General features: G+C 37.7%; 5 protein-coding genes across 5 annotated transcripts in view; 2 read left to right on the top strand and 3 right to left on the bottom strand.

Moving 5' to 3' along the window:
• LOC113312540 overlaps positions 1–572 on the bottom strand; it is a 1977-nt gene extending 1405 nt beyond the window's left edge. Inside the window, exon 1 of the mRNA XM_026561288.1 lies at positions 1–572. This exon is cut by the window's left edge and continues 1405 nt beyond it. Coding sequence (XP_026417073.1) covers positions 1–572 — 572 coding nt within the window.
• A 17375-nt stretch (positions 573–17947) lies between these two features.
• LOC113314153 (probable F-box protein At2g36090) lies at positions 17948–19232 on the top strand. The gene has a single exon (XM_026562919.1). It carries the CDS (start codon positions 18034–18036, stop codon positions 19090–19092), a length of 1059 nt encoding a protein of 352 aa, XP_026418704.1. The 5' UTR covers positions 17948–18033; the 3' UTR covers positions 19093–19232.
• Positions 19233–21290: 2058 nt separating this feature from the next.
• Positions 21291–27155, bottom strand: LOC113310747 (nicalin-1-like). Its single transcript, XM_026559515.1, has 14 exons — positions 26804–27155; positions 25884–26053; positions 25063–25166; positions 24194–24260; positions 23825–23917; positions 23577–23741; positions 23340–23480; positions 23167–23244; positions 22774–22886; positions 22632–22692; positions 22382–22549; positions 22150–22251; positions 21879–21968; positions 21291–21787 (listed from the first exon to the last, which is right to left on the bottom strand). Exons 1-14 carry the CDS (start codon positions 27078–27080, stop codon positions 21725–21727), a joined length of 1692 nt encoding a protein of 563 aa, XP_026415300.1. The 5' UTR covers positions 27081–27155; the 3' UTR covers positions 21291–21724.
• A 342-nt stretch (positions 27156–27497) lies between these two features.
• LOC113313993 (mRNA-decapping enzyme-like protein) lies at positions 27498–30445 on the bottom strand. The gene is made up of 8 exons (XM_026562763.1): positions 30183–30445; positions 30064–30104; positions 29935–29984; positions 29675–29819; positions 29494–29550; positions 28550–28676; positions 27969–28448; positions 27498–27780 (listed from the first exon to the last, which is right to left on the bottom strand). The coding sequence occupies exons 1-8, from the start codon at positions 30342–30344 to the stop codon at positions 27721–27723; spliced, it is 1122 nt and encodes a 373-aa protein (XP_026418548.1). The 5' UTR covers positions 30345–30445; the 3' UTR covers positions 27498–27720.
• Positions 30446–32556: 2111 nt separating this feature from the next.
• On the top strand, positions 32557–33805 carry LOC113312539. Its single transcript, XM_026561287.1, has 3 exons — positions 32557–33015; positions 33147–33305; positions 33599–33805. The coding sequence occupies exons 1-3, from the start codon at positions 32557–32559 to the stop codon at positions 33803–33805; spliced, it is 825 nt and encodes a 274-aa protein (XP_026417072.1).
• Positions 33806–72089: the final 38284 nt, after the last annotated feature.

Here is a 72089-nt window from a genome sequence, read left to right as displayed (position 1 = left end):
GGTAATCGACTGATACCTATCTTGACCAACTCCCTCTCGGGGATCTTCACACTACTGCGTAAGCACTCTCCTCGGAAGCTTTTGGCGAAATCTAGATACTTTCCTCCGGGCTTGAACTCGTGATTGCAAATATCTGAGATGGTAAGCTGCTTCTGTCGGTAATAGAACTTTTTCATAAATTGATTTCGCATCTCATTCCAAGATGAAATGTTGTTTTCTTCTAATCCTACAAACAATGTGAAAGCCGCTCCAGTGAGTGACTTTCCGAATTCCTTTAGACAAATAGAGTCATTTGTGGCGTGTTCATTCAAACTCATGAGAAAGCGAAAGACATGCTCTGTCGCATTCCCAGACTGGTCAAACAGCTGAAACTTAGGTTGCTTATAGTTTATCGACATTGACTTGTGTAGGAGACCTTGGGTGAAGGGAGATTGCATAGTAAAATTAGCAGTGGGTGGGGTTAGACCATAGTGCTCTTCTAAGTATTTGGAAATATGCGCTTCCGTTATAGAGGCGTTATCTGTGTCTTTGCTAGGTTTCCCTTCTGAGTTTCGATACCCTTCTTTCGGCATTTGGTTGGACCCTGGGGTCTCGCTCCGCTGGGGGTTTTGTCTGATAGATGAGAGTCGCCTCCCAAACGATTGTTTCTGGGCTCAGCTTTACAACAGGAGAGGGTGTTGAGGGGCACCAAAGGGGTATATCTCTTCTTCTCCGTTTTCAGGTTGTAGCTCAGACAATCTCTCCGTAAGGACCAACCTTCTTTTATCCGAGTTAGCTAGCTCTTGACGCATTTGTTGTATTTCAAGCTGGTGTGAGTCAGGAGGAAGTTATTCACGTGCCGGCTGATAAGCACGAAAGTGCTACATTTTATACCCATATTTATATTAGCTAGGACTCAATATTTTGACTAATGACACTATTTTAGTGCTTTTGCAGAAAGTACAAGTGAATTCGATCATCCAGCGAATAAACATCAAAATGTGAGACTTATGGTGAAGCGAGTCGATGTCAGCACACTAATGCCACCTAAGATTGGTCAAGAGTGGCTTTATTATTGTTAGCATAAGAATGGAAGAATATCACCTCCATGACCACGTGCAAATGAAGAAAAAGGAAAGATTAATATATCTTGTCCTTACATAAGTTCTCTTGCTATATTTATATAAAGAATCTGAAGGAATATTTGAAGCCAACTGACGTCATTTTGCAAATACAATTAAGGTGGGACCCATCACATGCAAGAAAATATCATGCTTTCTAAATGAAATTCATATACTATGGAAAGTGCAGATTCGGTGATACTTTACAATGTCTCGTCATATTATGACACGCGGCACAACATCATTGGGTGAATTTATATTTTCATGACATGTGGCAGATTTCTATTGGGAGGTGATGTGATAGATGCATTTATGTGTCTAATTTGTCCTTAATGTTTCGTATTGTTAGTGCTCGTTTTTGTCCTTATTATGGTCTTTTGTGTGTTTGTAGGTTTTTTTTTTGGAAATAAATATTGTTGGAAAATTTGGCTCGAAAAGTTGCTCGGTGCACCCCCGGAGGACATTTGCTATACAGACCCTCACTTTGGATAAGGGGTAACCTAATTACTAAGGGGCACCGCATTTCTAGGCAGCTGCTAATCGTACCCCCGGACTGGATAAGGGGCACTCATCTTCTACAATTTGAATTTTTGTTTTGGCGGGAAACTGATTTCTCACCTGCAACATATTCTGCTTCGGATTTGGAGGAGCTGCAGTGAGACTCAATGGCTGAATTTGCACGGGAAGAGTTGATTGAGCTTAACAGGCCTGGTAACGAGTTTGGAATCGATTAAAATTGGTTGTAACGTCCTTTGGAAGGAAACAGAGGTTCACGGGAAAAGTATTACACGGGATTTTCTGGATTTCGTTTGGAGAGCTTCTGGTGAGATTTAATCGTTGGATTTAGTTGGATTGGGCTTTATGGAGTTAAAAAGGACTGGTAAGGTCCTTAGAATCGACCAGATATGGCTAGATGATTGGAGTTTAATCCAAAACAGGGAGAGTATTCACGGATAAAAATACTCGAGAGTTAACTCTATCTGGCGTGTTTACAGCGTGTCCCACCTCTTCTGAGACATTTTTTCAATAACATGGAGTGTGCGAGCTGCAAAAGATGCGTGAGAATCAAAAACAGAGAAGAAAAAGGGAAGTTTTCTTCGTGTGATGACAGTGGAGAATAACGAATTACAGAGAGAATATTCTGCATTAAACAAGGAGATTTGGAGGCTGTCGAGTATAAATAAGATGATGGGATGTCATAGAGAAGAGGATGGAGAGTTAGGGGAAGAAAATAGAGGAGTTTGATCGAAGTGCAGAGTTGTTTCTGTTGCTGCAGAAACCCTGAAAGATGAAGAACATAAGACCCACGGAGAGCAGTCGTTTATGTCACAGTGAACGCGACACCAGAAAGGCAGACTTATTTGCTACAGAGTTTTGCGACACAGAAACGAGGGTCTTAGAACAACAGTATCAGAGACACATACTATGGGTCGTTCTGGTTTGTAACAAATATAATTGTTACAAACCCGGTTTTAATTGTTGTTCCTCCCTTTTCATCCTTGTAAGCACCTTTTTGAGCAATGAAAAATTCCTTTGAGTGTGTTTTCACCACGAGAAGCTAAACCCCACCACCGGGACAACGGAGGAAGCAACTTTTCATGATTGTGGTAAATGAATTAATTCTTTTATTGACTTTTTGCATAGATTTAATTGCTTTATTATTTCTATTAATTACTTGTTATTTTGTTAGATGTCGCATGCTTAGTTTTAATTACTTCAGATGCGTCATGCTTTTAACTTACAAATAATATTTTACGAAATCTATTTTTGGCAAAGAACTAGAGTCACAACTTCTTTTGTTTGAGCTATATTGTCTAGAAGTAATGACTGAACCACAACAATATGAAAAGTAGTGGAATCCCGAGTCCCGGTCTCTCTTCATCCTGTGACAAATTTTGTATATATATTTTTCCTTATTTTCTTTATTAAGTCTTAAAACAAATTTTCAACAAATCTGAGTGAACGAATCATCCTACTACAGCTCAATTGAAAAATAACACCAATTTTTGGCGCCGCCAACGCGGATTTGTTTATAGATTTGTTTTTAGGTTTTATTTTATTTGTTCTTTTTTACGCGTTTTGGTACTTTTGTTTGCTTTCAGATTTGGTGCTAAGCTAAAGAAAAAGAGAAGTGCTGAAAAGAAAGGCGAAGCCCAAAAAGGAAAGAAAAGAGAAATCCAAAAGGAATGAAGAAGAAGATTTTGTAAATAATTTTTTTTTTTTTAGAAACTGTAATTAAGTTTTTTTTTTGGACATTTTTTTTTTGGACATTGGACTTTTTTTTTTAAAAAAAAAAAACCCTACGGAAGGGTACTTTTAAATAAACTGTTTGCAGAGAAGGACGACGATTACGATATCGCCTCGGCCCCTCGGGTTCGTACACGACATTGGAGTCATGGCCCGAGTCGACTTCAACGGTTCATCCCACGTCTGGAATGGGAGGTAAGAATTCTAAACACCCTCGAATCCCCTGTCAGCGGGTTTACTGGATGATTTTGTATGCATATATGTTGAGGACCTGAAATCGGATTTAATTTTCTAGTAAAGGGAAAGGCCTGGCCAAATCAAGATAAGGACTCGGATTTCATCACCGTTTCCTTCTTGCTCGTCTTAGGAACACGTAACCTACGCGAACCTAAGATTAAAATACTGACTAGAACGAGACCGATAGAGTAACGAGCTTAATAGGAAAGTCATTCGAAAAATATTGGTTACTCTTTTAAGCATACTTCAAAGTTCATGATGGTTTCTGTGAGTTGAATGCGTGACTGCGCCTCCTTGTAATGCGGTGAGGCCTTGGGTATCAAAGCTCCACGCAGCTTCCCTCTCCTCTATTCAACTTACTTTGACTCAGATTGATTCCAAAGGGGTTTGCTTAAATTGTAACGAATTCCCTTTCGAAGGATTAGAAGCTGGTCTAGAAACAATCTAAGTGGAGCCATCATGCTTTTTGTTTGCTAGATAAATTAGGCTTGTTGTGGTCGAGTCAGCCTTCTTTGTGTTTCTTTAGAATTCCCTTGCAGTTAGGATGTCGAACTGGTATTATAATAGCCAATACAATGAGTATCCGACTGAGCAGTATGAACATTATTCCTATTATGACCAGAGTGTGAATAGTGGTTGGGAACGCCATCCTTTTGAAGGATATGGGTCATACCATGGTGAGCCAAATTACTATCCACATGCATACCAGTCATGCGAGCAAGATTCTTATAATTCCTCTCCTCTAGATGAAGCACGTAAGATACTTGAGTCAACGCGTAAGTTACTTGAGTCGACACATAAGTTAGCGGACACAGATGACTTAGTTATGGACGAAAGAACTTTAACGGTGAGTGAAATTTCTTTATAAGATAACCTCAGGAAGTTAGCTGAGTCAACATGTAAGTTAACTGAGTAAACACGTGAGTTTGCTGAGTTAACACGTATGCATAAATTAGAGACGGAAGAAAGAAATGCTCGAATTACTCGTGATTGCCAATATATTCTTTCCTATAAATGAGGATAATTTTTATAATAATGAAGATGAAGAGGTTAGAATTGGTGACACAACTTGTTTAGATGAGGTTCGATCATTTTCATGTTATAATAATGATGACTATGATGAGGATAATATTGATGAAGAACATGAAATATGTAGGCATAGTGGTCAGGAATTTGTTACTCCAATTGAGATTTATAATGATAGTGTTATTTCTAGTTCAAATACAAATAATTTTAATAATTATTCACCTATTCAAAAGGATGAGGATTTGACTAGAGATACCACCGTTTTAGATGATGCAGTTCATGATCCTTTAGCCTGTTGTGTGTTGGATAATCCATTATTTGATGTGCCTATCAGTGAATCAGAGGAAGTTATTATGATTAACACCTTAGTTAATGAGCCTTACTAGAAAATTCCGCTGATAATCCTTTATATGATTGTGATGATGGTTTAGAGGAAAGAGTTTACCCTGAGAATACTGTTTTAGAATCTAGCGATTTAGAAACACTAGTCTTAGAAGATGATAAACTCGTAGAAATGAGTGAGGATGAACCCAACTTAGAAGAATCTATTGACCATTTACAGGAATCTGATGACCTAGAAATTAGGGAAGTTGTGACTAGTCTTTCTAGATATACAGAAAACTCTAAGTTTGGGGGTGATTATCATTCTCCGTGTACTTTGACTCTAAGAAAGTACCCTCCTGTAGGACTTGACATTTGTGCCTCAACCATCTTACAAGATTATCTTCATACACGTTTTCCCGAACCTAATGATGTCCAGAAAGAAGCTCAGTTGTTAGAAACCCATCCTCTGGTTGATGTGGTTAACCCAGGCTATGATACCAAGATTGACTTTGTTTTCCCACCAAAAACTTTTCAACCAATTGTGGGAACATATGATTTTCAGATGTGTCGGTTATTAATTTTTGAGACTAAACCTAATTACTTTAGGATATTAGGTTCGACACATTTTCTTAAGGAAGACCACCTCTTTCATTGTGGTCAGCTGTGTGGGTCAAATATGATTGACTTAGAGGATCCCCAGTTATTCAGGATTTTGTTATGCGCTTCTAAGTTCTTACTTGAGTACTTCCAGACTCTTCAGCCTGATCTTCAGAATGCCTTTGAGGAAATCCATTCCAGGAAAACTTCTTATTTAGACCCTTTTATAGAGCCTGAACCTGAACCACAACTAGATGTAGTTGTCTTAAGCAAGGGTATGTTCGGTATTTTCTTGGTCTGTTGCACTTTCCTCTTCTTGTGGGTAACACTTTTTGATCCAGATGACCTACAGTTATTCCGGCTACTTCTATATGATTCTATGAGGTGACTAATTCTTCCAATGTCTGGCTGAAGACTTTAAACTTAGCACTTCTTGGGAGGTAACCCAATATTCTTGCGACACGGTAATATGTTTCCTTATCTCTTTTGGTTCAAGTGGTAACAGTTTCTCCTTGTTCATGCTTTTAATTTTATCTTTAGAACATTGAGGACAATGTTAGATTTAAGTTTGGGGGTATTTTAGTCGCATTTTTGAAACTTCTAGCATCACATGGTATCCGGTTAGCTAAGTTTACATATTGTTTCTCACAGAAAAGATAGAAATTGGAATGCTAGAGATAACAATATATTGAGACATTAGAGAAAAAGACATTGAGATCATTGAAATTCAGGAGAGAACTTGTTCTTTTTAGAGGGTAACCGTGATGGACCTAACCATCCATGATGGAAAGGCAAGTAGGTCAGGAAATGCCAGAAAGACAAAGCAACCTCACAATGTAATCTTAGTTACTGGATTACGACTCTCTCTCAGTAGAAACTTATCATCATAAACAAGCAGAGCGACATCAAAATTTATGAAGAAAGTTGAAGACGTTTAAGGTTTAGAAGCAACAATAAAAAAGAATAATTCAAAAAAAAAAATCAAAATTGAAGACTTAGTTACAAAAAGTTATAAGAGCAAATGATATAAGTTGTTGAAGTTCATGATACCAAGACATTACAAGTTGCGAAGATCCAAGTTCTAAAGTCCTTCTATCATGGCCATTTAAATTTTTGTCTTGTTATTTTTGTGTTGAAAAAAAAATGAAAAATGAAAAAAATGAAAAATGAAAAAAAATCATCGTTACGTTTTGTTCAATAAGGCCAAAGGGAAGTAGAAATTTATAAGTCAAGCAAGAAATCGAAGAGAAGAGTAAATTGTCAAGGTTCTATGAGGTTCGATAGTTTATCATCAATAGTTGAAGACCAAAGAAGACGTTGTTTCTACTGAGCACTATGAGAGAGTCGAAGAAAGATACATTTGGTTGCTTTGTTAGTTCGCTTTCAATCTGGCACAAGATATTTCTAGCACTGGTTTAAATCATCACACGTAATTAGTCCAGCTGTGTAGCAGATGTCCCTCTCATCTTTATCTCTCTCCTAATCTTATCCAGCTGTAAAGCAGCGGACGCATCTTACAATGTTTATCTAGATGTGTAGCGGATATCTCTTTATCTAGCAGTGTTGTGGATGTGTCTCCCCTTTTCTTCAGTCATCTTTAAAGCTGACACCTTTAATTTCTCTGGCATTCTAGTTACTTGGAGATAGGTTGAGAATATGTATGTCCCCATAGCTCTTTGGATACTTGTGACCAAGTAGAAGTCATGGTTTTGTGGGTACACCTCTGGTAAACCCTCCCGAGAGTAACTCGGTTTTATTTTTTTTATTAGTTTTGCTCGAGGACTAGCAAATAATAAGTTTGGGGGTATTTGATAGACGCATTTATGTGTCTAATTTGTCCTTAATGTTTCGTATTGTTAGTGCTCGTTTTTGTGCTTATTATGGTCTTTTGTGTGTTTGTAGGTATTTTTTTCGAAATAAATATTGTTGGAAAATTCGGCTCGAAAAGTTGCTCGGTGCACCCCCGGAGGACATTTGTTATACAGACCCTCATTTTGGATAAGGGGTAACCTAATTACTAAGGGGCACCCCATTTCTAGGCAGCTGCTAATCGCACTCCCGGACTGGATAAGGGGAACTCATCTTCTACAATTTGAATTTTTGTTTTGGCGGGAAACTGATTTCTCACCTGCAACATATTCTGCTTCGGATTTGGAGGAGCTGCAGTGAGACTCAATGGCTGAATTTGCACGGGAAAAGTTGATTGAGCTTAACGGGCCTGGTAACGAGTTTGGAATCGATTAAAATTGGTTGTAACGTCCGTTGGAAGGAAACAGAGGTTCACGGGAAAAATATTGCACGGGATTTTCTGGATTTCATTTGGAGAGATTCTTGTGAGATTTAATCGTTGGATTTAGTTGGATTGGGCTTTATGGAGTTAAACAGGACTAGTAAGGTCCTTAGAATCGACCATACATGGCTAGATGATTGGAGTTTAATCCAAAACAGGGAGAGAGTATTCACGGATAAAAATACTCGAGAGTTAACTCTATCTGGCGTGTTTACAACGTGTCCCACCTCTTCTGAGACATGTTTTCAATAACATGGAGTGTGCTGAGCTGCAAAAGATGCGTGATAATCAAAAACAAAGAATAAAAAGGGAAGTTTTCTTCGTGTGATGACAGTGGAGAATAACGAATTAGAGAGAGAATATTCTGCATTAAACAAGGAGATTTGGAGGCTGTCGAGTATAAATAAGATGATGGGATGTCAGAGAGAAGAGGATGGAGAGTTAGGGGAAGAAAATAGAGGAGTTTGATCGAGTTGCAGATTTGTTTCTGTTGCTGCAGAAACCCTAGAAGACGAAGAACATAAGACCCACGGAGAGCAGTCGTTTATGTTACAGTGAATGCGACACCAGAAAGGCAGATTTATTTGCTACAGAGTTTTGCGACACAGAAACGAGGGTCTTAGAGCAACAGTATCAGAGACACATATTGTGGGTCGTTCTGGTTTGTAACAAATATAATTGTTACAAACTCGGTTTTAATTGTTGTTCCTCCCTTTTCATACTTGTAAGCACCTTTTTGAGCAATGAAAAGTTCCTTTGAGTGTGTTTTCACCATGAGAAGCTAAACCCTACCACCGGGACAACGGAGGAAGCAAATTTTCATGATTGTGGTAAATGAATTAATTCTTTTATTGACATTTTGCATAGATTTAATTGCTTTATGATTTCTATTAATTACTTGTTATTTTGTTAGATGCCGCATGCTTAGTTTTAATTTCTTCAGATGTGTCATGCTTTTAACTTACAAATAATATTTTACGAAATTTATTTTTGGCAAAGAATTAGAGTCACAACTTCTTTTGTTTGAGCTATATTGTCTAGAAGTAATGACTGAACCACAACAATATGAAAAGTAGTGGAATCCCGAGTCCCGGTCTCTCTTCATCCTGTGACAAATTTTGTATATATATTTTTCCTTATTTTCTTTATTAAGTCTTAAAACAAATTCTCAACAAATCTGAGTGAACGAATCATCCTACTACAACTCAATTGAAAAATAACACCATGATGTGGCGACGAAGAAGAAAAACGTGAATTCATTTGTGAGCTATATTTATGTGTTGTTTCAAAATATACTGGGGGGGCGCCCGGCCACAGAGATGGAAGAGAAACAGGAGAGGGATTTTGGAGTTTTGTTTTCGATTCTTCGTTTATCTTTAGCTAAAGTTTGATTTTAATATGTTTATGGTTTTTGAGAAAGCCATGGCTAGCTAGAGTTATGTTAGGGTTTCGGTGGAAACCAATTTAATTGTGTAAACTCTACATTTATATGCTCAATAATGATTTAAATGACTAGTAGTTTTTCTTCATATAGCTTGGTATTTTATTGTTCATGTGATTTTCTTGATTATTTATGCTTTTGAATTGATATTTCGTGTTTCGGTTAAATCCCTAGACGTGGTATGCAAGGATAGATAGGTAATGCTTTAGAATCACTACTCATGAAGCGAAGAAAACTAGAGCGGAGAAATAATATTTGAAAATGCATGGAATAGATTTTTAAAGATTAGTATAGTTTGCATAATTAATTGGTGGAAACCAAAAATCCTAACAACCTTCTATCATTCTGTTTTTTCGTTAAAATTATTTATTGTTTCATTTTGTTTCAAATTTCTGAAAACTCATTAAATATTATCTATTTGATTATTTGGTCTTGGTATTAGTTAGAAGTAGTATTTTCACACTCCTCGTGGGAACGACCTGTACTTGCCATTGTTCTACTAGTGAGACACTGTGCACTTGCAGTATTTTATTGTAGGTTTCCGAAACCTACCAAATTTTTGGCACCGCTGCCGAGGAGTGGTAGAAAAATACTCGCTAGTTGATATCATTGTATATAGCTTATTTTTAATTTTTGTAAATAATTTATTTTTATTGTTCTTTTAGTTCTTTTTACGCAGTTTGTTAGATTTTTTTAGGTACTTTAGTCTGAAGTGCGGACGAAAAGAAAGTATGCACTCGCAAGATATTTGCAAAAGCCGCTTGGGAGATCCATTAGAGGTTTGCTTAGCTCATTTTGGGTATGATTTTGATGACGATAGTGTTATTTGTGAAGTCAATGCCTTGTTAGACTCCACACCGCTGTTAGACACTAATAAATGGAAATCCAAACTAGAACCTCTAGTTTTGTTCGAGTCTCGACTAGTTCCGTCAGTCGAGAAAGTTTCGACCGTGACCTTTAAGCCATTAAGTTCAGAATTTTTTTGTCTTGATGATATTGATAATGAAACAGTTTTAGATGATAACGGGTCTATGAGTCATGATATTATTGCTCCATTTGAGCCAACATATGTTCGTGTGCCCTATTTTGCTCAACTGGAACCAATATCAGCCATAAAAGTTATTTCTGCTGATTTAGAACCTGATTTAGGGCGTGCACCTCAACTAGAAGCTATTGAAAAATTTATACCTCTTTGTGTGAATGATTTACATATCCTGACAATGCATGGATTGATTACTAAGGATTGTTATTTATGGGGAATGAATTCACATATATATTTGGATGATTATAGTTTTTGCAGGTGCATATTTTCAGCTGACCGGATTGGTTGGGTTGATCCCCAACTTTTCAGACTCTATATATATGATTGGCAGCTTACTTTGGGGTATCAACCTCATTTTGTTTGAGATTATGTGCTATTGAAAGCAGGGAAACAATACATTTCGCTTCGTGGGAGTCAACCCATCAAATTTGTTCCCTTTTCTCTATCTTTTATTTTTATTTGTTTATTTTTTTTTGCAATTTATATTTTCCCACCTTGATTTCTACGTTGGATGACTCAATTACATTGAGGACAATGTAATATTTAAGTGTGGGGGAGTGGCACTTTGGTTAGCATTTAAAAAAAAATTATGACCAGCTGTGTAGCGGGTCTAAAAAAATGATCAGCTGTGTAGCGGGTCTTAAAAAAATATTATTATCGTTATGGTTTTTAGGGTGATGACCAACTGTGTAGCGGGTCTTTTGTATGGTATTTTCTATGACTAGCTGTGTAGCGGGTCTCTCTCTCTTTATCTTATTATTTGACCAGATGTGTAGCGGGTCTAAAAAACAAGAAAAAAATATGATATGACCAGCTGTGTAGCGGGACTCTATATTCATATGACCAGCTGTGTAGCGGGTCAATTCTTTGTTTTGCTCGAGGACTAGCAAAATATAAGTGTGGGGGTGTTGATAAGCACGAAAGTGCTACATTTTATACCCATATTTATATTAGTTAAGACTCAATATTTTGACTAATGACACTATTTTAGTGCTTTTGCAGAAAGTACAAATGAATTCGATCATCCAGCGAATAAACATCAAAATGTGAGACTTAATGGTGAAGCGAGTCGATGTCAGCACACTAATGCCACCTAAGATTGGTAAAGAGTGACTTTATTATTGTTAGCATAAGAATGGAAGAATATCACCTCCATGACCACGTGCAAATGAAGAAAAAGGAAAGATTAATATATCTTGTCCTTACATAAGTTCTCTTGCTATATTTATATAAAGAATCTGAAGGAATATTTGAAGCCAACTGACGTCATTTTGCAAATACAGTTAAGGTGGGACCCAACACATGCAAGAAAATATCATGTTTTCTGAATGAAATTCATACACTATGGAAAGTAGAGATTCGGTGATACTTTACAATGTCTCGTCATATTATGACACGCGACACAACACCATTGGGTGAATTTATATTTTCATGACATGTGATAGACTTCTATTGGGAGGTGATGTGGCGACGAAGAAGAAAAAAGTGAATTCATTTGTGAGCTATATTTATGTGTTGTTTCAAAATATACTGGGGGGGGCGCCCGGCCACAGAGCTGGAAGAGAAACATGAGAGGGATTTTGGAGTTTTGTTTTCGATTCTTCGTTTATCTTTAGCCAAAGTTTTATTTTAATATGTTTATGGTTTTTGAGAAAGCGGCTAGCTGGAGTTATGTTAGGGTTTGGGTAGAAATCAATTTAATTGTGTAAACTCTACATTTATATGCTCAATAATGATTTAAATGACTAGTAGTTTTTCTTCATATAGCTTGGTATATTATTGTTCATGTGATTTTCTTGATTATTTATGCTTTTGAATTGATATTTCGTGCTTCGGTTAAATCCCTAGACGTGGTATGCAAGGATAGATAGGTAATGCTTTAGAATCACTACTCATGAAGCGAAGAAAACTAGAGAGGAGAAACAATATTTGAAAATGCATCAAATAGATTTTTAAAGATTAGTATAGTTTGCACAATTAATTGGTGGAAACCGAAAATCCTAACAACCTTCTATCATTCTGTTTTTTCGTTAAAATTATTTATTGTTTCATTTTGTTTCAAATTTCTGAAAACTCATTAACATTATCTATTTGATTATTTGGTCTTGGTATTAGTTAGAAATAGTATTTTCACACTCCTCGCGGGAACGACCTGTACTTGCCATTGTTCTACTAGTGAGACACTGTGCACTTGCAGTATTTTATTGTAGGTTTCCGAACCTACCACCGACGCATCAGTTCTATCTACCTCGGTCTGTACCTGTTGAATTTATTCGACATGTCTTGGCGTGGCCCCGGGTGCACTCGATGGATTCACCCTTATCAGAAGGCTCGGATTTTGTCCCCTTGATTCTTCCATCAGCGACATTCCGAATTCGGGATTCATTGGTTGATTTGATCTCTCGTTAGTTGTCACTGACGGTCCCTCACCTCTTTGGCAGAGGTCTCCGCCCTTAGGTTATCCTGACTGTCTGTAGTCGCGGACTCCATGAAAAATTGTATTGGTTCCGAGGACTAGTCCCCAATGAAGTCGCCAAATGTAAACACCCAAATATTATAATAGGACAATGTGGAGACTAATCCCAATACGCATATCTGGAGAACCCTATCTCTTTTGGGAGGAATTCCTCCTTTTATAGACAAACCCCGACATGTAAATACCATACACGTGTACTTTAGTACCTTTCTTGGTAAGTCTTCCATTATTAGCCGTACACATGTACTATCACACTTGGGGGTACTTAGACACTCACTAATTATCTTTTTTGGGCTTCCCATCATTGGGCACCCCATCCACGTAGCACCGTTGCTCATAGCTGCCCTGATCCTTCTGATGATGATCCCGACTCTGTTGATGGTGACCCCGATTCCACTGATGGTGACCTCGGTTATGGCCCGAAGCCCCCATTCTCGTCCTTAGCTTATGATTAGATTTCCCCTGTTCACACGTACAATTGCTGAAAACTTATGTTCAAAAATAGATTTAAACTTTAGAAGCATTGAGCACCTCGCTGCTCTTCATAATCTTCATTTATATCTCAAATGGTGCTTTGGTTATCCCAGACGAGTACGATTGCTAGATTGCTGAAACTTAACGTTCGAAAACAGATTTAAACTTTAGAAGCATTGAGCACCTCACAGCTCTTCATAATCTTCATTTATATCTTAAATCCCGCTTTGGTTAAATCCCAAACGAGTAAGGTTGCATTAATATCAAAGGAGTAATCGGTAATACCGTTAACCCTTTGGCTCGCCATAGGGTCACAAAGATCTTTAGAGTCGTTGGAATTATACAGTACTTAACAAAGATAGAATGAGATCATGAACGTGACTCTAATCAAGTAGATTCAATTATTGTAGTTACCAAACGGGAGGCCTACAAAAGTAGGTCAACAATATGTGATCCGAGTGATGGGTACATAGGATCGTTCGTGCACTTGCTGAATAATAATTCATGAACTGGGTCCTGTAATTAGTGATTCTTGCATTATTATAATCAAAGGCTGCTTAGTTTCATTTCACGTTTTGAAGATAATGCAAAAGGTGTAACAAAGAAGAGTTCAACAAAATTATGTTGAAAATCCAAGTCTTTTAGAGCTATTAATGCCTTTGAGCCCAATCAATGCCTCTGTGAGACCATTTCATGATAGTTGCTTGCTTTGGCTTCGAAAATATCCATAAGTTTTTCATTTTAGTCGTTCGCATTCATACTCTACTTGCATCAAATAAATGTGGAAAAAAACTGTCCATATAGATTTCTTTTGGAAGATCAAATGATTAGAATGGTCCATAATAAATGACAAAAGTCTAGGTTACTTTTTCCAACCGGTGCCGATAGTTCATTACTTTACAAAGAACTTTTCTTTCAAGGTCTTGCAAATAATATCCACATACGACTTTATGAGTGTATTCAAATTCCCACTAGATTATTTTGATTAACCCGCTAATTTCTTGCCCATAGTTTCCATTTGCCTGTTGAAAACCAGGTTGATGCAGGCTAGCTAGTGTCAAGTTACCCAACCCTACGTTGGTATCTATATGCAATTGGCCAATCACCCTTTTGTCAATGATGTTGAATAAAGACCCTAAGAAAATCTTAAGACATTTTGGGATTAAGACGTAAGATTGTGGGCTGGATCATCACAATACATACACAGATTGGTATTATACCAGTTTTTCAAAGAGTTTGAATAATATAGTATAAAAGAAACGTCAGTATCTTAAGTATGAAATCATTCACGGGGTGGTGCTTATACCAATTGTTATCATTTGTCAAGCTCTACTTGCTGCATGGAATATTAAGAACTAACCACGTGCAGACGTACTTATAAATATGTTGGCTGTCCAAATCCAAGCAACCGTTTCCGGCTTAGCTCCCTAAAGCTCAAGCTATCTAGCTAGTCAATTAAGTCAAATATGTCAATCTAATTAACACCTTCATGACAAAAATACGAATAAGTATTTCCAAAGACTTCTAACTGGGGCTCCCTCTGTATCATGAATCCGTTACCTGCCAATTTGGAGCGGATTGGTCCTTCAGCTACTAACCTTGACCAGCACCTTTTCAGAAAAGAGCAATAAGCTTGACCATATCAACAAAAAAATCAAGGAATTCGTGTTCAAATTGAAGAAGATGGTGATGTTATTACTCATTAGCTTAATTGCCAGCGAAACGAGTTCAAAACTTCAAGAAACGTGTGAAAAGAGTGTCCATGAGAAAAAAAAAGACCCCGAGGTATTAAAGATCATCCAAAGTGTTATTAACAACAGAAGCTAGCTGCTAGCCTAAGTTGGCACTTGGCACAGACACTAGAGGACGATTATGATCTCATTAGAGCAACTGCAGTGGTACGAGTATAACCAAAGACCAAAGACTAAAAAAAAAATCAAATTTGGGTTTAGTCCGTCGTGTGGCGTAACGGGGGAGAGTAAATTTGGTCGCGCGTTGATATAAAGTTCGTTTGATCGTCAAGCGTTGATAAAGATTACGCCTGGAATCAGGCGTTGATAAAGATAACGCCTGAAATGGGGCGTTTATAAAGATTACGCCCGAATATTGGGCGTTTATATAGTTAATTAGGGAGGTGTCATGTTTTAGTGGGTTAATAACAACATATGTTAAAAGGGTAAGTTAGCTGGGTTGAATGATAAAGCATTAGCAAGTTGTTAACTTTACCAACGCCTGGAATTTGAGCGCACACTATATCAACGTCCGATTCAGGTGTTAATTTTATCCCCGCCTGGAAGTCAGGCGTTAACTATACGAACGCGCGATGAATGACAAAGATTATATCAACGCCCGTTGTGTAGGCGGAGATTATATCAACGCCCGATTATATTTGGGTTTGGTCTTGATCGGCGACCAAATTTAGTATGGGTTTTAGTCTTTGACCAAAATTTGGTCAATAGTCCATCCCACTACGCCTGTCCATTGAATCAAATATTTGGGTTTAGTCGTCCACTGTGGACGCTCTTAGGACCATAGGTCAGTTAAGTGTATGGATGTCGATTCGTTCCGATAGTATTTAGTTTGCTCTTTAGTTTAGGTTTTATTTTCAACCTACCACGACTAAACATTTTTTTCTTGATCAATTTCTTTTTTTTTAGTACCGACAAATTTTGAACTCACATCATTTGTAAATCAACCAATGACTTACCACTATCTCGTAGGAGGGATATATATCCTCGAACCCAAACATTTTTGATTATCAGTGTTCTTACTTCATCAAATAGAACGAACGAACAAACCTAAAGATAAAAATCAGGGACCGAAATAATGACAGTATATTTAGCTTATAGTATGAGCAGCTTTACTGTTCGTATCTGGTCGGTTGCCTATTATGTCATGATGATGCAGACTATTGTTAATCGCATATCCTTCTCCAAGTTGTGCCGCTATCCAAATCCAATTACGTACAGGGACCAGCAAATACCTAGCTCGATACAGCCTAACTCATCACATACCATCAACTAGGATTTGAATGATGGTACTATACTAGCAGAACAGGGAAACGTAGCATTAGACTTTTCTGGTTAAATTCAATGCATTAGGTATCATTTTAGGGATATCATATAATTTGAGCGACTTGTATATATAACTAGTAACCAAATGATGTTGTGTACATGCTCTGCAATCTGATCAAATTAATATTTAATTATGCAGTTTTTGTGATAACATTTTATTAGAAAAAGACAATCACATATTTCCAATTTTTAGCTTACATTATAAGAAAATCAATTCATGCACATACACTTATGTTAGACTAGTTTCTTCTGTGTTCACAGAGTTCCACATTATTATATTACTATAAGTTTAATCTTGACACCGGCCGCAACAATATGTTGGTGGCTACCGAGGAGCTGCACGAAGATGCCGGCAAATGGGACATCTTAATTTATTAGCGTGGCTGTTTTGATTTTCAAGAAAACTTTCTTTAACATGCCTAACATAATCTTGATATATTCTTGATTCTGTGTATAAACGAGACTTTACAAACTATTCCGATAACTTTTGGTTAGTGACTAGATGGGAGCCTTTCACCTTAAAGTTCACTGTAGTTGACTGTAAAATCTGATTACGCTAAATCCAAACCAACGAGTTTAGCTGTTTAGGTGTAACTCTAGGAAAATAAATAAAAAACTACTGCTATGTTTACGGAAATTTTTTCTGAAATTTGTCTAGGTGTATTGATCTTTTTTTGTAGCGACAACAATCCATAAAATTACGTAGAAATTTTCTGACTGTTCGTCCTTCAATACTGTTATATATACACATTGCCACCGAGACATTCATTTAACATAACAAAGAAAGAGCACAATCAAACACAGTATGGAAACTTAGATTCTCCCTGGATCCGACAAACTACCGACTTATTAATCAGGTACTCATATGCTATATGTTACAAACCAGATCCAGGTTTTAAGTAGCCTCTGACAAGCCCCACAAGGGGGGAACTGTATCAACAATAGCGCACTCGTGTCACCACCAAAAGGGTATAACTGATGACTCAGTGCCACATGGTTCACAAATAAATGGCAATTGAATGAGTCAATAAAAATGCCAATAATAGTGAGACGAGAAGAAAGTGGGCTTCCGTAAGAGTCCATTTCAGTACAAACCAAATCTTTCCGGCACGGAGTCTCTTAACTAATCTACTTCAAATATTCTAATCTCTTTGATTACGAAAGTAACGAAACTACTTGTACTACAATCACTAAACCGCGTTTCCAGATTAACATAATCGAACCACTATAATAATCTCTGTAAATTGTTTATAATCTCCACAGATGACGTGACCGTAAGCTGGATTAATAAACAACTGTTATCTTTCTACATTTTTAACCACTAGTACAATATTGTAGTGCCGACTTTACACCTTAAATCTCTTGGAATAATGAAGAGATCATTTTTGAATAAATAAGGAATAAGATAACCATGAAATATAAATATCCAACATATCCAAATCAGAAGGCGTAATGAGTCTGAATTTTCAACATTTTTTTTATTATAAAGTGCATCCATAATCTATTATTGCCCTTTTTAATGTTAATTTACATAAATACCCCTGTTTGAGGGAGTGGTGAGATCATTTTTTAGCAGGAGTCCCGAATTCCCACCCTATATAAACTATCTCCTCTTCTCAGTCCAAATAACACCAAACATCCTATTTTTAGTGAGAAAACCAGTTGAAAAAGAGAAAAATATTCAATCAGAAAAAAAAGATAGTACATGTTCACTTCAGAACCACCACCACCACTATCAACGACGGCAATTATACAAAGTGAGTCCACCAACAACAACAACAACATGGGGGAGGCTACTGCAACAATTTCAACCGTTCATCCTGATATACTTCTAACACATATCTTCTCACGACTAGATGGTTCATCGTTGGCTTCAGCTAGTTGCACAACTACACAACTTCATTCTCTGTCTACTCAAGAACATCTCTGGTCTAACATCTGCAAATCCACATGGCAATCTACAAATGACCCACGTATTAGCCACCTCATCTCTACCTTCCAAAATGGTCCTCGTTCTTTTTTCTCTGATTCCTTTCCACTCCTCTCTTCAAACAATCTTCAATCGTCACCACCACCACCGCCACCAGCTTCAGAATTAATCTCAGCCATTGATATTCAGTACAAAAACAATGTTATCTACTCAAAAATAGAAGAAACCCAAACAACAACAAACTGGTTCCGGTGTTCACCATTTAGAATAGATTTATTAGAACCGAAAGATATTATCCCAACAACAATACAAAACGGCAAAGACATATGCCAAGACTTAAATGAGAACCTAACTTTGAGTTGGATAATTATTGATCCAATCCAACGGAGGTCAGCTAATCTATCAAGTTGGAAACCTGTTTCGGTTCATCGTCATTGGTTAACCGGAGAAATTCAGGTGAGATTTGCTACAATCTTGAAGGGCAGTGGAAACAGCCATGGAGATGAAGAAGTGCTGTGTGGGATTATTGTTGGATTCGGTGGCTGTGAAAATGGAGATGTTCAGGTGAAAGAAGTGAGTTTACAAATTGAGGATATGGATGGGATTAGTCTAAATGGAAGGGATAGTTTGGAGATCTTACAAGCTGGGATTGGAAGTGGAGAGAGAAAGAATATAGTGAGAGAAGAAAGGAAGGAGAAGTATGAAGAGTATTTGAGAATGAAGAGAGAAAAAGAAATCATGAAATTGAGAAGAGAAAAAAGATTAGATTCACTGTGTGGTGTCTTGGGTACACTGGTTTTTACTGTCATCTGTATGATGGTTTATTACCATTAATCATCTTTTTTTTACTGTATAACTAAGCTATATAGTTATAAATACGTATATACAGATACGAAATAGAAATGTGATTATGAAATAATCAGATTGGCCTTTTTTAATAAACTTTCAAAAATAATGGTGAACTTATGTTGTTATCATAAACTATACTACTTTCAAAAATAATGGTGAACTTATGTTGTTATCATAAACTTATGTTGTTACCATAAACTATATTACCTCCGTTTCTGGAAAAAAGATACGTTTTATAAGATTTTTTCTAAAGTGCCACTAAGATACGTTTTATAAGATTTTTTCTTAAAGTATCACTATCTCGGTTTCTGGAAGAAAGATACGTTTTATAAGATTTTTTCTAAAGTGTCATTTTAATACTGCAATAAGTAGCCAAGTCATTAGGTGATACTTGTAATGCTTAGGGGTGAGGTACATATATATCATAAGATTCATAGCCCCATGCTCCAGTTTGATCTTCCAACGTGGTGCGAACATGCAATCATTTCCGTGTGCAGAGACGCCCAATGAATCTGGATGGGGTACTAGTCCCGTACAAGGGATAAGTACAATCCCTCCAGCCTACTAGACTAATCCTCTGCTTACGCAGAAAAGATAAGGTCAAGAAAGTCGAACAATAAGTGCTGCTGCCCCAATCCTTCCGGCCACTTGCTGCTCATTAACACTAGTCTAAATCCAATTAATTAGTTAAAAGATGAATTTTGACATATTCAGTCTAAATCCAATTATTTTCCTGGCGCAAATTGTACGGACAAAGAAAAAGGATAGTTTAACTTGATTTTCGTTCATAGTCAAACGAAAAAGATACGTTCCTTCCTGTAGACGATGTTGCATATCTTCTCAAAATTGAAACAGTGGTTGCCCTCATGCAAAGCAGTTTTCATGTTTCAATTAATAGTCATCACTACTTATAACCGACCAGCGAATCTTGGTAAATAGCTCCCGTATCTCATCCGAGCGCCGAGGTGTACTGAACTAAGGGATGTTATGTTAAACATGAGAAAATGAAAGTTGATTTTGCATGTCCCGAGCCGTCACTCTTCTTTGCAAAATTTAGAAGAAAAGACACAAAACAGACACTGGGATTGGTTAATATGAGTGAAATAATTGATTCACTATTATAGATTTTGGCGTTCGTTTTTATTTTGGGGAATCGGCATACATGTGAACAAATTTTAGTAAGGAACGGTTGATTATAAAGACTAAGAGTGGTGTGGTGAACAGTATTAGAGCTACTTGTGTGGTGAACAGTATTAGAGCTATCTTAATCCTTGTTAGGGGAAAATCACATCTCAGGAAAGACATTACACAAGATGCACCTGATCAAGGACAACAACATCCCATCACATTGAATGCCTTGAACACCAAGTTTGTGGGGAGAATTACTACACGTTCTAATCACATTATTGAAGTATGTTCAGATGTAATAATCAAGGGTTTGCTTAAAAATTCATATATTTTTATTTAAGATTGGAAAGCTACATTCAAGGTTAGTTGGTTTGTCATTTCATACTTGTTAGTTAAGAGCCAGAAAAAATGGAGATGTTAAACGTGACAATTACAATTGTAGTAGTTCTGCACAGCCTGGAAAACATCAAAGCCGAAATCTGATTAATCTTGAAGGGATGCGCCAGTGAGGTGGATTTCAGCAGTTTCTGGTTCCCAGTCCTGTAACTACCAGAACAAGTCAAGTCAGGGTTTTGGTGGGGTTTTTCACGTCTGCCGGTACTCATCTGTAGTTGCAGTCAACGAAAGAGATACAAACTGAGTCGACCTACTTTTCACTTGAACTACAACTTTGAGGAACTTTTTAAACTTGTACGTCCTGAACGTACCTCAGGTGTTCATATGGTTCCTGGATGTTCACATAAAGATGGTTTTTGAAATGGTAAGAAGGTGAACATAGTACTCGTTTAAAATTAGTAACAAAGATGGTTACTGGATATTCACATAAAGTAGGATTCAATTTGTATCTTTTTGCAACTGGTTGAGCATTTAAGAACCCTCAGGAAAATCACAAGCATATCAGCGAACAAGTTTTGAGTTTCATTGACCTAGACGACTGCCGTTTTGGAAGGACCATTTCCAAGTCTTCCAAAGTTGTTGATGTTGTTGACAACAGTAACTCAGAACTCGTACAATTTCAACCAATCCAACTTGTTTCTACTTTCTAAACATTAATATTGAAAATGACATCACAATTTCTACTTGCTTTAGGTAGGGATCAAAAAATTGAGCATAGTACCTTTGCTTTGCATATAAGAAAAGAATTCATTTCTCTGCCCAGGTAAAAAGAATCCCACGAACTAGAATTTTTGCCTTGTAAAATTAATCTACAGATGGTAGCAACCTAACCTAATACTGCAAGAGGAATATTTGCACCACCAAAAATCGGATCCCTAGCGAGTCGGAATAAACCTAGCTACCAATGTGAGCTTTATGACATAAATAACTCACGATAGAGGCGTGTGACCACCTAATTTACAGCAGGATTGAGTACATCAAAGGAAAAAAAAAATCTAATCTGCTGTGATTATCATTAACCGATGCCGGTCTTTAGCACCACAAATGGAAGAGCATTAGGTCATTACATCTACTCCTGTTGTTATAACTTCAATCAACCTGATTTCATCTTACGTGAGGGAGGTCTTCTGAATAACCCAATGAGATCATCAAGACCCTGTAGATCAACAAGCAGTGTATCTATCAGATTCTAATATTTGCACAGAAAAAGGATATTTTGCTTTATACTGGAAATTGTGAAAGCATACCCTGGTTGTGATGACAAGAAAGCAGAACAGTAGAATCAAATAAGATCCCAAAACCAATGACAAGAGTAAGTCGAAGGTCACACTTGCAACCTGCAACACAAACCAAAATTAGATTGTAAAATAACCACTATTTTCCCTATATTTTTATTAGGAATGGTATCTGCAAATTTCTATTGCGCTAATATTAGAGGTACTAGTTCTCTTACTAAATAAATTGAACAAGGCAAAAGGAGAGCAAAGACCAAAAGAAAGAAATACAAAAAAGTTAGACCTGGTATATGTTAAGTTGGGATTTCGTTGAATCATAGAAAGTGAACATCCCATCAAGCAACTCATGCTGTACATTCACCTCAGCAGTATGTTCCTCTAATTCCTGCCAGCAGGAAAGCAAATAAAGCTAACATCAGAAGCTATACTCACTTGAATATCCAAGCTCCATCTGTCAGTGATTTGAAGTAAAATTACTAATTAGGAAACTGGAAATGATATAATTTGGCGGTAACCTTTTTCAATGCCAGGATAAATGGATCATTCTTCGGGAGGAAAGGTGCTACTCTAGGGGTCCGTGAGAGAAGATCTAGCCACGAGGTCACGTAAGATGGATTGACAGCCAAGCTACTGCCATCCTCGAAAATCTGGATGTTTTTTCCTTGATAGCCATAAATATGTCTCTGCATGAATCAAATGAGAAGCCATAATGTTTTTAATCATTTCTTTCTAATTATAAATTGCAGTAAATGGGTGAATGTTTACCGCAAGACTCTCTGCGACTAACTTTATACTTCTGACAACTGCAGCAGGATTTACAAGAGGCCTGCACAAAACCTAATCTGTAAATGCACGGCAATATAAAGGTCTAAAAATGAGTTTGTTTAAACTTTTTTGAGAATATTACCTTTGATCGTGCAGACCTCCAAAGCTTTTTAATAACCCTGGGGCAACTGATAGCTCTGAAAGGGTGGCAGCTGTAATTCTTGCCCTTGAAAATTGCTCATGCTCCCATGCTACCTGCCAGGTAGAAAATTGATTTATATTGACTATGCATATACTAGTATTGTTGCACAAAAATGCAAGTCTCAATTGATTCCAAGCAAAGCATAGTCACATCATCACATGTTTAGCACCAAATAGACAACTTAAAACATTGCAAGGACCTTGAAATAAATGGAACGATAAAAATCTCTCAACAACCCGCAGGTCATATAATATATGGATTAGTGTGCAACATGGGTCCATTCACAGTTATTTGTGGTGCAAGCTGTAGACACAGTTATAGAGAATATCTTACTCGTGAATTTGAAATGTTTATCTTCTTGTGTTTTACGCCAACTTTAACACCTAAATCTGCAGCTACATCTGAAAAGCCCTGCCAAAGTAAAAAGCAAATCACACCATCAAAAGGTTATCAAAGACTACCTTAATTTTCTTCCTAATAGAGAAACAAACAGTATGCGAACTTACTTCATACAATTGCTTAATGAAGGCATTTTCTGGAGGCTTAGAGACATGCATCCATAGTTCACTATCTAAAGAACCAATACTGTTCAAGCAAATAGCGTAATCAATGCTCTCACGTAAACGTTGATCAAGACTCCGGAGCCACTAAGAATGATGAAGTAAACTATGTCAGACAAACTAGCAAGAGGATAATCAGAAACAACAACTGAAATAGAGGCGATACAAAAAAAAAACAAGCACCTTTTGAGTTCCATTGTAGTTGTAAGGTCCACCAGAGGTTAGCCCAAACAGTAAATTATACTTTCCTCTGGTCTTTGGGTTTGAGTAAAGACGAGAAAATAACCTAGCTATCTCAAGAAGTGCTACAGCTCCACTACCATTACTATCACTTCCAACAGACAGTGCCTACAAAATTTTTAGAAGCTTCATAATTCAGATACTTATACAATGGAAAGGTATATTAGCTGGAAATATGATTGCCTCCATACCGGTGCAGCGCCAAAGGTGTCGTAAGATGCAACTATAGCAATTGTTGGAAGCTGATTAGTATCCCCAGCTGCTTTTAATCCTGGTAACCAACCCTGCCACAAAGAAACAAACCTTTATGATTTACTGAATAAGTTCTGGCAGCGCAAAGTAAGATAGGTGCCGAGGCTACCACAGTATTTGCAGGAAAAACAAAACAAAGGCAAGGGTCAATTTTTTTTTAGCATTGATGACAAAATCTGATGACCCCAGGATGATGCAGGATATGTAAACATTATTCTTAACATAATCAACCTCTTGTACCAGCTCTGCTATTATTTAAACAGTTAAACCAAATAAAAACTAAAAGAAAACAGAAGAAGAAATTGGACCTGAATGTTTGTGAGGGTGGAAGATGCAAGCTTCTTGGGTTCAGGAGTAGAGACAACAAATTTGTATCTGTATGTTGCATACACAAATTGCGATTAGACAAAAAGAGCATTCGGAAATCTACTTCCCTGGAACTCTTTCGAAAAAAAAAAATGGTGATGGAAACAATATTTTTGATTATCTAACACTTAAAACTGATAAGTGCCATAACAGAATGACATATTCCACAATTGATAAACAATGCTAAATTTGTATAATCCAACTAATAATTGCCACAAAACGGACATATTCCATTATGAAAATAGCATATTTGCAACGAAAGTGGCCAAGCTTAGGAATACAAAGAGAATCAAAAATATGATTTGATACTCAGTCCCAGGGAAAACAGGATTTACCGGGAAACCAGGGCACAATATGCAATCCGTGTCATATGATCCGTAAGTTCCCATGGACGACTTATGTCCTTACATACATTAAAGCTGACTGGTTCATACAAGGATTAAGCGTAAAACTTGATGGTACTAGACAAATCAACCTTGTACCTCTAATAGCTCATTAGGCTTCTTAGAAAGAACTAAAGACTCATTTCAAAAGTTTCAAAATCACTAAATCCCAACTTATTCAATGGAAGGTGCGCTACTGAGCTACACGCAAAAGATAACTATCTTTAGGAGTTCATATGAGCAATTATACTAATGAGATAGCCTAAGGACTAAATAAGACATCCAAAAAGATAAGGTTCCTTATCCCGACTTATTCAATGCAAGGTGCGCTACTGAGCTACACGCAAAAGATAACTAATAAGATAGCCTAAGGACTAAATAAGACATCCAAAAAGATAAAGTTCCTTAGAATGGTTATGTTAACTAACCCCCCAGTAGTTGCTGTAGCAGGCTGCCCTAGAGCATCATTTCTCTTGATATCATCCAACACAGCATCAATTTTGTCATCCTCAAAAGCAAAGTATACGGGATACTGAAAAAGAATAAAGAGGGTGCACAATCACCAAGTGAACGGTAAATGAATTCAAATACAACAATAGGAGTGTGAGAAATCTGACTTCAATCCCTTAAAAGCACGAGTAGCTATTAGACTTACTTACATCCATGACAAGATACTAAAACAACACAGACACTGTTCATGCAACAGCAACAACAACAACAACAACCAAGCCTTTAGTCCCAAACAAATTGGGGTAGGCTAGAAATGAAACCAACACTGTTCATGCAACATTTTATAAAATTTTAGGGTATACTCTGATTGTGTGCACGTTCGCGTATAGCCTTCACTCGCTCGTTTAGTGAATTGCATAATTTATGTCAACAAATATGAATCTTACGATAACCATCAATTCATAATGAACCCCGTACCATATATAAAAAGGAAGTTAGGGTAAGTATCATAGATGATTGAAATGATAGATTGATGGCCGGCTAAAGAGTAATTTGTAATTATAAAAAGGAAGTTATGGTAAGTATCATAGATGATTGAAATGATAGATTGATGGCCGGCTAAAGAGTAATTTGTAATGCTATTCAAGAAAACAATCAAACTGAAGTATGACTAGTAATAAATATTAATCTCATATTTACCATATCCAATACTTACCTGCCATTATAAATATTAATCTCATATGAGACTAGATGATAACACTTCGATGTATACTAAAACAAAGATGATACAAGCACTCACGGGAATGTTTGCGCCTATCAGTAATTGTTCCAATTCAATCAAAAGGCCTCTTGTCTGTTCTTGTTCATGAGTTTGACCACCTTCCTCGGCAACTTCTTTGTTAGAAGGACTAAACTTCTGAGGGAGTAGAAGTAGCAAACCCCCCAATTGCCGCTTTTCAGTGATATATTCTACATTATCATTACCAAGAGTTTAAAAGCAATGCCATAAAATACAAAATCGAAGAACTACCAACACAATGTGGATCTCGTAAACAAAACAAATTATATGGCAAATACACAGAATAACAATATAGCATAGCCTTGATCGCGCAATGATTATTTGCTAACTTGTCAGTAAATCATAAGTCAGGTGGATTGACGTCTGCTACAATAAGTTTTAGTACGGAAAGAACATCAAACATTTAATTTATATAAAAGTTTGATTGGTAAGGAAAGAGAGAAAGAAAGTGTATCCTAAAAAAACAAGTCATTCACACAAATTCAACAAGGCACTAGTTTTTCCGAAAGGATTATAGATTTATACTGAATATCGCTTCTTATACTACAAACTGTTATATCATACCTAAAACTACAAATTCCTTTCAAATGTTTAACCTAAATCACCACAACAAGAAATCTCATCCTCCTATTTCTTTCCCTATATCACCTAATTCTAGTCAACTAACAATCACCCATTTACCAATGCCAAAACATATAGCATAATTCTCGAAAATTCACTAGACTTACTCCCAGATTAACAAAGATCTAACAGATCTAAAACTTCAACGATACTCCATCACAAATTCAAATGTATAATAATACAAACAAAACCATAAAGTTTCTCATCGCCAGCATTTTAAGTTATCTAATCATCACTTACTCCAATTATAAAACTAGATTCAACGAAAAATGAAATTTGAATAATAAAAAGAGTAATACCTTGAATAGAAGTGAGATTCAAATCACGAAAATTGATGACAAAAACAGTACGAGAAAGATCAGTTCCAGGAGAGAACGGAAAAGATGAAGCGTGATGATTTAGATTAGATAAACGAGATCCATATGGAACACCACTAATATCATACTGAATAAGTCTGTATACATCAACAACTGTTGCTGCATCACATAGTTCAACACAAGCTACTAGTATAAATACTAGTGCTATTACTGAGTATACTGATTCAAGCACTTCTTGTCTTCCTTTTCTCCCCGCCATTAGAGAGAATTTCCACTGATTTTCTTCCAAGTTATGGTTTCAGTGTTTTGGCGATGGCTTTTAAGATGGATTTACCAGAGCCGGGGGGAGTTGAATAGTGGGTCTTTTTGGTTTCGATGAGATTTAATCTCACCCGTCTATCTGTCTACCTCTTCATTTCATGCTGCCGTTTGCTGTTTAATGAAGTTACGACAGTCTGATGCATCGTTTGATACATTGACCGAATGAGATATTTGTTTAATCTGACGGTTATGATATGTATATTTTTATAAATGGTCGTGCTAATCATGATTATTAATGCAAGTAACTACTTTAATCTCGGTTGCAGGAAGAAAATCTAAATCAATCCGCGAGTTAACACAGAATAGAATTGACACGAGTTACTTGAAAGAATGTTTTTTTTTTATTAGCAAAAAATTAAGAGTAAGTGACAAATTTTTTTTTGAATTGAACTAGGAAATTGAAATCAATATATTTCAGTAACCAAAGATTGTGTATAAAACCAACAACAACGACATAGAGCAAAAAGCTATACAAAACACGGTCTCAGACTTGAGAGATGAGTGCTTCAGATGGATTTCAAAACTACATTAATATATAAGAGAAATGGGAACTGCTGCTGCTGCATCTTTTAGTTCAGTCACGAGTAGTTTTGGGTGTTCAGCAACTCTTGGTAGAACATGTCGATAAACTCGTCTTTCTGCAAATCACACAAAAGAAATAGGAAATGTTAGCAGCAGAACGATGAGCGCAGCCAATTTGTATTCTAATTACAAGAAACGAGACACTACGATCATACTTGAGCATTTTCTAATACTCCAAAGAAGTATTCTGATATCATAGTTATAAAGACTAACCATTTTACAAAGTAAGTGGATAACAACAAACCTGAAATATCCTCAGAAGTGCATCTCGAACTTTTTCTCTGGTAAGGAATGGTCCAAAGTTTGGAATAGGAGTTGCAGAAGGAGCAGGTGTAAGAGACAGAGATGGAGTAGGGGGTGGAAAGGGTTGGAGTAGCGGAGTTCCATAAGGACGTTGCAGATTCACGGGAGGATGAAGAGGAGGAGCATTGGGTACAGTAGATGAGATTTGTGGAGCCATCAATGTGGATGGGGAAGGAGAGGGTACAAAAAACAAAGGCGTCAGAAGATTGGCAGCAGGGTTGTTGCTGTTACTAGACTCAAGGGAATCATATGAAGGCAGTGGGGGAGAGGGTGAATGTGGGATATAAGATGGTATTTGCTGGGTTGGAACTGATGAAGGTACAACACTGGGAGCATGAGAAGACAAAGGAATCCTTGCAGTAGGAGGCTGAGGTTGCCCTGCGTTTGCTGCATTCGAAGGATTCCCGAGGTTCATAGCAGCCTGTCACAAATAACATGTCTTAGTTGGAGAAGATTCTGATGGGAAAAAATGATCACCAATGAAGAAAAGACAAAATATGCGCTGTACATAAAAATACGTACACTGAAAAAGTTCACAAACGAAGAAGTATCAGGAACTTCATTCATGACAGAAGCATTTGATGATGATGGCTCAAGTGGACCCTCCATCACCGCCATAGAAGGGACTGCTTCCAATTCCTCAAACTCACTGGTAAGAAATGAAGTTCAGAAAAAATAAGATTAGATTTGCTCAATAAAGTTGATAATGCTACAATTACGACATCATCAATTGTAACCTGAACCAATTATAAAAGCATGATTATGGTAAAATACAGATTAGGCTAATGAAGTTAAAAGAAACTTACTCCTACGAGTTTAAGATGTTGAATTTCTACTATTGATAACCAAGAGAGGGCATGCGCATGTTCACAATTTCAAAATAAGTTGGCTTCATCAACACAAATAAGGTTGCTGATCTAATGCAGATATTAGAGTTACTCCTCATATTTGCTCTCATCAATCCTTAAGAAGTTGAGCACAACTAAATCACTGGTCCTTGGTGTTCGGATGGCACGCCCACCAAATTTATGTTCCTAAGAAGAACAACAGAGTTTATTTTATTTTCACCGTTGAAAATTCTAAAGCCAACCCCCACTTGTTCGGGACTAAAGGCTTGGTTGTTGTTGCTGTTGTTGAAAATTTTAACCTGAACTACTGAAGCACATTTATTTGAAAAGTTGTGATCAAACTGAACTAACTGATAAGCATTCAAGTACTCGCAGTGGGAGAATGTGATGTAGAACTATGCAACTAGTCATGCCCAAAACATTGTTTACAGCAGAAAGGTGGTAGAGAATACAGCATGCATTAACAAATTAAAATTCTTAGGCATAGTAATAAATTTTCAGAAAATATTAGAATAGCAAGATAAGGTTTCAGTAGCAAGACAATGCCCACATAAGTGAATCAATATTGGTTGTGTAACCGCTAAGATTATTTGATTTGACAGGAAAATTAAATATTACCTTTTAATTAAAGGTGCTTGTGGCTTTGAAGGAACTCTAGAGTATGCACTTAGTATCCTGAACGATCAAAACAACCAAAAATAAATAAATGAGTGAAACCAAAGCAATACTAAAAACTTCTTCGTAGTAAATATTCAGTATTTTCCAATTAGGTAATACCATATAACTTGCAACACTTTACCTACTAAAGAGATTTGCAACATCTTCACATTCACGGGCATTGTAAAACCAGATACCATTCACTTCTTGAGACGGATTTCGATATAACAAATATGGAACCTGAATTTCATACTCAAAATCTCCTAATAGATCCTCTACCAGATTATCTGTTTTCATAAACAATAATCTAAACCTTTATACAGACATAGTTACTTAACCCTAAAAACTCGTACAGAATTCAAAATAAATGAAAGTAACATAAACTGAGGTACAAATTTGAACCTGTATTGCGTCGATTCATTACGATGAACTGGAAACGAGGTTGTGCGTTCCTGAAAAACAACAGTAAACCGTTTTTCACACAATTCAACAATTATCAAATGTTGATTCAAAATGAAAAAAAAAACTCACCTTTTGACAACAAATAGAGATCCTTCCACATCCTTTCGACTCTGCAGTCAATCAGGATAAATCTAATCAGAAACAAACCGATATAAAGGGATAGGAGGAGGAGGGAGGGAGATACGAACCCATTGATTGAGGTCTATATTGAACTCGTAAAAGGTAACGTGTGCAGCTGTGATTAAAATTTCTTCGACGAAAGGATCAATTCTTTGAAGTACAGTGAGATTAAGGACTTTAGTACTCTGCTGATCCAGATTTGGCATCAATTTCCCATTCTGCTGTGACATTTTTACTCACGAAATCCAAACCCTAATTTCCAGACGAAAATTGGGGTTCTATTTCTTCTCTTTTCTTTCTTCTAACAAACAAGTTTGGTTTAGGAAATTCGACAACTCAGGAAAGAGAAAAATAGTGGCTATGGACGCGCTTAGCCCAGCCCGGCCTAGCCTTGCCTAAACTCTAAAGAGGCTAAGCGCTACACTGAAGTCCTGGCAGGCCAGGCTGGCTGGGCCGTCTTTTTTTGAGAACTCTATAAAGAAAGAAGAATTGGGAAAATTAGGCGCAGTCTGAAAAAAAAAATAATATTCTTATTGTCAGGCCCATAATTAATTTTAGATATTGTGACATCCAAAATTATCCGAAATTATTAAGAATCAATACATAAATCGTTATGCATACTATTTTTCAGATATAACTCGTTATACAGCCTAATTTTCAGGGATATAATTGGTAACACAACTTGGATATAACATATCTAAAAATTCGTGCCTTGGAATTTTAACAATACTAAATATCTCAACTTCCTTTCTTATCATCCTAAAAATACTCCGCAATTACTTAACAATACTGAACATATCCAATTGTGCACCAATAGCAGCAGTATTGAATATTTTCACAATCCTGAACTTCACACCCAAACTTTCTAGAAAGTTCGTTTCTGGGAGAGTTATTTTTCCTGTGGTGTAAACTATTCTCTCCAATTACATTACCTTATGGAGGAGTCTCAATCTAGTCAAGTTATGGATTTGGTTAACAAGTTCAAGAAAGCAACTCTAGACTTGGGAGATGTTAATGAACTGGAGATTATCAGCAACAATAACAAAGAAGAAGAAGATAAAGATGAATGGGAAGCAAGTGCGATTGGCAAGGTTATTATTGAAGGACGAATGAATTATGATATGGTAGAAAAAGGCATCACCTTTACTTGGCCTTTTCTCACTCTGGAAAACCTAAGAATCATAGAGGTGGAGCCAAATGTTTTCATATTCAAGTTCAATCAATGAGAGCTGCTCAAAAAAGTTATTGATGAACGTCCGTGGAACATTAACAGGCACCTGTTAGTTATACATGATTATATTCCGGGAACGGTTTACACAGAAAAACATTGGGGTTTTCAATTATTTTGGATCCAGCTCAAATACATATTGCCAGAGCACATGAATGTCACTTCTGATACTAAAATATGACAAGTTATGGGTGAAGTTGTGGCTATAGAACCAACATATGCAATCCCTATAGGTGGGATCCCTGTGAAAGTTTGCGTTAATGTGGATCTTTCTATGCCTATGAGAAGAGGGGTGAAATTCTCAACCAATGCAGGGGTTACTAAGTGGCAACAATACTTATTCGAGCGACAACCTAAAAGCATATGCACTGAATGTTAGATTGTGAACCATTCAAATGATGTCTGTAAGGATGCTGCGATCTTTTTGAAGAAGGCTCATGAGAAACCTTATTTTGTTGGGAAAATTAGCAACATTCGTAAAAACATATCAATTGTAGCTACAACTAAGGAATCTGCCTCTATCAAAACTCCTGCAGCGAAAAAGAACCATAAAAAGTTTGTCAAATCTAATGTTTCCATTCCTCCAAAAGATGGTGACATTATTAATTTAGATTCTTTACTCAAAGGTGAAGAGACTTTATCTGAAGAAGACAGTTGACTAGGCAAGCGTCAAAGAGCTGGTGAAGCTGATTCTCTTATTCCTCCTGCTACTGAGATTTCATCACACAACAACATTATGATTCCAATCACTGGCCCTACAGATACTCAAGTGATCACCACTGAAAAGAATCAGAAAACACAACCACCCAAGGGGGATCAGGTTTCACTCATTACTTTCACCTTTAATTATCCTTCTTATTCTTAATTTGCAACTTCGTTTTATTTGTTTACATAAATTACTCATTATACCTGAATTTAATTACTTATCTCAGTCTGCATTTAATAACCCTAAGTACATTAAATTTTCCCATGCAAAACCCACGGTAGTAAATAAGTTTTCCTGCATATCTTGTTTTAGGTTTTTTAAGCACTTTTTTACTTTGCTTTGCATAATTCAGCTGATAGTATCCTTTTTCAACATGAAAGTAGTTTCATGGAATGTTCAAGACCTCAACACCCCTACCACCAGAGATCATCTTAAGGGCTTAATTAGATACCAAGACCATGATATTATATTTTTATGTGAAACTAAAACCCATGAAGATAAGATGAAAATGTTGTTAGCTCCATTTAAATTTCCTAATATGAGATTTCTCCAACCCATTGGTTTGTCTGGAGGTCTAGCCCTTTTATGGAAGAATGGTTTCATTTGTGATGTACTTAGTTGTGAAGATAATATGATTCATGTTGCAGTTCAATGTGATCCTAGTCAACCTGAATTATTATTATCCTGTATGTATGGATATTGTGATTATTCTAAGAAGAAAGTTCAATGGGAATTTATCAAAGACATTGGACTCAACATTGCTCAGCCATGGGTTTTTCTTGGTGATCTTAATTTTCATATTCTAGATTCTTATTCATCAGCTTCTTCTTCAGGTGATGGCTTTGTTAATTCTATCATTCAGGAAGTAGGTTTGCAAGGTTTGGGTTTTATAGGCAGAGAACACACTTGGTCAAATAATAACTTGGAAACGGGGAAAAAGAGATCAAGACTAGATATGGCACCAATGGTTCTTGGAGTCTACACTTTCAAGACTCTAAACTTCTTCATTTAACTCAAAATGGAAGTGATCATTGCCCTGTGATGTTAGTGACAGATCACTCTCAGCCAAAACTTTGGAAGTCGTTTAAATTCTTTCAGACTTGGCTTCAAGATAGAACTTGTGCAGCTGAAATTGCTAAGGCTTGGGAGAAATCAGTTCAAGGCTCTCCAGGTTTCAAGCTCATTAAAAGGCTTCAGTTCACCAAGATTACTCTATCTAAATGGAACAAAACTCATTTTGGAAACATTGATCAGAATGTGGATAATCTCCAAAAAAAAGCTATCTGCAATACAAGCTCTGCCTTTTTCTCCTGAAAATACTTCAAATGCGTTAGAAGTTAGTCAAGAGTTGGATAAGTGGCACAAGATACATCATGAGTTATATAGACAAAAGTCTAGAGACAACTTTGTAAAAGATATGGATTACAATACTAAGTATTTACATACTTTAACAAAGAAGAAGAGATCTAGAAATAACATTGATTCTTTAAAAAACAGATGATGAAACTTGGTTACAATCTAGGGATGATATTTCTAATTTGCTTACTCAGCATTTTAAGAATATAAGTACTTCTCAAACTACTATAATTGAAGAACAATATTATTCTCATATCCCTACTCTAATTACAGAGGAAGATAACAATTTACTTCTTTTGCCTCCAACAGATGAAGAGATTCTTAAAGTTCTCAAAAGCATGGAGAGTTGGTCTGCACCAGGACCTGAAGGCTTTCAATCTGGCTTCTACAAGTCACAATAGAATATAGTTGGTAATTGGCAGGGAATTAATCTACATCAAGCTGGAAGAACCACAATGGTTAAGGCAGTGCTTAATGTTGTTCCCATGTATCAGATGAGTACCTTCAAGATTCCTAAGTCTATTCTCAAGAAACTTGATACAATACAAAGGAAATTTTGGTGGGGTTACAAGTCTAATAGAGGGTTACATTTAATTGGATGGCACAACTTGAGTATATCCAAGTATTTAGGAGGTTTGGCATTTAGGGATTTGGAGATGTTAAATCATGCATTCATCACTAAAATTGCATGGAGAATTTGCCAAAACTCTGATCACATATTAACCAAAATTCTCAAAGCTAAGTACTTCAAGAAAGATGAGTTTTTACACATTGAAAAGGAAAGGAGTAATTCTTCATGGACATGTAAAGGGATTGAACTTGGTATTTCTATTCTTCAACAACATTACACTATGGAAATCAACAATGGTAAGGGTACCAAAATATGGATTGATAGATGGATTATAGGACTGGATATCAAAGTAGAGCCATTACACCCTTCACATCTGCAATATGTTTTTGTCAGTGAGCTGATTTTACTAGATTCAAACACTTGGAGTGTGCCTCTTCTCAATATGTTGTTTACTCCAGTTATTGTTGACAAGATCAAACAGATGCAGCTTTCCCTTGATGAGCAGGATATTGTAAGACGGAACCCTTCAAAGGATGGAGTTTTCTCAGTCAAGTCTGCATACAAAAAACTCACTGAAACTAGAGTACAAAATCAAGTTGCTCTTAATGATGTTCCTACAACTGTATGGAAAGCACTATGGAAGATGAAACTGCCACATCGGGTTAAACACTTCACTATGGAAGATGAAACTGCCACATCGGGTTAAACTCTTCACTTGGAAGTGTTTGAAAAACATAGTCCCTACAAGGTGAGACTTTCTCAGGCAATGCAAGATATTGAAACTCATTGTGAAGTTTGTAAACAAGAACATGAAGACTTATTTCATATCCTCATCAGTTGTTCTCATGCTCAGGCTGTATGGCGCTCACTTAATATCAACATTGCTCAGATAATTAATCAGTGTCAGATGGTTAAAGAGTGGATTATTTCTTGGTTTAAAGATATTCATAATGCAGGAAGTGAAGCAATTGATAACTGGAGAAAGTTGTTGATGGTAGGGAGTTGGATAAAATGGAAGGAAAGGTGTGACTGTGTTTTTCAAGATAAAAAACTCAGCCCAAGTCGTACTGTCGAAAGGATTCAGAATTAGTTGATTAGTTACAACTCTCCTACTAAGGAAACTTCACCTGTAGTTTCAGCTGATATATCAACTCCCACCTCTGCATCACCTGAGCATATTACTAACACTTTCACTTGCCTGCATGATATTTTGAATGAAGTTACCACCTTTAAATTCTTTGTTGACACTTCATATGATAAATACACTACTGACTGTGGGTCTGGAATTGTCTGTTATGATACTGCAGGTACACTCGTTGGATTCAAGGGATCATATGCAGCTGGAATAATTGATTCAGAAGCAGGAGAGTGTAAAGTTGTTCTTGAAGGACTGAGATGGGCAAAGGCAATGGATTTAGACAGCATACACATCATATCAGATGTTGAGGCTGTAATTAACTCCATCAACAATATTTCTTTTTCAATAAGATGGGAGAATAGAAAGATTATGCAAGAGATCAAACAATTGTTTTCCTCTTTCAACTTTACCAAAGTCTCCTATGTTAGTAGGAATTTTAATTCTTCAGCAGATTCTATTTCTAAAGTAGTTAGGAGAGAAAAACTTCAAGTAGAAGAATCAGTCATGATGTTACAAATTTGCAAACAGTTCTATCCAGGCTTTTAGATCCTAGTATTGATTAATAAAATTTTCATTTTATCTAAAAGAAATTTGATAATTAACATAATCAATCACATGTTCATTTTTAAATTATATATATATATTAGTAGGATGTTCAATAATATAAGTATTATTGTGATTTTTATTAACTCAATTAACAAAACGTATCTCATGTGTTCAATACCCAACAAATGCATAAATAAGAAGTGATTCACCTCTTAGGTGTAAAATTTAAGGACGATATAACATAACATAATCGTCCTCAATAAGGCGTCAGAGCAGTGCTCAGTTGAACCATTGGATGTTGGTATTTCAAGTCTGTTATCATATTTTAGATGCCAAAACTATTTCTTGATTTGTATTCTTTTAAGTCAGCTTGGACCACATTAGATATAGGTAATAGAGTTGTAAGATTTCCTCAAACTTTTCCTTAAAGACTGAAAATCAAAGAACATACGAATATATCACTGAATAACTTCATCAAAGGATAGTTACGAAGTTTGATTTTTCCTTTTGGACTATTTTCCATTTAATCTATTTATCTATGGTAGTAAGTCAAAAAATTTAGAATTAAATAACACACAAATAAGGTTGTCGTCACGGACTATCGAATAACTAAGTCTAGTGAGATTTCAAAGTTCAAGCTCATACTTGTCAAGATTCGAACAAAATCAAGAGAGAAAATCTAGTGAGTTATGAAATTCTGGATTCACAAAACTACTTTTTGAGTTCGCGAACTTAGTCAAGTAGAGTTTCTACTGATAACTTTCTTCACACTAGTTTCGCGAAGGTAAAAGTCTAGTAGTTTCACTGTAGACTTTTTTCATCTTGAGTTTGCGAACCTGAGTTTTAGCCTTGATGAGTTGAGCATGATTGACGAATGCACTATGATTCATGGATTGAGCATGTCTGCTGGGACATATGCATAAACGTTGAGTCTAATAAATTTATGAAATATATGCGTCAGCTGAGACATTGATACTCTGATGATATGGATGAACGAAGGACTAATAAGATTCCTCGATCATGAACCTATTGGTAGAAAATGTTGTTGAGAAATCGTCTGTGTCATGAGTTGTCGAATGACGAAGAGAGATTATAATGGTCAACTGATACATCAAATTTTTTGGTTGATAAACCAATGAAATATGATAGCTGGATCGGTGTGGAATTCTCGAATGTTGAATGTTGATAAATGAATCAATATGAGGAATATTGCTACTCGAATATCGATAGCTGAATCAACATGAGAAACATTGCTCAGTCGAGCAATTAAATATTGATAGTTAAATCAATATTGCTAGTCTGAGCAAGTATTGTTAGTCTAAGCAAATATTGCTCGCTTGATCAAATATTGCTCGATTAATGAATTCTTGGTAACGAGACCAAATAAAATATTAATTAAAAATATTAGTAGCTGGACCGAATATTGTGTAATTAATTAAAATGTTGATTGCTGGATCAACATAAAATTAATTGGTGTTTGAACCTGCTCAGAATTATGTTTTGCAGAGCATTTGGTTCGAAGCCCTAATTTTTCGATTGATTGTCGGTCGATGGGTGATTTACTAAAAATCAACCAATGAATGAAAGAGGGGCCCAGCCACATGAGATGATGAGACGACCATGTAGCACCCAGGTGCTCGAATGAGCATGCAACCAAAGTCCTTTGTAGACCAGTTGGTAAAATGATGATTAAATGCGCGTTTAATCATTATTAAAATAGTGCTCGTCTAAGCATTAGGTGGTAAAACCTAATTATGGAGAGAAGAGGGACCGACCAAGGGGTATGGAGCAGGCCCTTGGTGGTCGTGGGACCAGCTGATGGTCGATGGATCAAATTCCAAGTTGTTTGGAAAGAGTTTGAACTCAATACGAACTGTAGAAAATTAATTAGGTCACCTAATTATCAAAATGGGTGAAACCGGCTTTTGCAAGATAAAGGGACGACCTTGGACGACCAAGGGGGATTGCCCGTGTCACCATGTTGCTCGTGACTCAAATCTGAGAATTTTGATATTTTTTGATGTGTGTTAGAGCAATATTTTGGATTTTCAGAAGAGTTTGATCTTGACTGAAATTCTCAATTTCGCTTGAATGAGCAAGTAGGACTTTGCTCGTGCGTCCAATATTTTAAGAATATTAAAATAATGATATTTTAATGTTTGTCGTGAGAAGCCCGGACGGTCTTGGGACCATTTGGATTTTTAGAGATTTGAGCAATATTGGAGAAATTTGCTCAAACGTGGGAGTTTCATGAGATGAGAGAAGAAATAATAATAAAATAAGTAATTGGAGAGACGTGGGACCGGCCGTGGCATAGACTACTGGCCGGTGGCCCCGGTCCCGAGACGCCTTTCCCTATTTTTATTTATTATTTGTCTAGCATGTGTGAAGGAATATGGAAAACTAGGAGTTTTGTTCAAATGAGGAAGTTTGCTCAAACGAGGGAATTTCATGAGATAAGGGAAATAATAAAAATAAAATAAAAAAGATGGGGAGGCGTGGGACTGGCCACGACCATGGCATGGCGGGCCGGCCAGTGGGCCTAGGTCCCATTGCCTCTTTATTATTTTTTTTTATTTTTATTTTGCTTCATTTTCCTATTGTGCATAGGTTTCCATACTTCCTCGTTCGTCCATATTTTGAATGCTCGTTTATGCATTTGGGTGCTCGTTTGTGCTTTATTATTAAGTATACCCGCACCATTTTCTCAGGGCTTACTCGGTGGTGGCCCAAATGCCCAAACGTTGAATATATATTACTAACCCATGGAATTCTGCTGGGAAAAGCCATAAATTGAAGTAATGAAATATTATGATGAAAATAGAATATTTTCTAGGAATTCAGTTGATGAATTTTGCGACTAGAATTAATTAATTGATGGCTCTATACTAGCGGGAAATTTGTCTAGGAGCATTATATTTATTCGAGAGTTGAGCTAGTGTATGTATTATACTCATTCTGAATGTTTATTCAGTATAGTCAGGGAATATTGCGACATCCTGAAGACGTTATTGCTCTATACTAGTGGTTAATCCATCTAGGAGTCGTCCAATCATTCTCGATTCTATACAGGAATGAATACTGAAATTTCTCAGTATTGATGAAATATATGAGAGGCTTTAATGATTGTATATTTATGTGTGCTCTGAGAGGCGGTACTCTCGGTCAGAGATTATCGTGGCATGAGCTTTTATGCTTAAATTCTGAAATATAAACTTCGCATACTCGTCTGATAGCTGGATTAGAAATATGCGAAATTATTTTGATTTTACGATTTTATCCTTCGTCAAAAATCCATCATCAACACCTTTAAACATTATGTAAGATTCTTAAGATAATAGATATACATCCAAATGACTATTCTTGTTGTGTAATGATCTTTGTATTTTGTTTCACAGTTCAATTGAATATGAAGGTTATTAGGTTGAATCATAAGAAATGAATGAATCGGGATAATTGCTGGGAGATATATGGGGGGAAATGGATTTTGACTTGGTCAATGAAGACTTGACCTTTTTTTTTCTGTTGCAATAAAATTAGCAATGGCTTAAGTGTGTTGCTAAATTTTGGTCAAAATCAAGTCAACGTAGACTTGACCTGAAATTAGCAACAAAATAAAAAATTCGCAACAACTGGATTCTGTTGCTAAAATTCTAGCATTTGCGAAAAATCATTGTTGACTGGATTTCGCAACAGGTCTACAGTTGTTGCAAAAAGCTGCAACAGGGTGTTGCAACGGCGGGCTGATGTTGCAACCTCGTTCAGCAACAGGAATACTCTGTTGCTAATCCCTTAATTTGGTGTAGTGTTTGGATGATTCACCTAAAAAAACATAAATAAGAGAAAAAAAGAGTAGTATACAATAATTTGCAAGAAAATCAACAAATAGTAGCATGGAATTGACACCAAATATACGTGAAATATGCACTTATCAATTGTCTCTCATACTCTCTCAAATACATCATCTATGGTTGATTAAATAGGTTGGGTCAATCTTCACGTACCTCTTTGTTGATGAAATTATCGCAAATATATTCGTTTGTTCTTCAATCTTTGAGGGTTATTCAAGGATATCTGATACTCAAGTGTCATGCTTTAATCCTAGTCCAAGACTTGACTTTAGTAGACTAGAAATCAAGATATAATTGTGTACATATAGCATTGACAAAAATCTTGAGCTCGCAAAACTTGTGAGTTCGACCAAGCGATGTTCCAACAAATCAATATTTATGTCTTTCCATTATCGTATGTAAAATAAAATCTATTTTTGTATGTATCAATAAAACTATTAATCATGTATATTTATCTTGATAAATCCTTGGTTTTGTAAATATTATTAGATAGTGTGATTGCAATATGCGATTCTTTGTTGGATATCTCTTTGTGTATTGATTTGGGATTACGTGAGATATAATTTTGATATATCATTAAGTTGATTTTCTATAAAATGATGATCTCATTGATTGGATTACTTACTAAAACGCGAGGGTACCAAAATACGCCACCAACTTTTCATTAGGCAACACGACACCAAATATGGGGTTTAGCAACTCAGATTAGCAACAAATTAGCAGTTGTTGCGAATTTTCAATTGCTAATTTTTGTTTCAAAAAATTCGCAACTGTTTGATTCAGTTGCGATTCGCAACTAAAGCCAGTTGTATGCGTGCGATAAACTTGTGTGGCTGCCTACACTTTAAAACTGACTCACTATTCAGCTCATTCAGATATCGGGAGTCTGACTCGTTGCTCTTATCTCTATTGCTATCAATCATTCATTCATTATCTACTTCATTTCTCCTCTCTCTGGTTCCCCCTGTGAAACCCTAACATTGAAATTCATTCTTCCCCTTTCTGTTACCACCACCATCATTATCATCAACATCATAAACCACCAAATTCTTTTCCCTATTTTCTTCTGAAGCCCTAGAAATCTCATTCTGTTTGCAGAATCCCCAAACCCAAAACCTAATTGTCATCTCCGGAAAGATTGGGTTTGATTCGAGTTTGAGATCGGCAGCAAGGCAGATAAATCAGATGGGGTTTTGGATTTGAGTAAGAGATAAATGAGAAGGAGATGGGTGATGGAATCGTAGATGGAGGAGAAGAAATTGAAGATAGGGTTTGAGTTGAATCAACAGGTAATTGAGGAATTGTGTTGATGATTTATGAATTTGGTAGGAGGAAGATGGTACGAGTTATGTGGCAAAGTTCCGAGGAAAACAGAGAAGAATACAGCCTTGCTGGTGTTGAATATGTAAATCGCTGAAGGTGATTGAAGCATGAAAGGTAGTTCTAATGGGTTTTACCCAATTTCGAGTCCACAGTTAGGGTTACAGGGCTGTGAAGATGATGGAGTTTATCTTGATTTATATGTACAGGAATTGGTGGTATCTGATGATGATGATTGTTAGAATACGGGCATCCAACTCAAATCCAATTGGCAATGAGTGGAGAGGCCCTAAGAGATTATAAACCACAGGATCTTAATTGCCCATACAATATGGGACTAATAATCTCAACACGCCCCCTCACGTGTAGCCTCGTTGGGTCTAACACGTGGACAATAAATCGGGTGACGCGAAGTAAAGGTGCGGTCAACTGACTCGACACAAATAGCCTGCTCTGATACCATGTTAGAATACGGGCATCCAACTCAAATCCAATTAGAAATGAGTGGAGAGTCCCTAAGAGATTATAAACCACAGGATCTTAATTGCCCATACAATATGGGACTAATAATCTCAACAATGATGGTGATATATGAAGCTGTTTATAGTGTTGCTTGATGCTGATGGAAGAAAATGGGGTTGATGTTGTTGGTCTTGGTGGTGCAGGTTGAGCAGCAATGTGAAATGGGTAGTTGTTGTATGATGGCTGAAAAGATGCAGGTTATGGTATGAACTGGTGTTGTTGGTATGCCAGTGAGGGAGAGAAAGAAGCTTATGTTAGAGAGTTGCTGGTGGTGGCTTGAGCTGAGACAGATGTGATATTTGACTATGGCTAACCTTTTTACTCAGCTATGTTTTCTTTTTCTTTTTCTGTGTATCTATGTTTTTGAATTGGCATTAACAATTGTAAGCAGATTTGTTGGCAGGGACTGAAGTGGAGTTTAATGGAATAAATCATCTTATATTGAAGGAGATTGAGGGCGTCAAAGATCTTTATCCCTTGAGCGATCGTGTGTTAATTAAGGTTTGTTCCCACTTTACTTGTTAGATTTTTCATAAATCTAGAGATTTTAAGGTGTTGATAGGAATAAAAAAGTGGCTTGGGAGAATTAGTAAATTGCATGAAGAACTGTATGGTCATTTTACAAGGATCGGTTGGTCCTTATACTATGAGACACATGGTAGTATGCATCCGTTTGAGTGACTAATTCTGTACAGATTCCGTTCATGTGAAGTTTGTATCTTTTGCGAAGCAGGCAATATTTTAGAGTGGAAAGTTGCTCCTTGACTTGTTCTGCACTAATTAGTAATTCCTTATTAAAAGTTGCTTTAACAATGCTCGTGATTCCAGGTTGAGGAGGCCGAGAAGGAACTACTGGTGGATTAATTCTAACAGAGGCTAGCTTGGAGAAGCCCTTCATTTTTTTTTTGGAATTCACAGTGAGAAGGTACTTGAAACATACTGCTTTGGGAGAGGTGCGGATGAGGGTGTGGAGTCCTAACAAGGGTTGTATCACAGGGAGGTGTATGCTGTGATCTATAGAGGTGGTGTCATTGTACGCTTGCCAATGCGACTTGTACGGGTGTTTATAGATTTTGTAATATGAACTGAGAATTGTGATGGAGCTGTAAGACATTCAGTTTCTAGAGCTGGATCATTGGATACATGACACTAGATATATGATATTGGGTAGTTTGGTGAATGGTTCTAATTTTTAGGTTGACACGTATCTGGTTTTCTATCTTGTTACCTTTTAACAAACAGTTGGCTCAGCCATAGTGTCATGTGAGATCACCACGCTGGCTTAGATGGGTGATGGTCATCGCATTATCTTAAGACTTCAGAGTTTAGATGCGTAAAAGCTTGTGAAAGCTATAAGAATGTTGCTAGTCATATGGAATTGCAACATATTTATCTGGATTTTCTGTTTCAGGAGCCAAGAGCCAAGTAGTGCGGAGAAACTTGTGACTACTCGTTTTCCCGTAGTCTACGTAATGTGTACAGCTCAGAGAATCAGATACTAAGTAGTATTGATGTCTCTGTTGAACTGATAATGCTAAGTAGTAAAGGGTACTCAAGATCACAATAACAACTAAGAATACGAAGATAATATAAAAACTGCTAAGTTATCATGAGACACAAGAGATTACGTGGTTCGACTTTCGTCTACGTCCACGGGGTAATGAGTGATTGTTTTGTATTAAGTTATGGTGGTTACAAAGATCTTAAATGCTTCCCAAAGTAATAGAGAGAACCCAAGTTGAAGTAAATACTTAAGTTCTAAACATTAAAGAGGTATAAGCTTAAGACTAGATCTTCTCTCCTAGATATTGAATGCCCTTAGTTTGTTGGTGAAGCTTGGTATTTATTGCCCCATCTGCTCCAAGTATATCTTTGCTGCCTCTGGGTCAATCGTTTCCTGATATACCTTTAGTACAGATGGTACCTTCGTTCGCCGCGTGCTCTCTCCAGTCGAACTCTGCCACCTCAGCTGACCCACGCTCCTTCGGGAACTCCCCAGCCTCAGTACAGATTGTACCTTCGTTCACCGCCAGCCTCTGCCAATCTGGTTCTGCCACATAATCTCTCTTCACGTGCCTTGATTATGCGTGTAGATAAGAGATTTGTGCATTTAATGCTGATTAGATATGTCATCTACCTTTGTCCCTTCGCCAGCTGCTCTTCCATAGACTAGGCTTTTAATTCTTTTATCTTAGCCGTCGAGACATCCTTTCTTGGGGAGAGATAAAATAGATCTACGAAGGTATCCTATGTCACTTGGATTCCTATGTATAGCGAGGCTACACACTTATCTTATATGCGACCACTGAAATCGTGACACGTGCTCCATGGAATATTGGTATTCACAGTTTGCCCATTTTCTTTCATATTCTACCGTTTGGAAGGATTGGAAGAAAACTCCCGTAACGCCGCCATTTTTACACGTATCGATTGGGTGGTCCCCGCACGTCCTTTCATGCAATAACTTCCTCTTGAATTTCGGGACATCCAAATTTTTGGATACTCCAGCCGCCTATAAGAAGAGAATAAAGAGGAGGAATTTTCATTAACTCCTTTTCTCCCTCTCGAACTGTCGCTCTCTGTCTCTTTCACGGAGATTTTATTCCATCGTCGGTTGTTGATCTTTCCTTCGATAACTCGATCATCATATAAACGTAAGTGATACTTTTGCTCTTTTGTTGTTTCTTTTCACATTTCTCCATGCTTGGTTCTGTCTTCTCTTCTTTGATTTGTTGGAAGTTGTTGTTGTACTTGCATGTGAGAATTTCAATTCTCTTTTACTTGTTCGTGTTGTATGAGAACTTGGGTTTGTTCCTATTTCGTATTTTGATGATGATTCTGCCATGGTTGTTCCTCTCCTGCAATCTTACTCATGGCGATGAAAATCCTTTGATTTCGTCTTATGATGAGTTTAAACCGCTTCCTCTGGTTGGTTTAGTAAAACCCATGCCCTAAGTATGCTTGTTTTCCCCCCAAATTTGCTTTTGAGTCGACTGTGATTTTCAGTCCGCCATTGTTGATGAGCCATTCTTCCTGCTGGTGTTAGGAATTATGAGATTATCGAAGAAGCCTACGCGTAAGGGGAAAAGAACCTCTTCGTCTACTGACCCACCTCCCAGGATGGACCATCCTGATGCTACGCCGTCTCCACCCCCTGAGGATACTGATGTACCTGCTGGCACTGAGGTACCTGCTAGTACTGAGATGGCTGTTGTCCCTGAGGCTGATGCGGATCCAGAGGTAGAAGAAGTTGATATTGAGGATCTTCCACCTCCTCCTCCTCATTATGAACTTCAAAGGATGACACTTCGTGATAAAGATAACTATGCCCAACTGTCCTTGGCTGAGATCACCAAGTCTTTCCGCCTCCACAAGTTCGAGATCTCCTTTGTCAATGGCCCCGATGTGCTCACCGAATCCCTGATCCGGATTTTTCCTTATGATGAGAATAACCTCCTGATTAGTGTTGGCCAGTTGGCCGCAGGAATGCTCCTCCCTTTGTTCAGTAGAAAGGATCCCTTCTACTATGACATTTTGTCTACCAGGGATGACCGGGTGAACAAAACTCGGGTCCGAGGAGTTATGAAATATACTGGTAACTACTGGCGTGGCCCTTCGTGAGAGTTGGTACCGTAGTAAGGGAAAGACCACTTTGAAGTCTTATGACCCCTTTGCTGATGGAAGGTCTAAGCAGGAGGATTATACGTTGATGTTATTCAGAAGAGCAATCTTCTTCCTTAGAGTGTAGGCCCTCGTCGTATCCATGTTACTGCTAAGCAAATCAGGGAAGGTAACAGCCTTCGTCTGCTGGAGGAGATCGATAAGACTGGTTTGAATGTTATCCCTTATTCTGCTAGGCTACCTTTGCCAAAGTCTGACCATATCCATCTTGATCATGATGATTGTTGGGATCGTACTCCTCTTCGTGTGGTGGGGCCTTGGGCCTACGGTTTTACTTCCGCAGATCCCCACGTCCCCCGTACAGCTCTTTCCTTTCTTGAGAAGTATGATGGATATCATCCTTGGGTTTTCAACCCTGCTGCTTCTCATGAGGTAACCTTCGTTTCTGTTTGAAGGCATTTGCTTTGACATATTTGTTTGATATTCTGATGACTTTCTTTTGTAGTCTGCCCCTGCTTCTTCTGCTGGAACTGCTCCAGGTTCTGCTGCTAGGACTGTTCCGGGCTCTGCTGGTAATTCCGTAGCCACCAGGACTAGGAAGATAAAGGCTTGGGATGAAGCATCTACTCCAACACCTGCGGAGGTAAGTATTATTTCCATACCTTTGTGTTTGTAGGTCCCTTAGTATCTTGCCCCTGATCCTTAGCTGGCGCATGTGTTTTTCCACAGTCCTCTAAGAGAAAGGGCAAGCTGAAGGCTGTTATTGACCTTGAGGCATCGGATGAAGATCCAAAGGATGGTGAGGAGGTGCCGGATGATGAAGATATGGAGGATATTGAGGATACTGGCCTCAGCCCTCATTTGGATGATATTGAGGAAGATTTTTCCAAGGGTAACCCCAGTCCCATCCGTGCTGGCTCAGTGGAGGGTGAGAACCTCGTGGCTGGTGGTGATGCTCAATTTGTTAACCCTGTTAGTTTTCAAGCTCCAGCTCCTACTTTGTCTCCAAAGGTACCTTCATTTTCTTCCCCAGGCGGAGCATTGCTTGTTGTCTCGGCTGCTACTGAGGATGCTGTTGTAGTTTCCAAGAGTCTTCCTTCGTCTCCTGCTACTTCGCTTCAATCAAGTGGTTCGTTTGCTAAGGTTGTTACCCCGGTGGTGAGGGTTAGCAGTTCAGACTCTCAGTCGAAGAAGAAGATTGTGATTTCACTGGGCAGCTTCTCCTTCAATGCTATGCCAACCCCGTTAGGGAGCGCTCACTCTGTTTCTACTGCCCCTGTCAACAAAGCTGTTGGACCTCCGCCTTTGTCACCAGACTGAACTGTACTGGGAAATCTTCCTTCTGCTGGTTATATGGATTTAGGTGGTGCTCAAGCTTTTTCTTCGGTTCCCAGCTCATCTACCATGCCGTCTCTTCGTCGTGGTGAGGGCTCAATAATCGTGCCCCATGTTCGCTCTCAAGCGATTGATGGAGTTGTTGTTGAGTCTAGCAAGGGTAACCTTCCTGAGAGCTTGAGCCTTGGTAGTTCTGATGATGTCATTCTTGAAGCTATTCTGCGGGACGCGAAGGGTCCTTTTTATGTTGAGGTTGATCGTCATCATCTGGATAGATCCTTTGAAGTAGCTTCGCAGTTGGATGTGTTGTCTGCTCAATATTGTGCGGCTAAGGATCTATTCTTTGACCCGGATTGCCTTCGCTCCTGCCATAGATTTGGTGAAATTCGCAGGGGTAGCATCCAAGAGATGGAGGCTTTTATTGACACCAATGCTGATTTCCTTCCCCCCCTCTCAGCGTTCTCAGTAAGTGATTCCCTCCTTACCGCTTATCAATTTGTTCTGATTCTTCGTTTATTCTTACACTCATTTGTTTGCAGCTTTGCAAACAGATAGATATTGGTTGCACCATGTTCAAGTTCTATAAGGCTAAGTGTACTCACTTGAGTACTCTGTTGGAGTGCGCTCATCAAGTATATGCCCTTGTTGGCACACATCAACCTTCGTCCAGTGATGCTGCTTCTCTTGCTAGGGTATCTTCATTGGAGGATGATCTGAGGAAGACTCATAGATCCTTGGAGGCTTGTTTGATGGCACTCGAGAGAGCTAATAATGTTGCTAAGGTTACTGAGGACGGGCGTAAAGCTGCTGACTCTGCTCTGTCTTCTGAGTCCTCCAAAGCCATAGGTTCGTTCATTCTTTCCCTTAACTTTGTTGTTGTTCTTGTTTGGTTGCATAGTCCTGAGACAACCTCCGCCTGCCAGCTGGTATCTCTAGTGAGCTCAGATATCTTCAGGATCAAGTAGCCAAGTTAACTTCCGATGTTTGGTATTATCAGAAGAAGTCTGATAGATTGATGAATGTAACCGTCCATAATGAAGCCCAACTTTCCCTTGAATCTGCTCATAACTCGGATTTAGTGAAGCAGTTGGCTTTGCTTCGTAGAGAATGTGACGAAACCCTTAATTGGAAGGAGAGTCTCATGTTAAAGCAAAAGGAGGATATTTCCCTAGTTGAGAGACGCCTCTCAGCCCAAGAAATTATCCGCAAAAAGTTCTATGCGGATTTCGAAAATGCATGTGCCTCTTTAGCTAAGGTTACTGCCGAGCGTAACGTCTTGTATTCTGAGGTATGTTCTCTTAAGAATAAACTTATTGAGGCTGACTCCGCATCATCTTCCATGTCTCACGCGTCTTTGATCAAGAGGGTTGAAGAGTTAGAAAATGTTTTCCGAGTTCTATCCTCAGAGAATGCTTTGCTCCGGATAGATGTTGATGACCTCCGGACTGAGCGTGATACCCTTGTGGAAGATCTTGAGGCCGCTGAGGTGGATCTTGCTGAGGCTCAGTGTAGTTTAGAAGAATACTTAGCCACGCAGGAGTTAGCCTAGGGTCCTTATATTCCAACATCATCTTTTGTATCTTTTGTTGTTTCCCCTTAGTCCTTACACCCTTCGTATTCGCATGTCTCCAGGGGAAGCTGGTGGGTGCAAATGCTAAGATCAACCGTATTGAAGGCCAAATATCTTCAATGGAGATATCTCGCCAGTTTGATACTGCTGCTAAGTTCAAGGCTAAAGCTCTCCAACAAGCTAACGATCAACTAACTGCTCAGATGACAGAGCTTCGTCAAAAGTCTGTTGCGGATTTGGTGGCTCAGTCTGCTCAGATGGAGGCGCGGTTTGAGAAGTCAGCTATCGATTATATTAATGATGCCTTTTCACAGGGAGAGATCCAAGCTGAGGGGGTGGTATTTCCTCGTCTCCCTTATCCTTGATCCTGTCTATCTTACCTGAACTCTTTGTTATATGTTTCCCCCAGCTGAGGGGCCTTTGTGTCATCTCTTTTCCTTGAAACAATGTTTCCTGATGGTTTGAATCTTTGCTATCTGCAACTTTTACGACATGTTAGTCATATTTTGGTAACATTATTATTGTACTTATATTATTGCATGAATATTTTGTTTGTAGACGTATTGTGTCTAGATGTTTGCACGTTCAAGTCATCACTAGGTGCTAAGGTATGTTTAACCTTGGGTGGAACATTCATCGTCCTACCTAAGTATCCTTTGGCCAGAAGGTACTGTGGTGGCGAGGGCTTCTACGTGGGAAACAGTTTTCCTGTAACCCTACGCGTCAGCTTTAAGGCTGATTTTCTTCGACAGGGTATCTCTATAGGGGATATCTTACTTTTTCTTATTACCTCATGAATGGAGTTATCACTCCGAGGATCCGAGTATTGACATATGCGCAGTTATGTCTTTCCTTGTCTCATCGTCAATTCTGACGGAGGGTGTCTATTCTAACCCAATTTGTACCCAATCAAAATTGACTTTCTCTTAGCAAAAAGTTTCTTTCATTGATTAGTAAGGTTCATAATACCTTTGATCAGGGACAGAACATGGTGGGCTATTACCCGTTCCCTTCTTCTCCTGAGTGATCACCATTCTCTTACCGGTAGTACTTTTTTAGGTACATTGCATTCCAAGGTTGTTGTAGTACTTCACCTTTGAGGGTCCTTAGGTAGTATGACCCTTTTCCAGCGATGTCGTGTATAATGTAGGGCCCGTCTCACATCGGAGCTAGCTTTCCCCACTCCTTCTTTCTTTGATATGGTGGTATCTGACGTAATACATATTCTTCGACCACAAAGTTTCTAGGGATGACCCGTTTGTTGTATTCGCGAGCTAGCATTCGTTGATAGTTTACCATCTTCTGCAAAGCCACTTCCCGCCTTTCTTCAAGATCACCGAGCTTCCCTAACATTAGGTCCGTTGTTAGGTTCTTTTCCCATGACTCTGTTTTTATTGTGGGAAGTATTATCTCTGTTGGGATGAGAGCTTCGGATCCGTAGGTTAGCAGGAATGGAGTTTCTCCCGTGACCACCCTTCTTGTAGTTCGGTAGGCCCACAGGACATTGTGCAGTTGTTCGCACCATTTTTTCTTGTATTCTCCTAACTTTTTCTTCAAGTCCATCGCTATTGTCTTGTTAGTCGCCTCCGCTTGTCCATTGCTCTTAGGGTATATAGGAGTGGAGTTGTTTTTCTGAATGTTGAAAGTATCGAACAACATATCTATGTTCTTTCCTTGCAACTGCTTGCCATTGTCAGAGACTATGGCGGATGGTATCCCGAACCTGCATATGATTTGTTCAAACAAGAATCTAAAGACATCTGTGTCCCTAATCCTTTCCAAAGCCTTTGCTTCCACCCACTTGGTGAAGTAATCCGTAGCCACAATAAGGTATCTTCTCTTTGAGGTTCCCTCTATCAAGAGTCCGACAATATCAACCCCCCACTTGACAAATGACCAAGGGATGATGACTGAGTTGAGCTCCGTTGCTGGCGCTTTAATTTTCCTGGCAAACCGTTGGCATCTCTCACAGCGCTTAGCCACGTTTTTTGAATCTTCGTCCATGCTTAGCCAGTAATATCCTTGCATTTGGCTTTGACTGCCAAGGACCTTCTTCCGATGTGATTGCCGACATCTCTGTTGTGTATATCATGGAGTATCCTTCTGCCCTCAGTTTGTGAGAGGCACCGCATCAGGGGTCCAAGAAATAACCTTCTATACAGTATCCCATCACGTAGGTTGTACATTGCTGCTTTCGATTCGATCTTTCGAGCTTCCTTGACATCTGCTGGTAAGGTACCTTTGTCAGGGTATTGGTGAATTGGAATCCTCCAATCATCTTCCGCTTCGTCCTCGATGTCTTCGTTTTCTTCGTCTGACATAGATTGATCTTTGTCAGATCCATCGACTTCGTTATCTGGCTCTTCTTCGTCCTCTTTTCCTTTTTCAACTTCTCTCATGGCTCGAGTTTGAACAACCATAGCCTCCTCGACTCCTGAGATTGGTCTTTCTATAGAAGGCTCATATATCCTTCTGATTTTCACGGAGGTGGTATTTCTGTCCCTTAGCATCGATGATATGAATGCTAAGGCATCTGCGTGTCCGTTATCTTTTCGACAGAATGTCTGAACGTAACGTTGTTAACTTTTGACGCGTGCTCATGTGCTAGATTTAGGTACGAAGATAGTACCGGATCCAAAGTTTGATATTTGAGATCGATTTGTCTAATGACTAACTGTGAGTCACTAGTCAAACGAACATCTGACAAGCCTAGCTCCTGTGCCAAGCGCAGACCATGTATGACCGCCTCGTATTCTGTGATGTTATTAGTGTACTGTTCGAATTCTTACCTGAACGCATAGATGAATCGGTCTCCGGTAGGGGTTGTTATTAGAATCCCTATGCTTGCGCCTTCTCCATTGGAGGAGCCATCTACGAATATCTCCCACCTTCGTGAATTCTGAATTTCCAAGAGGTCTTCTGGTTCTTGCTTGTCTTCCTCCATTCTTGGGATGTCATCTATCTCCGCTTCGTCGTTGAGAGGTAGGTCCGCTGGTAAGTCTGCTAAGATTTGTGATTTCTCAGCCTTCCTAGTTTCGAAGATTATGTGGAACTGTTTGACCATGGCATTCCATTTTGCCACCCTTCCAATTTTTTCCGTGCTGTCGAGGATTTGACTTATTTGAGCCTTTGTGAAGACTCAGATGGTATGTGCGTCGAAATATATCCTTAGTTTCTGTGTTGCCACTACTAAGGCATATATGAGTTGCTCCACCTTGGTATAATTATGCTCCACTGAACTGAGTGTTTTGCTGATGTAGTATATGGGCTTCTCTCCTTGCCCTTGGTCTCGTACCAATACTGCGCTCACAGCGTAGCTTGTTGCTGCTAAGTACAAGGTGAGAATTTCACATGGCTCTGGCTTCTGTAGGATAGGTATCGAAGTCAAATATTCCTTGATTTTTTGGAAGGCTTGCTCGCACTCCGTGGTCCACATGAACCTTCTTCCCTTCTTTATTGTATCAAAAAATGCTTTGCATTTGTCTGATGATCTTGCTATGAATCTTCCCATGGAAGCTAAGATTCCATTTATCTTTTGTACTCCTTTTAGTGTCTTTGGAGATGGCATTTCCGTTATTGCTCGGACCCTTTCGGGATCCACTTCTATTCCTCGCTTAGTTACCAAGTACCCTAGGAATTTTCCTGAGGTTACTCCGAACGTGCATTTCTCCGGGTTTACCTTCATGTGAAAACTTCTCATGGCTTCGAATATTTCCCTTAGGTATGATAGATGGTGCTTCGCTTCTTTGCTCTTGACAAGCATATCGTCAACGTAGACCTCCAGCATCCTGCCTATCCATGGTTTAAAGATTTTGTCTACCAATTGCTGGTATGTTCCTCCCGCGTTCTTTAGTCCAAAAGGCATCCTTGTATAGAAATACAAGCCTCGTGGGGTAAAGAACGCAGTATGCTCCTGGTCTTCTTCTGCAAGGGTGATTTGGTTGTAACCTGAGTATCCATCCATGAAGGATAGCCTCTAGTGACCTTCAGTTGCATTGACTAGTTGGTCAATGTTTGGCAGCGGGTAGCTGTCTTTGGGGCAGGCTTTGTTTAGATTGCTAAAGTTGATGCAAATGCGTACACCTCTGTTCTTTTTGGGTACGATCACCATGTTGGATATCCACGTGGGATACTTGACTTCTCGTATGAATACTGCGGTTAGTAGCTTTTTTAACTCCTTTTCCACCGCTTCGTGGTAGATGTCTGCCACCTTACGTATGCGCTGCTTGAATGGTGGTATTTCTAGTTTGAGCTGAAGGTGGTGGGAGACCAAATTCGGGTCAATTCCAGGAATGTCTTCCATTGACCACGAAAAGACATCTGTGTAGTCCCTCAGTAGCCTTTGTAGCTGCATCTCCTCTTCCTCTTTAAGTAAAGTTCCGATGTTGACCATCTTTAGTTCCACCTCCGTTCCGATGTTGATTTTCTTTGTTCGTTCCACCGGTGAGAAGGTTTGTTTCTGAGGACGTTGAGGAGTGCTTTTCTGTAATTGTCATTTGGCAGAGACATTTGCCCCTAGAGTGGCGGAGGTGCTTGTCTCCAGAACTGAGGTGGCTTCGCGTACTGAGAAGGCTCCGTCCTTCACTTCTTTAGTGTTTTCCTTTCGTCTTTTTCTTTCGTGCTGCTGAGCGACCGCTCTTTCTTCGTTAAGTCTGACCTCTGCTAGATTGCATAGCCTTGCGTCTTGCTGGTCACCCTTGATTTTCATTTCACCCGTGGGTGTAGGGAATCGAAGGTATTGATGATATGTCGAAGTTGTTCCTCGCAATCTATGGACCCATAACCTTCCCATGATTATATTGTAGGGCGAAGGTGCCTCCACCACACATAACCTTGTATTTGTTACTAAGGGCCTTACACGTACCTGCAAGACGATTTCTCCTTTTGGTCTAGAGACTGCTCCATTGAAACCGTATATTGTACAAGTGCAAGAGTCCATCTGCTCTACTGTCAAACCCATGTGTAGGTAGGGCTCGTAAAACAGTACATTTAACGAGTTTCCCCCGTCAACGAGGACCTTCGTGACGTTTTATCCATGTATTGGAAGAGTGATCACAAGTGGATCATTGTGCATCTCGACCTCCTGATTGACGTCTTTTGTTGAGAATGTTAATGGTGTGGCCATCCATTATTCCCAAGTGCTGGTAGGTGGTCCGCTTAACTTGAACACTTCATGGGCTTCTAGTTTTCTCCTGTTTCGAGCTAACTCGAGGATGTCTTCGAGTAGATCCTCCTGACCTCCGTTGGAGAAGGTAATCATGTTGATGTATTTGCGTCATGAGGTAGTTCTACTATTTTCTTGGAGGCTACCTCAGTATCAGCTGGTTGTATCTGCATGTACTCCATGAACTTGACTTCGTCTATGAATCTCTGGATCGTGTTCCTTAGGTGATAACATGTATCAGTTGTATGCCCGTCGTACTGGTGGTACTCGCAGTATTCCTTAGTCTCCTTTGTTTTATCTGGTTGCTTTCCCCTATTGTTAGGATAGGGAAAGCCTGGCTTCGCTCCTTCCTTGCTTAGGATGTCGGAGAATATGGTGTATAGCTTGTTGTAGATCTTATCTACGTACTTGTCTATTCCTTTTCCTATACCTTTGCCATCTCCGTATTTTGATATTTTGTCTCGAGAGATGGTTCTTACCCCGGTCTCATTTTGCCTCTTAGATATCTCCGGAATTGGTTCCAGAGAGTTGGTTCGTTGCGGAGTTGTTGTCTTTTCTTGTGCCCTGGGGTTGTCCTTCTGAATTTCTTCAAGTCTGATGTAGTGGTCTTGGACAACCCTGATCTCTCCTTCGGAATCAAGGGCTCGGTTGTGACGCTCCATGAAGATGGCTGAGCATCTGTCAAGCTCATACTTATAACAATTAATGCTAATTTCTGGATTGAGTTTCCATATTGTTTGGCATGTTTTTTGCCACCTGTCTGTGTATTTCATCAATGTCTCCCGGGGTCCGATAGCTAATGCAAACAGCCTATCTAACCCTGCCTTTGTTGACTTGTTGTACATGTATGTCTCCAAGAACACTGTAGATAATTGCTCAAAGGAGTCAATTGAGTTTGCTGGTAAATTGTCATACCATGCCAATGCTGATCCTGTCAAGCTTGCCGGGAAGTACCTGCAAAGTACTACCTCATCTCTTTCCCAATGGGAAAGGACACGAGTGTAGTACCGTAGGTGGGCTGCGGGATCGGATGTACCGTTGTATGCTTGAACTGTAGGCACATGGCATTTCGGAGGGATGGGTTCCCTCAAAATGTGACCAGACAACGGAGATGTTGTCGCTTCTTGTAGTACCTCTTCTAGTCTTGCGCCTGCGTGTCCCTTTTTTAGTCCTTGTATCTCTTTCCGCATTTTTCCATTTGCTCCATAACCATGCTCACGTTGTGAGCATTTCTGGAAAATATTTCGTCGTAGTAGGACTGGGATGGCTTGTAGTTGGATCCGTCTCATCTGGATCACGACGTGTTCTTCTGGCTGCCCCTGCTGGGTTAGCCTTTGGTGGGTTGAGATACACCCTTCGTCATCCCGAGATAGCTCCGTTTTCACGCCTCTTTAGCGGAGGGTGAGTTTGGGAACCTTAGATTTGCACGTCTAGCATGTATTTTAGGTTCTGGTTTTCCTGAGCCATCACGTGTATTGCATCCCCATGATCCTTGTTTCGTAGCAGCAAAGCTGCTACTTGTGCTGCTATTTGTTCTTCGTTGTGGATTCCACCACCCTGAGGAGTGCTGTCGGCCGGATCCTCAGAGTTAGCCATTCCTTCTTCTATGACCGGTGCGTCTGGATCTATCTGGATTGGAGTTAGGTTTCCCAACCCTCGTTCTGTAGGAACTAAGGTTCTGGGTAACCCTGCGTTGGCCGCAGGTGGCTGCGTGATATTGGGATGCTCTGGTAACGACATGTCGTAAAGTGGTTGAGCTCTCAATGTTTTCCCCATCCCTTCATCAGAAATAGGTGGTTTGTTAGCAATCGTCCTTCGTGCTATTTCACTTTACCCGTCCTCTGCTTCCGTTCGTTGATTTGCTTGAGATGGATTTTGAGATCTTCCTCGTGTGACTGCTGGTCGTGAGCTTGTTGGCACATCACTTGGTTTCTGCATGCCTTCGGCTTTTGCTATCCTATAGTTACAGAAAAAACGACAAAAATCTCCTACTTGGGTGCCTTCGTCAAAAGTGGCAATTAATGCTCTGACACAGAAGACGGCTAACCAGCTTTTTCAGAAAAAGGACTGAAATGACGTTTGGAAAGACGGGTATTAAATTTTTATGACACCCTTGGAAGAAACAACCTTAAACGTTGAAAACCAATAAAAAAAAGGGTGTCAGATCTTCCCAAAAAACAGGGTTATTAAATGCTTTAGAAGATCTTTTTTCCTTAAAATTTTACTGAGGTTTCTCTGCAGTCTGAGGTACTCAAATCTAAAGGATGCTTTGGCGGAAATGGCTGTTTTAGTACAAAACAAAAGTTTTAGCGTTTTGTGAGTGTTTTTTTTTTTTGAAAAGTTGTGTAGATCTGTGAGATTGCTAGTCTTTAGAGGCTATGAACTCAAAGAACTTGCGAAACCAACAGACGAACCCATCACTAGAAAGTGAGATTCATCGCTGTCGAGCTCAGATATCTTCATTTAAAAAAGATGCATAAGTAAAATAATGACGGAATATAAAAACTCAAGCTGGTGAGCAAAACCTTCTAGCGCCAAACTGTGACTACTCGTTTTCCCGTTGTCTACGTAATATGTACAGCTCATAGAATCAGATACTAAGTAGTATTGATGTCTCTGTTGAACTGATAATGCTAAGTAGTAAAGGGTACTCAAGATCACAATAACAACTAAGCATACGAAGATATTATAAAAGCTGCTAAGTTATCAAGAGACACAAGAGATTACGTGGTTCGACTTTCGTCTACGTCCACGGGGTAATGAGTGATTGTTTTGTATTAAGTTATGGTGGTTACAAAGATCTTAAATGCTTCCCAAAGTAATAGAGAGAACCCAAGTTGAAGTAAATACTTAAATTCTAAACATTAAAGAGGTATAAACTTAAGACTAGATCTTCTCTCCTAGATATTGAATGCCCTTAGTTTGTTGGCGAGGCTTGGTATTTATAGCCTCATCTGCTCCAAGTATATCTTTGCTGCCTCTGGGTCCATCGTTTCCTGATATACCTTTAGTACAGATGGTACATTCGTTCGCCGTGTGCTCTCTCCAGTCGAACTCTGCCACCTCAGCTGACCCACGCTCCTTCTGGAACTCCCCAGCCTCGGTACAGATTGTACCTTCGTTCACCGTCAGCCTCTTCCAATCTGGTTCCGCCACATCATCTCTCTCCACGTGTCTTGATTATGCGTGTAGATAAGAGATTTGTGCATTTAATGCTGATTAGATACGTCATCTACCTTTGTCCCTTCGCCGGCTGCTCTTCCATAAACTAGGCTTTTACTTCTTTCATCTTAGCCGTCGAGACATCCTTTCTTGGGGCGAGATAAAGTAGATCTACGAAGGTATCCTCTATCACTTGAATTCCTATGTATAGCGAGGGATACACAGTTATCTTGTACACGACCACTGAGATCGTGACACTGCTCCGCGGAATATTGGTATTCACAAAACTTATGAAAACCGATGAGCATATAGGTTGTGCAACGAGTGGACTAATTGCTGATGCTCGTATACTTGTTGAACATGCACGAGTCGAAACTCAGGTAATGCCTTTATTCACTCTTACCTTTCCCCTGTAGTGTGCATATGCATCACCAAATTGCTGATATTGTGATTATTGTTACTATTTTATCAGAATCATAAATTCTCTAATGGGGAGCCTATGACTGTTGAATCCACAACACAAGCTTTATGTGATCTTGTCCTACGGTTTGGTGAAAGCGAAGAAGAGTCCATGGTCAGTTATTGTTTTTCCTTTCTTTACATAATTCCTTATTGTTTTAGTGGTGCATACACTACTTAACATGCAAACACGTGTCTTTGTTGCTTCTATGAATATGGCTAGAAAATGTTGCTCTTAAATTATTTCTAACAATGACTGGTCCTTGAATGTGTTTTGATAATGGCTATTGTAGAGCATGGAGGTAGAATATAAAATCGAGAACTACGACTAGGTGTCCTTCTCGACTGGTCTCATGAGATACAGAATTCAGCGCTTTTCTTATCCCTTATTACTTGGTACTTTATTTTTGACCAAAAATAATGAGTATTGCTTTTTTCTGGCACTACCATGTAATTCTTGTTTGTTGTCTTCTTGTCGTTAGTGCTTCACAATGGACAAGCAAAGATCTAAAGCTGCGACGGAAACTTTTGTTCGCCTTTATAAAGATCGTCTTATATGTAGGTACTTTTAACGTGCTTCACAATGGACAAGCAAAGATCTAAAGCTGCGACGGAAACTTTTGTTCGCCTTTATAAAGATCGTCTTATAAGTAGGTATTTTTAACGTGCTTCACAATGGACAAGCAAAGATCTAAAGCTGCGACGGAAACTTTTGTTCGCCTTTATAAAGATCGTCTTATATGTAGGTACTTTTAACATTGTAATCTTTTTGCTCAAGACTTTTTTTATTTTAAGTTTTTTGCGCTTATTGAATCTTTTTTGCATTGTTCAGTCTATCTTTTTGATCCATCTTTCTCATTCGTACTGTTAGCGATAAAAAACAGCAGCTTATAACGTGTGTATTTTCTTATTAGGGATAACCAGCTTGTGAACTGGGATTGCGACTTGCACACTGCCATATCTTGATATTGAAGTATGATCCCAAACTTTGAATGGTTCATTTCCTCGTAAAAATGCCGATTTCCTGATCTTGCTTCGTTTTACAGATAAATTAAAAAGACATAAAAAAAAGAAGGGTCTTCGTAAAGGTGCTCAGAATAACGAGATGCAACAAACTGAAGTTATAAGGATCAAAAGGTAAGCTACGACTTATTTTATTTTTTCTATATGATTGTTATTTACTATATAGTGGCACGTTTTAGTTTTCCTTTGTACTTCCACATACACCAGATGTAAGAGGTACATCATGTCCTGTGTTCGCAAGTTGTTGGTTTACATTCATGGAAAGAACAGATCAGTAGATCTGACTAAGTTCTCTAACTCCACTACCCCAAAAATTACTTGGTTTCCTATGTATTGAAATGTAAGGACTGAAAATGGGGTTCGGGTTCATTTGTTGTTGTACTTTGGGAATGAAGCAATTTGCCAGTGTAAAGCCATCTCGAGACATTCTTAAAACAAATATCGAAGGTATTACGAATGTTGAAGTATGCTTTATTGTAGAATGTACATTGTCTTTGGGATGAAGTTTGTTTGTGTAATTTTTTTTTTTGATAGCCAGATCAATATAATTACCCAGGACTGTCTCCTAGTTTCCTACTTTTCAAGCAGTTTTCGGTTGTTAACATGAATAACTCATATGCTATGGAATAAATCCGATTTCTCATTCATTATACAATAAAATCATATGCAGGTGGTATGAGGGAAAATTTCTATGGTTGATACGGGGAGGGGACTTCTTGGATTGGCTTTCCAAGACCCTGACAACCAACATTTTGTATTTCTCTCAGATAGGTGATTGTCTTTTAAAGTTATTTATAACCATCTTGATTCCATAAGCCCTTCATTTCTGTCAGGATAATGTTTCCAATACTTTTTCTTCTTGCTTTGCAGTTGTGTTCCTCTTCATACTTTCGATTATGTCTTTACTATAGCCATTGTTGATTTAAAAACCAACTTATTTTTACTACAGGACAATTGCTCAAAATGCTAAAACCTATCCAGCTTACAAGTTACAGTAACTCAAAGTCGTGGTTAAAGTCGTCAACCTACAACGAAGCTGCAACAACCCCAGACGGCCAGAATTATCTCAAAAAGAGCTAAGTACCATACAATTTTCATCTTTCTCGTGAGGACATCCAATGTGAGAGTTTCTTTTACTTCAGATCATTTTGTAAGATTACCTTTGGTATGATACTGAATTCATATTAGAATCCTTCATTTAATTTTTGTGATGTTCTTCTTACTTCTTGTGCATATGGATGGAGTTCATCGTGGTATGTCATGGTGATGAACTCTTATTACTACTTTGTTGGTACTTTTCTTGGATGAATTTGATTTCCAAATGAACAGGGGAAATTCTAATGTTGACCTGGTTTCGACCGGTCAAAACCACTCTTTTTTATGTTGCAAAACTTTCGCAACTGCAATAAACTGTTACAAAATTCCAGATTCGCAACTCTTGCTACAAGTTCATTTCGCAACGGTTCGGAACAATTGCGACTTTTCACGTTGCAACAGATAGAAACTGTTGCGACCGAAAATTCGCAACAGCTTTTGGGTCGTTGCGAAATATTGCAACATCGACTTTCGTAACAGAAATAAACTGTTGCGACCCCATTTTGCAACTGCTAGGTACCGTTGCGAAATACTAATTTGGTGTAAACCTGTATGGACAAACTCAAATTCAATTTCGAGAGTTCATGTTAATGAATCTCAATCAAGAAAGAATATCCAGAGTTATATCTCTTTCTCTCACAATCAAAACGTTTACATAGGCAAGTCCGTGAATTTGATTTTCGGGTAAGAGTACTTGGGTGATTCCAAAGATCAATTTCCCAGGTTATCAATCAAGTTGTATCCAACAAAAAAGGATGGATGTATCTAGTTTGATTTATTAGCACACAACCTGTGATATTTCAATAATAAAGATAAACAATATAATGCGGAAAAGAAATAACACATGCACCAGAAGTTTTGTTAACGAGGAAACCGCAAATGCAGAAAAATCCCGGGACCTAGTCCAGATTTAACAACAAACTGGATTAAGACGCTACAAACACTAGCCTACCACCAATTAACTTCAAACTGGAATGTAGTTGAGACAGAATTAAACCCTCCAAGCAATTAAGTTATAGTCGCGTTCCGTACGCCTCTTGAATCCCAACAGGATTCCGCACAATTGATTCCCTTAGCTGACGTCACACCAACTAAGAGTTGCTTCAACTCAATTGAAGATCTTAAACCAATCTGCCTCCCATAGATAAGCCTATATGTGATTTCCTTTGACATCAAAGAGTTTGATCAAGGTAATGGAAATCGATAAAAATAGACAAATTCTATCTAATCTCAAAATCCAGACTTATGAAACCCGAAGTGCATCACCTCACAAGTATAAAACTTGCGGAATCAACAAAATCTGAGACGAAGAGAACTTTGATGATTTTTATATATCTTGTTCAAGTGAGCAGCTCAATAATCAAACAACATCAAGATACTCGAGATATCGAGATAAACAATAGTTGGACCTGGATTCACGAATCCCAATTAAGTATTTGTAGCCGCTAAACCCTAAAAGGATTTTAGGAAGAGGACGATTCTAGTAACAACTAGGACACACCAAGAAAAGTTGTATCGGGATTTAAAGATCCCAGTTGCTTGAAGTTTCCCTTTTATAGACAATCAAAGCATAGGTCGCTTTAGGTTTAAGCTAAGATAGCTTTGGAACCAAGCAAACAATATCCAACGTTAGATGAATCTTTGAATATAACAAGATATACACTCAAATGATTAGGATGAACCATAACTGAATTATGTAAAGCCACGCTCATGAGTGGTTAGCCAAAGCTATCCAACTGAACTATAAGCTATATCATTTTCATAAATACATAAGACTTAACTCGAAACACAACCAAATGGTCCAATATGTCTATGGTGTTTTTAGAGATTATTCAAATGAAAATTATCTCGGAGAAATAATTTAAGTGCATAATAATTTAATCTAGATGGTAAGTAGGTGTACAAGGTACAATCACTTAACCTGTTCGTGAACATTTATGTCAATGTACGTGTATCGGTATGCAAACCTTAAGACATAACCGAGTTCCAGAGTCCACAGAACTTTTTCGGTATGCATACTGGTATGGATACCATTTAAGCATAGCCGATTTACAGAGTCCACATAACTTTTCGGTATGCGTACTGGTATGGATACCATTTAAGCATGGCTGAGTTCCGGAGTCCACAATTTTTTTCTGGTACGTGTACCGGTATGGATACCAAACCGGTTCCGTAATCATAGTTCTTTTCTAGCGCACGTACCGGTTTCATACCAATCCGGATTCACGAGTTCCCAGACTTTTCAAGGTGTGCATACGAATATGCGTACCAAAAATCTGTTTGTGGACATATAACTACTCCGTTTCGTGTACTGAGTACATGCATTACGGCTTCATACTTATAACAGTCTTCCCAGTTGTAAGATTGGTATATACACTGTCTTATATGAGAATCTACAGTATTTCTATATTTCGCTAAATCTATTCGAAACATTCCCGAATAACATCAATGGAACATATCACGGTTCTAGGCTATTTTTGAATGATAAAACTTGAATCATGATTTAGATAGTGAACAATAATTTTTTCTTAACCGAAATTCATCAAGTACGAAAAATGTTCATTAAGCTTAGTCATATTTCGAGAACTAATTACCAAGATAAATATTGACTCGAAATTCTTGATATGCTTATGATAGTCTAATTAGTTATGCGACATCGTCTCATAGATAGAAAGATGAATATAACTTGAGAAATATGTGGTTCACTCTTCACTTACCTTTTGTTGAATAAGTTCTCCAAAAGCTTCGGTTGATCTTCGCCTTCAAATGGTAGAACGAAATGATGGCTGCCGGGATGTCCGTTTCTCAACTACACTTTTATCCTAATCCAAGAATTAACTAATTGTAGACTAGAAATCAAGATATAGTTTTGACAACTAAATTTGAAAACAAGCTTGAGATAGCAACACTTGTGAATTCGACCAAGCAATGCTCTAAAAATCTCCCCCTTTGTCAGTTTTAGTGACAAAACTATCAATGCATATGGATAAAAACATAAAGCTTTACTCCTTGAATCCATCATGCTTTATTTCTTTGGTTTCTTAAACTCCTTGAATTCTTCGTTACTTCAAGTTGCAATGATTCCGAACGTGTTCCACTCAACATCGTTGTTGTTGAATATCCCTAGCGATAACAACTTTGAAAACATATATTCTCAATCGTCGTTATACAGAAACATAGTATTGTTATCTTCTCCAAAGCTCAATTGTATCCCAACTTTGAAGTAATATTGTTGACATGTTTCTCCCCTTAATCAATACTTATATCTTTTGCATAATAGGTGAAACCTATAGATTATTGATTCACTCCCCCTTACATAATGATCCTTAAACCATATTTATGTAGTGCGAAACTACTGAATAATTCTCCCCCTTTTGTCAATAAAATTAGCGAATGTACGAAAATCATGGGATCCTAATGAATACAACCAAAAGATACTCCAGGATTCCAAAGGTGTTTACATATCAACTTTATTCAGATGATAACATAGTAAGAAATACTTAGCGCCCATCTAGGAGATTTGAGATACAAGCATCCCCTGTAAATTCCATAGCCACACACCCCACAAAGATATAGAAATTAAGCACATGTTCATTTAAGAATTCTCCCCATTAGGTGTCATTCCTGAAAATGCGGGGGTCTAACAACCACACCTAACAATTCGTTTGGAAATCTGAGAGGAGTTACTCCAATACACTTTCTAGAGAATCAACTAGACAGTCAGACTCAATCTAGAATAAAGTATATCAACGAGTTTAATATATCTCTAACTCTTAATTCAATCCGCAATCAACAAATAGAAATCTGCGAGCACGATTGAATATAAGAGGAATTACTTGAACGGTACCAAAGACCAATTTTCAAGTGTCAATCAATGTAAACCAACAACCAAAGGTTGGATATTATAATTGATTGATCTTAACGCACAACCTGTGATATTTCAATTATATAACAAAACATAATGCGGAAAAAAAATAACACAGACACCAGAATTTTGTTAACGAGGAAACCGCAAATGCAGTAAAACCCCGGGACCTAGTCCAGATTGAACACCACACTGTATTAAGCCGCTACAGACACTAGCCTACTACCAATTAACTTCGGACTGTACTGTAGTTGAACCCTAATCAATCTCACACTGATTCAAGGTACAGTTGCGCTCCTTACGTCTCTGATCCCAGCAGGTTACTACACACTTGATTCCCTTAGCTGATCTCACCCAAAACTAAGAGTTGCTACGATCCAAAGTCGAAGACTTGATAAACAAATCTGTCTCACACAGAAAACTTTATAGGATTGAATAAATATGTCTCCCACAGAAATACCCAAGAGTTTTTGTTCTGTCTTTTGATAAATCAAGGTGAACAGGAACCAATTGATAAACCAGACTTATATTCCCGAAGAACAGCCTAGTATTATCAATCACCTCACAATAAACTTAATCGACAAACGAAACAAGTTATTTTGGAATCACAAACGATGAGACGAAGGTGTTTGTGACTAATTTTCTATCTTGCCTATCGGAGATATAAATCTCAAGACAATTTTTACAATTGCACTCAATCACGATAGAAACAATAAGATCAGATCGCTCAACTACAAGAGAAGTAGTTTCGTCTGGCTTCACAATCCCAATGAAGTCTTTCAGTCGTTAACCTACAGGGTCTCGAGAAGAAACCTAAGGTTAAAGGAGAATCGACTCTAGCAAAACCAACTAGTATCACACAGGAGATGTGGGGATTAGTTTTTCCAGTTGCTAGATGTCTCCTTTATATAGTTTTCAAATCAGGGTTTGCAATCCAAGTTACCTTGGTAACAAAGCATTCAATATTCAGCGTTAGATGAAAAACCTGATTTAACCAAGCTAATATCTTTCAACCGTTAGATCGAAACTTAGCTTGCCACACACAAATGAAATGTATTTCATTTAGGTTTATGTAACCGTACCCAAACGTGTACACTTAGTTGGTTCACAAATAGTTAACCAAGGTTAGCCATATGATTACTCTCATATCAACCTTATTTGTGACGGACCAGAGAATTTTTACTTCCTGCGGATCGGGTTATAATTATAACCTGCACACTGTAAAAAAATCCCGCTTGGAAAGGTCCGACTCTCGGATACGCCACTCAAGTAAAATTTTCGTTCACTAATAATCCTGCACACTGTAAAAAATCTCATTAGTCTCAAACCCAGAATTCTATGAGCATATGTCCCATGCCATAATACTCATAAAATTCGACAAGGGTTCCAATTTCAAAAAACAAGAGTCTTCCAGTTGCCGAAATAACAGATGGCCAGTTGCCAAACTCAAAGACGGCCGGTTGCCAAAATTAACACGGTCCAATTGCCAAAAATAAAGACGGCCAGTTGCCAAAATTAACACAGGCCAATTGCCCCAAATTGACGGACGCCCAGTTGACAAAATTAACAGGGGCCAATTGCCCCAAAAATGACGGACGACCAGTTGCCAAAATTAACACGGGCCAATTGCCCCAAAAATGACGGACGACCAGTTGCAAAAATTAACACGGGCCAATTGCCCCGAAAATGACGAATGGCCAGTTGCCAAAATTAACACGGGCCAATTGCCCCAAAATGACAGACGTCCAGTTGGCAAAATTAAAATTGCCCCAAAATGACAGACGACCAGTTGCCAAAATTAACACGGGCCAATTGCCCCAAAAATGACAGACGACCAGTTGTCAAAATTAAGTTAGTTCTGGTTACCATCCATCATTGGCCAGTTGCCCATGATATATACTTGCCAAGGTTGCAATCATCTCTGAATAGATGATATGAACTGCAAAGAAGTAACCAGGACTTTCAGATAATATGAACAACCTTGTAGAGTTGTGCTGAACCGCGTTGCGGTTGCCTACGTACCCTCTACGTTGCTCGAAGGAATCAAGCACGACCGTAGTTCGTCAATATTTGTTTAGATAGTATGAACAACCGATAATGGTAGCAACTATCCCTCACTAGATGATATGAACTACCCCATTTAGGTAGTAATCATCCCTAAAAAAACAGATGCCATGAATTGCACAACAATAATTATCTTCAACGTAATCGCCAACAGTGTCATAAGGAGGAGATGTCGCGTCATCGAATTTGCTCGAGTGAAATCAAACCTCATATAAAAACGATAATAATAATAAAGCCCATGCTATTATATCTTATCACTGAAATCTAAACACATGTTAAAATAAAATATGGATGTGGACATTTTACAGCTATGTGAAATTAGTGTTGCAGTCTCTAAAATCTAAAGATTAGTTCTTTTATCTCTGCTAGTGGTGCTATATAGAAGAAAATATACCAACATATCCAAACAACGAAACTTAACTAACAGCCATATATAAGGAGAATCAGGGAAAAAAATTTGAACCCGCAGTACGAGTTCAAAAAGGAATTCGCGGCATAACAGCCGTTAGATGTTGCAGATATGACATCACCAAATTGAGGAATTAACCATGGTTGCATATACGGATTTTCAAAATATATGCCGTATCTTTTACTAAAAATCTAATATTAGCAGAACTGATGAAGTGCGCCCAACAGTTCAACCAAATTAGATCGTATCAAAAACGGAGAATCTCCCATGGCTCGTGTCATCGATACCTTTCTACCATCTGATGAGGTTTATATCTGAATTCTCCAACTAAATAAGCTTGACATGTATGCATGGTTAGTGATTGTATACTATATTTACCTAGGAACCAACTACGATGGAGATGAAGCAACCCATCGTATCAGCAGAATATATTAATAAATCTTAGTTATCTGATCTCTGTTCTTACGATTGGAGGTGAAGCAACCCATCGTATCGGCAGAATAAATAAACCATAGTAGTTTCACAATTGGAAGTCATACAATAGTTAAAAATACTTTTATGTGGTTTATCTCATCTCTGTTTTTGAAACCTATCACTAATTCTGATCAAAAACCTATCACTAATTGTTGCGATTAGCACTGAGAGATTAAAGTGTTGAGCTAACTTGTTTTTTTGATAGTTATTGATTGATTTTTAATTTAGTTATCAGCTAGCAATCATTTTATATGCATATGTGATATGATTTTGTCTCTTTTTTTTCTTTCGATCGGTGCTTTGATCAGTATGATTTCACCTATGTTAACACAAAAGTACTCCAGTTAGCAAAGATACGGCGTATATTTAGAAATCCAAAAACATAACTGCGGTTAAGTCAAGATGTCATGTCTGCAACATCTAATGGTTGTTATGCCGCGAATTCCTTTTTGAACTCGCACCGGGGTTCAAATTTTTTTCCGAGAATCAGTACGTAATAGAATCATCCCTACTAATTAGTAATTACCAGCATCTTCAAGGCTTTCCCGGTCAAAGACCACCATGTTAGCCACATCTATTGTCATGGGTTAATTACACTAAAAGAAAACTTGGTTTTAGCGACTATTTTCTTACCAACTACAGTTGGTAGAATTCTTCGACAACAATTGTTTGTAACTAAAAACAACTCTGGTGGGTGGAAATGTCTAACCACCAGTTTTCTAGCAACGATAGTGTGTGGAAGGCTTTAGCATGAACAACTTAACAACCGAGATATCGTATTTGTTGTTATTATCCTCCAACCATCATGTTTGGGCAACCAAAACGTACCCTAAAAGGTACATATCTTTAGCCACTCATCTTACCCACGGAACAAACTGTTGGTAGACACCTCAACCAACTATCAAATTATTGGCGTTGTTAGTAGCTTTCAGCCACAAGAGTTTGACAACTACAAAGTACACTAGAAGGTAAATACTTCAAGACACCATGTGTAGCCACCAAGTCAATCTTTTGGTGGACACTTGTACCAAAACATTAGTTTGTTGCTGTGGTTAGTAGCTTTCAACCACCATGATATGATAACTACCAAGTTTCATGGTTTATTAATTAAGCATGCAAAGATACTAGAGTTTGAAAAGTTTCTTCTTTTGAAATAATTAAAATTTGTCTTGGCCAGTTTATCGCTAGAGCGTCATATAATTTGAAAAGTTTTTTCTTTTGAAACAAAATTTGTCTTGGCGAGTTTATCGCTAGAGCATCTAGATGATACAAATACATCACCTTACTTTTTGAAAGTAAAAAAAAATTACATCAATATTATTATGATTCCATTAGCAAAAGTGGATTCTATTATGAAATTATGTATAATAAGTTATTTAGGACTGAATCCAAAATGCCAGATGAATAATAATTTTGAACTAATAGGTAGTCGGATGACCAAGATGCATGACTATACTAACAAAACAAGAGTAAACCAAATACAGAGAAATGAAGGCTTCAAATCCACCTCATAATTGTATATAAATCCCTAGATATGTAAACCTATTTTTTTTAATCAAGAAGTTATAACTTCCTCAAAGATGTGATATAATCACGTGTCATATTGATGACTCAACCTCGGGGAAGTATGTCATTCCTTAGCATGCATTATCTACCTGTTTAAGGCATAGATAATCATATGCTTCATTACATAACAAATAATTATTCTAACTACCCTGGATGCTTTACATACAAGGTCAAAATGTTAAGCATTAAGACCGACCAAAGTTTATAGTTAGAAAAATTAAATGTAAGTTCCTAAGTATCCTTGAGACCGAGTGAGAGTGAGATTGGAAAAACTATAAAGTTTATAGTTAAACTAACTTAAAACAAGAGAGTACTTTAGAAAAATATACATTATCTCCCCTAAACTTGAGCATAGGATAATTTTTCTAAAGCAAATTGAAGGCAAATACTCCCTCTATAGCTACCACCTTGTTTCCATCTGCAAAAAATACAGAAGTATTTAAGGTATTTTTGAAGAGGGGAGCCAAATTGTAGGCAAATACTCCCTCTATAGCTACCACCTTATATATCAAATTCACTTGAAGTATTTTTTGGCTACTATGCTTAAAGGTGGGAGATAGTTGTACTCTTTCTGAAACAAATTGAAGTATGTTGGCTACTTCAAAATGTATACCATTTTCACATTATCATTATATAGTTGCATGCACTAAACTTGAGCATTTGGTATCATTATTATATCTATCCCACCATTTGATATATAATTGCCTTTCTAAATAAGGGATATAACCCCAATCAGGATCATTATCTTGTGGAATCGAATAATTCCATATTAGAATCCATGGGATTTCATACAGTATAAAGAACCACTGCATTAATCTTCTTATATCATAAGATTGGCTATTAGCCTTGATAAACTTATTTAACATATCTACAATATATGCAGGTAAAATCTCCGGGCATGACACCCAGCTACTTAGCCAGGCTCTGATACCAAAACGTTCCCAGGTTTTATATAATCTTTATATTGAAACAGAATATATATATATATATAAAACTTCAAAATAGAATATATTATTAAAACTAATAAATAGAAATAGTGATTGAAAGATAATTTAGAAAATGATTAATAGAAAATTAAAAGGAATCTTCATAATTAAAAGAAATTTAAAACATAGATAACAGGTAGAGATACTTACAAAGTAGTCTTTTATTCCTTAATAGATAGCACACCAAACAACTTCAAACTCACACTTAGAACATGAAAACACTCACAAACTATCACTCTCAAAGCAGGAAACACTCAGAAACTTTCACTCTCAAACTTATAGACAATGACTCTTGAGAACTAAAAACTTGCTCTTTCCCTTTCCCTTAACGGGTATTTATATAGGGGAAAGTTTACAAGAAACAAAAGAGATAAGATTTTCTTTTTTGAGAATCCTATCTATAATTACAACAACCTATAAGTGGTAGACAAGTGGAAGACATATCTAAGGTGGAAATCTTAGATAAGATTTACCTTTTTTCTTTTTTGGAAAATATTAAACCTTTTCACTTTTACTATTTGGAAGCAAATACGTGTCCTTGGTGAATAGTGGAGTCGATCCTGCTTCCTGTTGATAAAAAGTTGACCAATTTTTTGCCGTAAAATAATTAGAATTTTTCTATCTTCTTCGAACCATTTAAACCCTAAATCATTCCAAAGCAATCATCACCATTTGCATTTAGGTCTTCTGTATTTTCCGATTTTATCTCTTCTTCCTCAAAGGTTTTTGACGAGGACGGTTGGGAACCCAAATCTTCGTTATCAAGTGCCTCCAAAATCTGCTTCTTAAATTCTTCCTTTGACAAGTCCCCGTGCCTATGCTTTAGTGCGAGTATGTGGGTTGAGAATTCCATCGGCATTGAGGTGGTTGATGCCGATACCATAAGCTGAGCTGCAAAAAACTGCATGTTAAATGTAGATGGTTGTAGATGTGCTGCATTATATCTATCCCACCATTTGATATATAATTGCCTTTCTAAATAAGGGATATAATCCCAATCAGGATCATTATCTTGTGGAATCGAATAATTCTATCTTAGAATCCATGGGATTTCATACAGTATAAAGAACCACTTCATTAATCTTCTTATATCATAAGATTGGCTATTATCCTTGATAAACTTATTTAACATATCTACAATATATGCAGGTAAAATCTCCGGGCATGGCCCCCAGCTACTTAGCCATGCGCTGAACCAATTTGGTAGCTCTTTGATTGTATTGAGTTTAAAACCAATATACCAGGAATGAGAGAATCTCTGAGTTTGATAGCAAAAAATATGTGTCCATGCTTTAATATAATCAGTATAAGAATATGATCTCGGTTTGATATGGGGGTGATCATTGAATTTTTTTAACCCATGAGGGTTCATTCCCCAATCTCGGTATGATAATACCTTAAGAATAACAAGCTTGGAGAACGCAGGAGGACCATTACCATTACTGTTGGCCGTGTTATGTGTTAAAAGGATAGATCCTGTCTCTATGAGTATTGTTTCATAAAACTCTCTAGTTTTACCATAATGTGGTAAAATATGCTCTTTTAAGTACATGCTTGCAACCTCTGCAGGATCTCTGTTAGCATGTTTTGTTTCCACCGCTAAAAGCGGTATTGATGTGGACATTATAAATGCCGACTTTTCTTCTGAAGAAGAATATGGTTTTCCCTTATTTGGGTTTCCTTTAATCATAATAGGATTACTTTTGTTCCTTTTATTAGGAGATGGGTAGTAAAATTGAGGAGCCTTTCCCCTAGTTATCTGGCAGTCCATGCTTCCCCTGCAAAAATTCACGAGTCAAGAAATCAGGTAGAGAATTAGTTTCACCTTTTATATATTCAATTTTAAAATCAAACGCTGATAAAATGGCTTGCCATCTTGCAAGAATTTGCCGAGAGGCTAAATTTTTAACATCCTTTACCAATACTTCCTTAGCTGCCTGACAATCCACTCTAATAAGAAATTCCTGGTTTGACAAATCACTTTCAAATTTAGTAACACAATGAATTATTGCCAATATTTCTTTTTTAATGGTTGAGTAATTTTGTTGTGCCGATTTCCATACACCTGAGGTATATCTTACTAACTGCTCTTTATTATGAATCCTTTGTTTAAGGATTCCTCCATATCCGACATCTGAAGCATCAGTCTCAACTATTTTGTAGGCTGTTGGATTCGCTATAGTTAGGCATGGCAATTCTTTAGCTTTAGCTTTGATTTTATAACAGCAGTTGTATGCTCACTGCTCCAATTAGCAGGGTTTTTCCGTAATCTTGCATATAGAGGTTTGCTATCCTTATCTAAATCCTTTTAAAAATCTGCTATATAATTTAAGTTTCCTAAGAATCTTTGTAATTGTTTTTTATCCTTGATTTCATCAGGAAATTTATCAGCAAAGGATATAGCCCGTTCTGTAGGTATTATAGTACCTTTATTAATATTGTGACCAAGGAATCTAACCTGGGTTTGAAATATTTTCATCTTTTTTGCAGATACCACTAATCCGGCCTGTTTTACTATTTTGAGGAATATTGATAAGTGTTTAAAATGTTGCTCAATTGATTCAAAATATATTAATACATCAACAATGTATACAATTGTAAAAGTTGAATAAGAATTAAATATGTTATTCATAATATGTTGAAATTCTGATGGAGCATTTTTTAAACCAAAGGGCATAACATTCCATTCATAATGTCCAAAGAGAACCGTAAATGCATTTTTATACTTGTCTTTTTCTGCGATTTGAATTTTCCAATATCCTGACTTTAAGTCAAATTTTGAAAATATTACAGCATTATGTAATCTATCTAAAAGATCTTTTTTATTAGGAATTGGATACCTAATCCATCTTAATGCTTTATTCAAAGGCTTATAGTTGATGACTAATCTCGGAACTCCTCTTTCTAATTCAGCTGCTTTTTCTACATGAAATGCAGGACAACTCCAAGGAGAGTAACTTTTTCTAATCAAACCTTTATCTAGTAAATCTTGAATTTCAGATTTACATATTTCTAATAATCTATTGTTCATTTGAATTGGTCTGTCTTTTGTTGGAATCATTTTTTCAGAAAAATCTGGTTCATAAGGTAATTCTACTATATGTTGTTTTCTTTCCCAGAATGCATTTGGGATTTCAGCACAAACTTCTTTCACTAGAAGATCTTAAAATCATTGATTTGTTTTTGGAGTTTTGGGCAATTTAGTTTCTCTTCTATTTGCTTATATTGAATCTCCTCTTTTAAGAAGAACAAAAATTTTTCTTTGTGCTTGATTTTTTCTTGAACCTGGTTAATAATTTTTGCCTAGGTTCAGAGACAAATTCAAATAATATTTTATGTCCCTGAATGAGGGCTTCAATGCCCGTATTGTTAATACTTAACGGGTATAACATATTCAAGAATGGAGTCCCTAATATGCAGGATTGAGATAAATTCTTTACCATGATAAATGGTGTCGCTAGACAAATACCATTATTACACACCGCAGCATCAGATAATTTGTAATTAATTATCAATTTGTTTCCATCTGCAGTATTAAGAACTTGGGTTGTTTTGCTAAAATACTTTGTGGGAACTAATCCTTCATTTAAGCAGTTTAGATCTGCACCCGAATCTATGAGTCCATAGTTTCAAAACGGTATTCTTTTCCTATGATTAGGGTGACTAAGGTGTACCACTTTTGAGTGATTACTTTATCTATTATATTAATGAATTGCATGTTTTCGATATCCTGGTTATTAGTAGGTGATTCTGGTTTATCTATATGTGTAGTAATATGAGCCTGGTAGTTTTGTAAAATTTCATCAAAAGAGTTTTCTTCTTGTGAGTCATACTCACAGTCTACTGGTTTATGAAGTTCCAATATCTGGACTCTTTGCTTACGACTTCTTAATTCTTCTTTAACCTGATTAACTTCTGCCCTAAGATCATTGACTGATGGTTCT

The sequence above is a fragment of the Papaver somniferum genome, chromosome 9 (genome assembly GCF_003573695.1).
Source record: "Papaver somniferum cultivar HN1 chromosome 9, ASM357369v1, whole genome shotgun sequence".
Taxonomy (NCBI): Eukaryota; Viridiplantae; Streptophyta; class Magnoliopsida; order Ranunculales; family Papaveraceae; genus Papaver; species Papaver somniferum.
Note: the sequence above shows the minus strand (reverse complement) of the source record. Positions and strands in the feature narration are given on the sequence as shown.

Bases quoted from the DNA above. Each gene is read 5' to 3' on its own strand.
- LOC113314153 (XM_026562919.1), top strand. From the start codon at position 18,034: ATGTTCACTTCAGAACCACCACCACCACTATCAACGACGGCAATTATA.
- LOC113312539 (XM_026561287.1), top strand. From the start codon at position 32,557: ATGTTGTTAGCTCCATTTAAATTTCCTAATATGAGATTTCTCCAACCC. The intron at 33,016-33,146 runs GTTCTTGGAGTC...AAATTCTTTCAG, and splicing joins GACTAGATATGGCACCAATG to ACTTGGCTTCAAGATAGAAC. The intron at 33,306-33,598 runs GTGGATAATCTC...TTGCTTACTCAG, and splicing joins TTGGAAACATTGATCAGAAT to CATTTTAAGAATATAAGTAC.
- LOC113313993 (XM_026562763.1), bottom strand. From the start codon at position 30,344: ATGTCACAGCAGAATGGGAAATTGATGCCAAATCTGGATCAGCAGAGT. The intron at 30,105-30,182 runs GTTCGTATCTCC...GATTGACTGCAG, and splicing joins ATATAGACCTCAATCAATGG to AGTCGAAAGGATGTGGAAGG. The intron at 27,781-27,968 runs GTTTGTTGTTAT...TGTGATTTGCAG, and splicing joins CACTTCTGAGGATATTTCAG to AAAGACGAGTTTATCGACAT.
- LOC113310747 (XM_026559515.1), bottom strand. From the start codon at position 27,080: ATGGCGGGGAGAAAAGGAAGACAAGAAGTGCTTGAATCAGTATACTCA. The intron at 22,887-23,166 runs GTAAGATATTCT...TCTACCTGGCAG, and splicing joins TAAACATTTCAAATTCACGA to GTAGCATGGGAGCATGAGCA. The intron at 22,550-22,631 runs GTAAACATTCAC...TGATTCATGCAG, and splicing joins TAGTCGCAGAGAGTCTTGCG to AGACATATTTATGGCTATCA.